This window comes from Mirounga leonina, unplaced genomic scaffold (assembly GCF_011800145.1).
Source record: "Mirounga leonina isolate KUSES-001 unplaced genomic scaffold, KU_Mleo_1.0 Mir_418, whole genome shotgun sequence".
NCBI classification, from domain to species: domain Eukaryota; kingdom Metazoa; phylum Chordata; class Mammalia; order Carnivora; family Phocidae; genus Mirounga; species Mirounga leonina.
The window spans coordinates 7,410,934-7,480,207 of record NW_023270739.1 but is presented as its reverse complement, the minus strand read 5'-3'; the positions used below and the strand labels follow the sequence as shown (position 1 = coordinate 7,480,207).

Genomic DNA, 69,274 nt, shown 5'->3' with positions numbered 1-69,274 from the left:
TTAGTTTTAAAGCTGCGCCTTGTTCTCCTCCATGGGTTACAGGGAATATAAATCAGTACATCCTCTCTCAAGGGCAATTGGAGAGTATCCACCTAAATGATAAATGCACCTTCTCTCTAATTCACCAGTCATACTGCTGGGAAATTATCCTCCAAAATACTCAGCACGTGAGCATAATAACATATGTACAAGAAAATTCATTGTAGCATTTTTTTTTTTTTTGAAGAACAGGTGACTGGAAACAACCTGAATATCCATCAGTAGAGGACGGGTTAATAAAACACCAGAGAGCTAGTCTTTGAAACACCACATGGCTGTAAAAAAGGAATGAGGACCCATCAGCAACAGAAAATAACCTGATTAAAAACGGGGCAAAGAACTTGAGAAGATATTTCTTCAGAGAGGATGTACAAATGGCCAATAAGCAGGTGAGAAGATGCTCAGCATCACTAACCATTAGGGGAAAGGAGATCAAAACCACAATGAGCTACCACCTCACATCCACTTGGAGGACTACTATTCTTTTAAAAGAAAGAAAGAAAAAATAACAAGTGTGGGGAGGGTGTGGAGAAAATGAAACACTTGTGAACTGTTGGTGGGAATGTAAAATATGGTGCAGCTGCTGTGGAAACGGATGGCCGTTCCTCCAAAAGATTAAACATAGAATTACCATATGATCCAGCAATTCCACCCTGAGCATATTCCCAAAAGAACTGAAATCAGGGATGCAAACAGATATTTGTACACCTGTTGTGTTCACAGCAGCATTATTCACAAGAGTCAAAAGACGGAAGCGACCCGAGTGTCCATGGATGGATGAATGGATAAACAAAACGACGTGCACAGATGAGGGAATAGTCTGAAGCTGTAAAAAGGAAGAAAGTTCTGATGCATGCAGCATGGAGGAAACTTGAAAGCATTATACTTAAACATTAGGAGAAAGTTTTGCTGGGGCACCTGGGTGGCTCAGTGGTTAAGCATCAGGTTTCAGCTCAGGTCATGATCTCATCGATTTTGGGATCGAGCCCCACATCAGGCTCCCCTCTCAGCAGGGAGTCTGCTTGAGATTCTCTCTCTCTGCCCCTCCACCTGCTCATGCTCTCTCTCTCTCCCTCTCTCTCTCTCAAATAATCTTTTTAAAAAGTTTTGGTGATGGTTGCACAACATCATGAATATGATTAATGTCACTAAGTTGTTCATTTAAAATGTTTAATATGCCAAATTTTATGTTATATATGTTTTAACACAATTCTTTAAGTTAATAATATACTTTTTTAAAGGAGTATGGGGAACCTAACTTATCCTCTTTGATTAGGGGGTTGGCCTTGGTTACTGGCTTCTAATGAAGTGATGCTCATCCCCTCCTAGACCAGGTCAGAAGAGGCAATCCAGCTTCTACCTAGCTCCCCTGGCTGGGAGCCCTGAGCCAACACATAAGAAGCCCAGCTACCCAGAAAAGTCATGCCAGAGAGACCTCCTAGAGATAGAGAACAATGACCACAATTTGAGTCTTCCTCACCCAGGTATCAGAGCCGTGAGAGAGCCTTCAGATGACCGTAGCCCCAGCCCAGAGTTGATACCCAGTGATACCCAGTGGAGCAGGGACAAACTGTCCCATGAATCCTGTCCAAACTGCAGATTCATGAGGAAAATAAGTGGTGTTCTGTTTTCAGCCACTAAGTTTTGGGGTAGTCTCTTAGCAGCAATGAGTAAATGGAACAGTAAACATATTACTCATGTATTCGAGTTTATTTCGATGTAATTTTAGAATAATCAGATACAAACAAAACAGATTTAGACTACATAAATCTCTTGCAAACCAACTGGTAAACTGGGTGTTTCCTCTCTCATGGTCTGTATCCTGCCTCTATAAAGTCATTAAAGGTGCAAAGATACTTTCACCTGAATACTGAACAAAGCTGGGGGTCAGTGGGCTGCAGACATAGCTGGCTGGGAACATACCCAGGCTCGGATCTTTACCCCAGAAGGCGAGGATATGGGTGGGAAAGACAAAGTTCACTGGGGGTGCATAGCATGAAGGGACAGGTTTCCAACCCAGCAGGGCCAAATGAAAGATAAACCCGGCCAGCAGGTCCTTGAAATAAAATCCAGAATATGGGGGAGTGATATGAGTGATGTATATATCACACAAGATGGGGTTTTGAGAAGCTTGAGGTGGAAGTTACATGTCCAAAGCAAGAGAATTTCAGACCTGGACCACTGAGGGGCAAAAGGTTTATAGTTGAACTTAGAAGAAGTTAAAAACAAAGGGATAATGTGTGCCCCCAAAGATCCTCCACTGTTTCCTCCCTCTGTGTGTCCCTCATCACACCATCATGTTCTGGAACTGCTGCTTGCTTGTTCACCTGTTTGTTGTATCTCCCTGTCTTAGTCAGCATCCAGTAAGCACTGTAACAAGCATCCCAAACCCAGGAGCTCAACCCAACACAAGTTTGTTTCTGGTTCTTCTGACAATTCAGTGCAGCCATTTGGTGGACAGACTTCCATGGGGAGATTCTGGGACGAGGGTTCTGCCCATCTCCATGCTCTACCCTCCCCTAACCCACAGTCCCCACCAGCCAGCCAGCGATGAGGACAGAGAGAGAGCCTCTCGTGGTCGTGGTGGGCGGGGGGGGGGGGGGGTTACAAGTAGAGCACAACCATCAGTCAGAATTCAGCCACATGGCCGCCCTCACTGCAAGGGAGGCTGAAAATGGAGTCCAGCTGGGGGCCAGCAAGAAGAGAGGAAGTGCCACCGCTGCCCTCCACTCCCAGGATAAGATCCTTGGGTACCAGCTCTCAACCACCTGGTTCATGGTATCATGTCTGGCATAAATTTGGAGTCTGTGAGCAAATTAGTGGTGCTCAAGCTATGTCGTGGGCACTGGGCTGGGTGCCCTGTGCCCAAATGCCCTGGAATGAGTTGGGGGATGTCATCACTCCCATTTCTCAGATTAAGAAACTGAGGTTCTGGTAGCTGTGCAGCCTGCACAAGGCCATGCAGCTAGTCTGTGCCATGGTTAAGGTCTCAGAGCCAGGAAGCCTCTGCTCCGGAGACAGAGGCGGCAGGGAGGGTTCTGTCCGTGGTGCTGAACTCACCTCGGTGGGGCCCCCACTTCGTCCTCTAACCCAGCGGCAATTCATAGCCTCCTGGGAAACCAAGGGAACATACAGACCCCCTAGCCCCTTATTTGGAGACTTGGATTCTGAGGATCTAAGATGGGGCCCTGGAATCCCTTTGTACCAAGCACCCAAGATTTTAATGCAGCCATCTTGGTACTGGCCTAAAATTGACTCATTCAACTAAATGGTCCTTGGTCTTCATGAAGTGCCTGCTATGTGTCCAGCACTGTGCTAGATACTGGGAGGCACAGAAATGCATCTAGCAGAGCCTCTGCTCCGGGAGAAATTTACAAAGTCATTCGGGAGGAGATGTCGGGAGGCAAGGAGGAAAAGTACGCCCTCTGTTTTATGTGGACACCTTGCTAGGTACACCTTTATCCTGCAAGATGAGATAAGTTGGTACCCGAAAACAGTAGTACCCATAACCATAACCAGCATTTGTACCTTTCCTTAGGGTCTCCCTAGTCCTATCTGCAAGGCACTGTGTCACACATGCTGCTCCTTCTGATCTCCTCACAGCTCAAGACCCAGATCCATCAACTCACACATCATGTCTTCCTGTAAGCCCCCCAGATTTTAGTCCTTCCTCCTTTTGCCCCATGGCTTTGTTTCATCATCGTTACAAGATACGCCATGTTTTCAATATGTCCGGACTGGGATTTGAGCTCCCTCTTGAGGCTAGGTCTTGCATCTGTGTAACCTCTCACACAGGGATGCCTCCCCGCACCCAGAGGAGGTGAGCAGTACATTCGTATTGGACGGATGACCAGGGGGAGTGGTAAGTGGGAGGAGGAATGTGTCCAATGACTGTGCGCAGGGAGAGTGCCACTGGGTTACAAAGCAGCTGGAACAAGTGCTCAGAACCAAAAGAATCAGGGTAGGTCTTGGGGAAACCAGGCAAGAGGCCAAATGTCACTCAGGCAGGGCCAGCTTCCGGTCAAGGTCTGCCTCTCCTTTCTCCAGCTGTTTGGGGAGAACAGGAAGTGGAACCAGACTGCAGTGTCTGATGAGAACAGATGTTATCTGGGCCTGAATGTGGGGCATGGAGGAGGGGGCAGGGGAGGGAGAGAGAGACGGGGGAAGGCCACAGCCAACATATGGAATATCCACAGTCCCTCTTTATTTTACTTTTTATTATGGAAATGTTCAAACACACCCTAAAGTAAAGGGACTAGCATAATGAATCCCCATGTGCCCATCACCCAGCTTCCACAACCACCCCTATTTTGCTATTCTTATTTCATTCCTCCCCTCAAGCTCCTTTTTAAAGAAAATTCCAGACATTATATCATTTCAGCCATAAATATTTCAGAATGTATCCCTTACATATGAGAACATTTCTTATTAAAAAGAACCCCGCGGGTGCCTGGCTGGCTCAGTCAGAAGAGCATGCAATTCTTGATCTCGGGGTCATGAGTTCAAGCCCCACCTTGGGTATAGACACATTATTAAATAAATAAATAAACTTTTTAAAAAAGAACTCAATATCATTATCACACCTAAGAAAATGAACAATTTATTTTTTTAAGATTTTATTTATTTATTTGAGAGACAGAGAGAGAGAGCATGAGCAGGGCAGAAGGAGAGGGTGAGGCAGACGCATAACTGACGGAGCCACCCAGGCGCCCCCAAATGAAAAATTTCTTAATACCATGTAATACAAAGTCCATGTTCAAATTTCCTCGCTTTTCTCAACAATGACCTTTCTTGCCCATTTATTCAAACCGGGGTCTAAACAAGGTCCATGCGTTGCATTTGGTTGCTATGCCTCTCAAATCTCCTATAATCTCTAACGGTCCTTCCTTCCTGCCTTGTGAATGCCGTCGTACTTGTTGAAGAAACCACGTCCTTCGTCCTGTAGAACGATCTCCCTGTTGACATGCTGGGCTGAACCCTCACAGTGTCATTGGACATGTTCCACGGTCCCCCCATTTCCTGGATACTGGTATTTAGATCTAGAAGTGTGGCCAGTGTAGGGCCAATTACTTGGGCAAGCAGACTTCCTGGGTGGTGCCGTGTCCTTCCTATTGCATTCCATCTCAAGTTTTCCCTTTTGGGGTGATACTAAAAATGATCAGTGTCCCCAGGCGGATTACCCACCTGGGTGAAACCAGCTGGGCATCCACCAGGGGAAACAAGGAGGCCAGTGTACCCACCACCAGTGAGCAAGGAGGCGGCTGTGGGGACACAGGTGAGGCGGACAGTGGTCCAGACCCAGTGGAGTGGAGGGGATGGCCAGTCCAGCCCTTTTAACAGCAGAGAGAGGCCAGGGAGCTGTGGTTTATTGGACAGGTAGTGCCTGTGCCAAGAGCTTCCTGTGCAGCCTCTCAAAACTGCACAGCGCACAACATAGAAGTCACTGTGTCGATTTTACCGGTGGGGCCAGTGAATGGTGAAGTGACCTGCCCAAGAGCATAGAGCCAGACTGGACAGGAGGGTAGGGCTCTCCCGACCGTCCAGAGTCATCCCACACTGAGGTGACCGCTGCACTTCTAAGCCCTGTGACCTGGACCGTGGGCCTTCTCCCTCTCTGTGCCTCAGTCTCCTAATCTATCAAATGGGAATAATACCTGCCCGAGGGGCACCTGAAGACCAGTACAGGGTGGTCCAACCTTGTCCCTCTCCCCCATGGCCGGCCCTGCCTGGGGGGCCCACGTGGGTCACATCAGGCCACAGAGCAGGCAGCTTTCTACTCTCCCATACAGACCCGCAAAGGGTTAAATCCAGACACCCCCCCCCCCTTCCTCCATCCCAATTCTGATCCTTGCTGACTCTGCTCCCCCTCCCTACCACAGCTATTCTGGGACAATGGAGGCAGCAGATGGCCCGAGTCCTGTTCCCTCCACCCGACCCCCAGGATCTGGGAACAACCCGCAAATCTCCTGCTGTTGCTTCTAAAAGCAGGCCGGCCGGCAGCCTTCCGGATACAGGGTGGAGAGGACAGCAGCTGTGAGCACACCAGTCCATCCCCCACCCGGGCTGCAGGGCCAGGGCCACCCCTACTCCGTTCATGGCCCACAAACCCAGCATCAGCTTAGCCCAGAAAGAAAGGAGGCTTTGCAAGAGCCCAAGCAGCCCGACTCTGCACTTGACCTGCTGTGTGACCACAAGCACATGGTGGTCCCTCTCTGGGCCTCAAGCTCCTCTGTGGAAAACCAGGGCTGAGGCTCTGGTGCTCTGTGGTTCCAGCTGTGCCAGACAGAGTTGCATGAGGGACAAGGTGGGGTGTCATTAGCTGGGGTATCCAAGGGCCAGAGGGGGTGTGCTCAAAGGAGCCCCCAGCCTTGGCTGCCTGGCTTAGGGTCCCTCTATCCCTCGGGATCTCTCCTCTGTCCTCCCTCCTACCCCCAGCCCAGAGCCCCATGGTGGCCCCAACCTCCCACATCACTGGGAAGATGCAAGGGGAGAAGAGGCATCCCATCCCTAAGCCTCCCCAACCTCGGCACCAGCATTCCTGAACTTCTACCATGACTGTTTTCATTCATTCAGGCAGCCTCTTTGGGACCTGCGACCCTAAGCATGTTTGCATTGATTCATCTCCTACCCCGGCTGTCAAGCTGCCCCTTTCTCTGACACACCAGAGGCTGACTCCCTCGCCTGTGTCTCCACTCTGCCTCTCCCAATTCTCTGGCTACCCCAACCCAGGCTCCGAGGGCAGAGAAGAGGAGTAGCTCCCAGCCCCCTAGCACCGCATGGCGCACACCCAGTCACATGTGGATACATTGCACACACACGTGTGTGACATGAGCACCAACACACACATCCACCACACATGTGTCCTTGTGCACAGACCTGTGTAGAAAGGGGACACACCACACCACACAGCCATGCACACCCTCACACACCCCGGGTCACCATGACTCAAGCCCACGCTGGAAGACTCACTGCTCACGGAACCCTTCCTTCTCCCTGCCAGACTGTGCCGAGCCCTTCACGAACACTCTATCATTTCACCCAGATATCAAGCCACAGAGAAGGGGTTCCTTCCCTCCTCTATAAAATGGGCAAACAGGCCAGAGAGATGGAGTGGATGTTTCAAGGTCACGCATACAGCCAGCAAAGGCAGAGCAGGGACATCTAGCTCAGGACCCAAATCCACACCACCATCACCACTGTGACAGGCCGATCTAAGAGCCCGCCCCAGTCAGGGACACATTGGCTGCACGTAACGGAAAACTGGACCAAGAGAGGTTGAACCAAGTAAGGGTTTAATTTTCTCACAGAACCAGATGCCAAAAGGTGTGCCTGATTGTCATGGCCTTTCCTTCATGATAACAAGACAACTGCCCCAGATCCAGACATCACATCCACGTTCGCAGCATAAAGGTATGGGGTACGGGACTGCAAAGTCTTCCCCAGAAGCCTCTCTATTGGCTTTGTTTAATTCGCACTAACAGACTGAACAAGGGAGGCTGGGAAAGTGAGCAAAAGGATCGTCACCATGGGCTGGGATCCATCACGATCCACCATCAGGGTCTGGGCACGCCGATACTCCAAGCAAAATGGGATCTGTTAGCAAGGGGTCGGAGCAAGGAGCTGGACACTGGTCAGCAATGACAGCCCCTGCCACAGACCCCGGGCTCTGCCCTTATTCCACCTGGGTCCCCTCAGGGGTTGGGGATCCAGCCAAGGGAGCCAGGAGTGGGTGGCCCAGTGCTTGACCCCAGGGGAATGACAGAGACCAGAGCTGGGGGTGGAGGCCAGACCCCACCCGAGGGCCCATGTAATTCTGTGGAGGGTTAGGACCCCTGAGCCCCAACCCAGTTCAAGGGCCCTCCATGTTTGTTCAATTCAGCCACCCAAGGCCCATAGAAGCCCAGCCCCTGGGGCCTCTCTGGCCCTCCTCTGGGTTGTCCAACCGACCTCCCAGGGGCCTAGGACGCCTTCACCGCCAGCCACCATCCAATCCTGGGCTGACCCACCACTCAGAGGCCCTGCCGGGGACTCCCTACCAAAGAGCACTTGCCATGAGTCCCCAGGGCTGCCTGGGGAGGCCAAGGACAGCCAGAAGCCTCAGCCCAAACTTTGCCCAGCCGTTCAGGGTTCATCTGGCCATCAGCTGTGGGCACCAAGGAGTATCTGGGTAGAGGAGACAATGGAGGGAATGGAACCTGTGGAGAGACCAGAAATGGACAAATGGTCACCCCGACTCCCACGCTCACTCCACGGGCTCCTGGGGGAGCACATGTCACGGAGATGGTTTGGCACCGGATTTCTCCCCCTCGGCACTCTTACAATTTAGGGCCAGATAAGTCTTTGCCGTGGGGTGTCCTGTGCATTGTCCAATGTTTAGCAGCACCCCTGGCCTCTACCCTCGAGAAGCCAGGAGAACCCCCCTGAGTCGTCACAATCAAAAATGTTTCCGGACATTGCCAGATGTCCCCAGGGACGTGGCCCCTCATGAAAACCACCGGTTTAGAGAGACTTCAAAGGCCAGAGATGCCACGAAGAGACCCCAGCTGAGGCCAGACTATCTGATCACATGTATCTGAGTCCCCAGTCGGCTCCAGCCCTATTAGGCAGGAACCTTTGGATTCTAGAATCTTCAGGCTCAGAGAGAATTTCACATCCACTCTTAAACCTCTTGGCAGTCTAGCCATAGCTTGTGCCCTTCCACTGATGAGGAGCTCACTCCATGAGAAGGCGGTTCCTTTCATCTCAGAAATGTGAATTTTTTTTCCTATATTGAGCCAAACTCTGTCTCCTTGTAACGTCTAACTTGTTCAACACAGCCCTGGCCCCAGGCCCCTTAAACAGTCGTGAGCCCTCTGCCCCCGACAGACAGCTCTGTGGGACTTCAGAGCCAGGAGTCCTAGTTCCCCCAAGGGTTCCGTACTCCAGATAAATCCGAAGGCCCGACAGAGCCCCCAAGACTTTGGGGAGTCCCCTGCCCCCTCTCCTCCTGCATCTCAGCCATGATGGCCGCCGCTACTTCCTTCGGCGGGCCTGTCCTCCCGCCACAGCGTGTCACAGGCTGTGCGCCTAGATGCTCTACAGCAGCCAGGCCTGAGCGGAACAGCCCCAGCCTCCCTGTGGCCTGTGTGGGGACAGAACCGGAAGGTGCCCAGGCGCCATCTTAGCCCCCTTTCCAACCATCTACCTACTGAAAAGAACCACTGAAGAGTATCAGAGACACAGAGAGCCTACAAAAGCTCAAATAAAAATTTCCCATTGGGGCCTGAAGTTCTTCCCTTAGAGCATCTCCTTTGCCCAGTAAAGACACTTCAGTGTTCCAGGGGCTCCTGAAGAACCCCAGAGGATCAGGACTGGGAGAGCCCTTCCGATCCACGACACCCAGCTCCTTGTGTTACAAATGGGGAGGCTGAGGCCCAGAGAAAGCAAGGTATTTGCCCAAGGTCACACAGCAATCCTGGGGCAGAGCAGAGACTGAAATCCCCTCCCTCCACTCCCTGCTCTGTGCTGTCAGCCTCCAGGGCTTACCTTCCCTCCAGGTTCCCCTATGTTTGGACGCCTGGACTCAGCCCCCTCCTCTGATCCTACAGTTTGAGCCCCCCAGACTCACCTGGAAGGGTCCTCCTCGGGGGAGAAGGGGCCTTGTAGCTTAATGACATTGAGCTTCCCCTCAAAGACGCCATAGCTGAGGGTGACCTGGGCAGAGAAAAGCGGAGAAGAAAGTGAAGGTTGGCGGGGTGTCCCGCTGGGGACCCCACAAGGGGGCGGTATTGGGCCAGAAGCAGGGACGGTCCGTAAGACATTCTGGGGGGCGCAGAGAGCCTGCCTTGGCCCCTGAAATTCCACCCTGAGCACTCACTGAGGAGCCCACCCCACTCCGCAAGGCGCTTCAAGCTTGTAGGGCACTCTTGTGCCCAGACCCTATTTCCCCAGCCGTCCACCTTAAATGAGAGGATGGAATGAGTCCCTTGCCTATAGACTAGGAAACTGAGTCTCAAGAGGGGAAGGCACCCTTCCAGTAAAGTCCATGCCTGGACAGAGGTTTCTTGAGACTCACCATGGGGCCTTCACACTCCCTCTCTACCCAGAGCCTTGGGTTGCTCCACATACAATGAGGACATGGGATAATGCCCCTCGTCAAGAGGCAGTTGACCACAGTGGTTAAAGACTGTGGACTTAGGGGCCACCGGGGCAGGGTTCAAATCCCCCTCTGCCTTATGTTAGCCGTGCTACTATGTTCAGCTCTCTGGGCCTCAGTTTCCCCACCTACAGAATGGGAATGTTAGTGCTGACCTCATGCAAATGTTGGAAGGAAACAGAGTTAAAGCAGATAAAGCCACCTGCACGGTGCCTGGCGTGGTGGGTATTCTGAAAATCCAGCCATTAGGGTACCTGGTTTTGGCTGCCCCAAATCTGCCCCCTTTTCCTGGCTTCAAGCCCTGCGGTCTTATTGGGGCCCACCCTACACCCTAGTTGCAGGCCTGACGAATCAACACTAACTCTTGGCCCTGGTAGGAAACGGGTCATGTGACACAAGCAGGCCTTCCAAGCGAGGAGCATCAGCCCCGGAATGTGGCAGAAGGAGGAGCTCTCCTCCTGTGGGTGGGGTGGAAACCTGGCGCTGCCATCTTGCCCGCCTGAGGGTAAGCCCAGTGTCAGGAAAGACAGACCAGAGTGGGGACAGTCTGAGCACGCAGACTCAGCCAGAACCAGCAAGCCGGCCCCCAGCTTCTCAGGCTCATGAGCCCATACATGCCTTGTTTGTTCGACTGGTCTGTGTTGTATCTGTGTCTCTTGCTGCCAGAGTGTTCTGACTCGCACTGTTGGGTGAAGGATCCCAAGAGCCTTCCCAGCCAGGATCCCTATGGAACTGGCCACCCATGAGTAGTAGGAGGGCCGTGTGTGCAAGGCAGAGCCTGCTGGAACTCCGTGGAGTCGTTGCTTGCCAGGTGGTAGAATGGGGTCCCCCTGCCCCAGCCAGACATTATGCCTGAGGTTTCCCACTAAGCACCTGCTCTTTCTCAGCAACATCTGGGTTAGAAAGAAAGCAGGGGGGCAGCAGACAGGTAAGCTTTGATGAAGGCAGGACAACCCACAGGCAGAGTTGGAAAGGGCAGGCCTGACCCCTTTGGAGGGACGTGGGGGGATGGAAGACTGAAGAAGGAACAGAGAGACAAGAGGGAGCAGAGCAGGTAGGGAGGGGAGCAGTCTGAACCTGAAGGCAAGCTTCACCTGGTCTGCGCAGGTCGCTCCAGCTGGCGGTCGGGGACCAGACCAAAGAATTTGAGCATCACAAACGCTAACCCTTGCGGGTTGGAGGTGGAGAAGGCTGAGTCACTGTGGGCCCGTCTGAGGGTCCTTTCCCACCTTGAGCCTCAGTTTCCCCATCAGTAGGGGATAGCCCTCCCCCGACGCATCCTTCCCCCATTGCCCCGGGGCCAGCTCACCTGCTCTGGGAGCTGGGCAGCCCCCAGCAGCTGCAGGGTCTCCAGGTGGGAATGGAAGAGGGGGCTGGGCTGCAGGCGGCCACCTAGCTTGCACTCAACGATGTAGCCCACAGTGCAGTCGTCAGGCAATCGGATGAGGGCAGACGTTTCCACGAAGCGGGAGCCGCTGAGAGACAGAGCCGTGCTGTGGCCACTGGCGCAGAGCTCCCCGTGCCTCCCAGAAGGCCCTCCCTCCACTGGGGTCCATGGGCAGAGCAGAGCCTCCTGTGCACTGGGTGGCTTCGGGCAAGCCACAAACCTGGGGAGCCTCAGCATCCTCTTCTGTGAAATGGGCATGAGAATGGCCCTGCCCTCACTGGGCTATTGTGAAGATTAAGTGGAAGAATGGCAAGAAGAAGCCCTTTATAAATGTATCCCTTCCTCTCTTTACATTCATTCATTCATTCATTCATTCATTCATTGCTGAGCCTCGAGGAGCTACCCAGAGCCAGGTACCAGGCTAGGGCTGCGGATACAGAGATGAGAAGGAAAAGCATCCTGCCCTCGACAGCAACCCTCATTCTGAGGGGAGACAGTGAACAGGTCATTTCAGAGTAGGACTGGCACTAAGTCAGAGGGAAGCATGAGGCCTGGGAGACACAGGGAGGGTAAGGTGGGCTTCCCAGAGGAGGTGGCAGTCTTTTGTTTTGCTTTTTATTTAATCATGACAATGGCAGGCTTTAAATAGAGTCTTACAGGATGTGCTGGAGTCAGCCAGATGCGGAGGAGGGAAGGGGCAGAGTCCCAGGGAAGGGCATCACCGGACTGCATGCCCCATGAACATCCCTGCAGGCCAGTTTGGGCAGGCCGCCCCACTGCACAGAACGCCTCCCTGAGGGGCTCAGTGGGTGCAGAAACCCAGCCTTCCCTTCCCACCCCAGGCTCTGCCCGAGGGTTGCACCTGCCCGAGGGGGGTACCTTTTTCCAATTCACACAAATATACCATAAAGGTGGACAGAAGCCCAGATGGGGGCACTGGGCACAGGGAGGACCCCTGGTCACGGGTACACACCTGCTGTGGACATGTCCTAGGACAGCATTACCACTCCCAACTGGGGCCCAAGGTCCCCTCTGGAGGACCCCTCCCATCCAGGTCAGAGCACACCAGGGTGGTACAGTGGCAAAGCAGACAGGCCTTGGAGCCAAGCCCAGCAGCTGAGTGACCTCCGGCCTGGGTGACCTTGGACCAGTCACTTGCCCAACCTCTCACGCCTCGGTCTCCTTAGCTGTGGAAACAAGGCTGACACACCTTCTTCCCCGGTGAAGTGCAGCCCTGGCTCAGAGTCAGCCCCCAACACAAGGTAGCGAGACGGATGTTGCTGCTAATAACAACATCCTGTCCGGGCAGATCTCAAGAGGCCAGGCCTTTGCCACTTCCTCTCTAGAATACCAGTACCCTCATCCCATACGAGGGGCTTCCACCACCCCCAGGAATCCCTTCACTTGGGGGCCTCTAGGGCTAGCCCAGTTCAAAGGTCACCCCTTCCAGGAAGCCTTCCTCCTGTCCCCAAGCAGAAGGCCCTACTTCCTTCCTCTGAATGCCTCTACACTTGGCCTTCACCTCCCCTGTGACACTGGGGACCGGGTGCCAGCCCAAACATTTTCCCATTTCACCCTCACACCAACCATTAGCTATCATATTATCAGGTCCATTTTACAGATGGGGTCACTGAGGCTCCCAGAGATTACACAACTTGCCTGTGTGTGGCAGAGCACCCTGAGGGCAGGATGGCAGGTGGCTTGCTCACCACTAACTGTGTAACTCTGTGACACAGCATGAATGAGAGGCAGTTTCTCCTGAGCTCACTCTCAAGCCCTTCCTGCTGCAAAGCGCCCCCACACACACCAGGCCCTACTCTCCCCCACCCGCCTGTGGGGCTTTGCTTACCTGGCCCACGGGGCCATCTTCAAAGCCAGTTTGCGATTGATGCAGAAGCCAGCACCCCCGGTGGCAAACCAGAACTGTACCAGCCTCTGGGGGGAGAGGTGGGGAGGGCCAAGGAGCAGGGTGAGCCTGGGGGTGGAGGCAATGGCCGGGCCCTCCCTCATTCCCAACCAGCATGGCTCAAAACCTTTTTATTTCACATTTCACTAAAGTCTTGCTACAGCCTGACATTATTATGCCCACTTTACAGACAAGAAAACCGAGGCCCAAAGTCACATGGCTAATTAAGAGTGATGGGGTCACCAATTAGACCCCAGTCTGGCTGGATTTCAGTTAAAGAGAATATGTATCCTATTTGTCCACCCAGCACACCTTACCCCTTTCCCCAGCGGAATGCCTCTACCTCACCCCAGGTGGTTCAGGAGGGGCTGCCAAATACAGCACCTGCTCCCCTGGGCCACAGGAGGTGGGCAGGGGCCCGAGGAAGGGTGGATCACAAGGCCACACCCCCTGACCCAGTGATTGGCTCAGTGATGGGAAATGACTTAGGCCAGCCAATCCGAGTTCCTCCCTGAGCTCCATCTGCTACCTGGGAGGAAGAGATGCTTTCTACAGTCACCAGTCTTGGGAGCAGTAGTCCCAAAGCCACTGATACCAAGCCACCTGCATGGCCTCACCACTTCCAGGTCCTGGGACTGAGAAGACTCTGCACAAGGAGAGAACGAGGCCTCTCACGGAGTAAAGAGAGAATGACAGGCCGGCCTGTGAGCCCCCAAGGCCAGCAAACCCCTTGACATCTCAATCTCAGGAACCAATAACCTCCCTTGGGGTTTAAATCACTTTCTGCCCCCGCCTCGTCGGTGAGGCCTCGTGAAGTCACAGCTCACGAATTTTTTCTAAGGCTTTTGGCAAACCCTGCTCCTTTTCAGCTGTACTATCTCTTGACCAACAAGTTCCCTACAGTTACCTTCTCCCAAGTACATAGTTGGTGCTTAATTGATGCATGTTGCATGGGGTTGGGTTATCTCCCATGATGCAACAGTAAGAAGAACCCAGGGCAGGAAACTGGGAAGCCTGACTCTGGGGCCTCAGCGTCCTCCACTCCTCCCAGCTGTGTGACCTTGAGAAAGTCTCTGCTCCTCTCTGGGCCTCAGATTTGTCACCTGTGAGCACTTTTGCTGCAGTTCAGCTGGCCCTGTGTCCTCCTCCTAAAGACCTCTATGAGCTACTTCTCAAAATGCCTCCCTCTTAGCTAGAGGTCAGGCCTCTAAGCAGAATGAACGGGTTCTTAAGGATCTGACACACAGGAGTGCCCAATGAATGCTCGTTTCATGACCTGTGGGCCCAGGGCTTCCGTTCCCAGATAATTAAAGGAACAACAGCAGTAACAGTAGAAGGGCCTAACCCTGAGCACTGCTGTACAGCATCCTGTGCCACAGAGGAGGTGACGAGGTGCAGAGAAGGGAGGTCACCAGCCTGAGGTCCCAGAGCTGGGACTGAGCCTGAGCCGGAACTCTTGCCCCCTTTTGCTGTCCCCTCCCCCAACTACACAACCCCGGGGGTATCCCAGAATCCAAACAGGCTGGGACACTTTGGGGCAGAGTCTAAGGATCCCGCCGATGGAGTGTGTGTAAGGAGTGTGTAAGGAGGGTGTTAGTGCACGTTGTGGGGTCAGGGCCTGGGTGTACTCAGCAGGTGCTGAACCTGCCCAGGAAGCAGGAGGCCGGGGGACGCAGGTGGAGCTGGGTTGGGTACCGATCGCTGACACTTACTAGTGTCATCACGTGCCAGGTCCCATTCCAAGCACTTGGGTAGGTGACCTCATTGAATTGTTCCCCTTTTTGCTCACAACCACCCTATTAGGTGGGGATGGTTATCACGCATTTTGCAGACAAGGAAACTAAGGCACAGAAAGGTGGGGTGACTTGAGCAAAAGTCAGGAAGCCAGGAGGTGGCAGATGGCGTGTGGAGCCAGGGAGCCGGGCTCCAGAGCAGCGTTCTCAACCCCTATCGCCAAGCATGTGGCGCTGTGGGGGCCTGGGGCACCCCTCGCTCACCTGGAGTCAACTCACACACACACCCCCAGGGCCCAGGAGGATTTAATTAGGGCTCAGAGGCCAATTAGCCGCTGATAATTAAGTTTGTGTGCTTCCTGCTCTTGGTTTCCCTAACGAAGCAGATGGTGAGCCGGGGAGGCAGAGAGACCCACTGCGGGCCCAGCTTCTGCTCCACATGCTGCCTCTAGTGGGGGGGGGGGGGGCCCTGACTAGCCTTTTCCCTGGGGCCAAGGGAGCCCCCTAGGGGCCTGGGTCATACCAACACCAGAAGCCTGGTGGGTCCTGGGGACCAGGAGAGAACCATGCTCTGTACTTATACTACAGAATTCTTCCCTGTTTATCTGCAAGTTCAATTTAACTACTATCCTGATTTTTGGTTTATTTGTTTCCTAAACCTCACAACCCTCATTAGCAGCCATCTAGGTCTGGAGCTGAATGAAGCTGGTGCTAGGGACCCCATTGTGCCAGGTGTCATCTCTTTAGTTGCCGGTCAGTGAAGTCTGGAGAAAGGAGGGGTGCAGAGGGGAGGGGAGTGCTCAGGGGCTGGGGGGCAGTGCAATTTACCACACGGCCCAGCAGTATCCGGCATTTGAACAGCCTGTATGACTACATGACGATACCAGGGGCTAGGAGCCATGCCAGGAGTCAGGCAGCCTCAGCTCACCCCCCCCACACACACACCCACCCCACACACCCCTGTCATTGTGTGACCAGAATGAGCCCCTGCTCCTCAGTGACTGAGGCCCTCCTGTGTGCCAGAGTCTGCGCCTCGCCTGCATTATCTCAGTCTCCCCATTTCAGAGGAGAAGACAGGATCCGTGGCAAAGTCACCAACCCAAACACACAGCAAGGAGACCAAATGAGAAAGCCGGAAAACCTACCTGACTCCGCGAGGGCCCTGGCCCCACCCCCGGCCTGGCCACAGCCAACACCCCTGGCCAATGCACGAAGGAGGAAGAAGGGACCCACCGTGCGGTTGTGGGGCCTCGGCTCAGAAGCGCGGATAGGCCGGTTCAGGCTGGGCCGGCCTACATAGACGTCGTGAGTCTGTGGGAAGGCTTTTAGCAGCTTCAGCAGTGCCCTTGGGTTCACGTAGTTGTCGTCATCCACGTGGCAGAACCACCTATGGGGACAGAAGGGGGATGGTAAGCTTGGAGGAGGGTTCCCAAGGGCTGCCAGCTAGCCAGACTCTCCCGTGCCCCCCATTATCAGTCAGCAAAATTAGGCAGTGAGAGTAGCTAACACTGAAGGCCCACGCTCTTAGCCTGGTAGCATCTTGTGTGAGCTCCCGAGGAAAGTGTGCCCACTTAACAGGTGGGGACCGAGGTTCAGAAAGGTTAAGACACTTGGCCAAGGTCACACACTCAGGAAATGGCAAGACTTGAACCCAGACCGTCTGCCCAGAGACAGACCCCAGGAGGCCCTCACATGATTAAATTCACGGGACCCAGCTGACTTCCTTTTTAACACAACACCCTATTCGGGACCTAGCCTGAGGTAAAGGTCACACCTGGCCCCAGAGACCCAGGGGCACTCACCGCAGCCCACGGGCCAAGAAGGTGTCAAACTCAGCAGCCATCTTGCAGGACAGGGCGGGGTGGCTGTGCTCAGCCGAGCAGTTGGTGACCACGAGGTGAGACCCTAGAGAAGTGAGGACAAGTCAGGGGACCCTACCCAGGTCCTCCCCACAGCCCTGCACACCATGAGAATGCAGAGCAAGACTTCAGCCTGGAGCGGCCCACCCATTCCCATTTTACACATGGGGAAACTGACCAGGGAGGGCTGGCCCCCCAGGACCCCAGAGCTAATGAACGGGAGGCTGGGCTGGGACCCACGAACCCAGGGTACCGTCCAGAACAGCCCCTCCTCACACCCACACCCGTTTCCAGGGAAGAAGCCTGCTCCCCTCCTGGGCAAAGGGGAATCCCCACATGCCAAGAGAGGGCAGCCCTGTTTCTTGGGGACCCCAGGCCATGGGACAGCCACCCCAGCTTTCCCTGGAAACAGCTGAGGGGCCCCACGTGGACTTACCCAGTCTCTCCTGGAGGCCTTCGTCTGGGCTGTCGGTGAAGACAAACGTCTAAGGAGAAAGAGGAGTCGGGACCGGAGTCAGCCAAGGACAGCCCACAGGCACGGCCCTGCTGAAGCACCTGTCAGAGCTCCGTCCTCCTCCCGCAGTGACAGACACACCCCCTCCCTCCATCACCACACATACACAACCTGAGACACTTGGTCAGGAGACAGACTCTGCGTGGAAAGACCCACACCCTGGGAAAGCACACCTGCCTGGGGAGATGGTCATGGTTTCACAGCCACACAGACTCCCTGGGCAGGTGCAGGGTCCTTACGAATCTCAGAAATTTTACATCGTGATCCAACCCCAGCTCTCCCAGATTGCAGAAGCAGCCCACCAGCAGCTTGCACAATTCCTGGTCCCTGATGACCTCACTGAACCTCAGGACAGGTGTCATGATCTGTCCCCCTCGCAGATGGCAAAACTGAGGCTAAGGGACAGACTACGGTTGCATAGTTGGCAACCGCTGAGCTGGGATTCGGACCCACAGGTCTTGGACCTCTCCTCACCACGCCCCGGGCAGGTAGAGGCCACTCAAGCCCTAGATAAATTGAACACAAACTGAATGAGAGACAAATGAGAAGAAGCTTGTGGCAAGACAGACCCACAGCCGGGGACCCGTCTAACCCCCATTCCACACCCTGCCCAGCACACGCACCTTTTCTTGCCTGAGCAGGTCCTCTCATCCGCCAAGCACAGCGAGAGCCTCCTCTCACCCTTAGGTGGCCCTGTCCAGGGCCTGGACAATTTTGACGTCTTTCCAAGGGAGGACCAAGGAGAAAGCATCCCACCTGGTGAAAGGCCGTCTACGTCCCCATCCCTCACTCGGGCCACCCTGGGGCTGGCCCTGTCCTCCTTCCAGACTCAGGGCCTCCAACTGCATGCCCCTCCCTGCTCAGCCACAAACTTCTCCCTGGTTTCCAGGAACCAGCCCTTCAGATCAGATCAGCCCCTGCTTTGAGCCTCAGTTTACCTGGCTGGAAAATGGGGACTAGCAGTAGCTGTGACAGTAAAGTGAGATAATGTGAGAAAGAAGAAGAAAGAGGTAGCAGTGAAGCCCAGCTCCGCTTCTTATCTCGGGGGATACAGGCACCAGAGACCAGAAGCCAGGGTTGGGCACAGGAAGGGGCACAAGGGAACGAGTCCTGTCTCCCCAAGAGCCCACAACCATGGGCCTTCTGAGCCATTATCTTTCAATGGATTAGGGCAAGACCTTCAGATCTCTTTTCCTGTCAGGACCAGAATCAGATAATACCCATACCCACCACCCCGCCTAACACCTTCTGTGGCTCCCTACTGCCCTCAGGATAAAGGCCAGCCTCCTAAGTGTGGCCATGAGGGGCCACCCAGCCCCTGTGCCTGATGGAGCCTATCTCACCACTTCCTGCCCCACCCCTTCTCTTAAATCCAAAGGCCTTTCAGTTCCCCAAATATGCCACACACATCCACACCCCTCTGAGCCTTTGCACATGCTGTGCCCATTTCTTGCCCCCTAACTCCTAGTTCAGTCATCACCTCCTCCAGGAAGCCTTCCCTGACACCCCTCCCACGTGCCCCTCAGCCACCTGTTCCTCCTGATGGTAAGTAACAACAACCCCTCGGTTATGAAAATCTATCCTTTGGTCTCTCCCACCAGACAGTGACATCCTGAAGGGCGCAGGCCTGGTCTGATTTATCTCCCTGTCAGGAGACCTGGGCAGCATCCACCTTCTAGGGCCCCCTCCCTGGGGTGTGTCTCCCACCTTCAGATTTAGCTAATACTGGAGGTCCCTGGATATCCCTGCAGAAAGTGTTGGCGGCCCGATGCTGGCCCTCTTCTCTGTCCCGTCCACCGCCCCAGTGACGCTATCCAGCCTCTCGGCTTTCGGCAAGAAGCCATCAAACCCCGCGGTAGCCACAACTTCTCCCCAGGTGCCTCAGACTCAGTGCCCCAGCTCCTCCCAGACCTGTGCTCTTCTGGGGGTTCCCCATCTTGCTGGGACCCAACACCCTGGGGTCACCACGCCTCTTCTCCTTCTTTCACACCCCACACCCACCCAACCTTCAAACCACCCAGGATGCCACCTCTCCACAGCAGCCTGCACAGCCCCTGGTGGCCCAGCCCCTCCCTGGTCATCTCCTGCCTGCTTTGCTACGGTCACCCTTGCCCTGTTCTCTCTGCTCTGTCCTGCCCCCACCCCAAGTCTGTTTTCAACACAGCCCCCAGGGAGCCAGGGAAGTAAATCAGGCCTTTCTTGCCCTGCTCCCTGGGAAACTTTTGCCACCAAACAGCCACCAGATAGTGGAACTCTCTGGAGTTTGGAGCATGGGCCAAATGGGCCAGGGCATGTTTGCTGATGGATGAATAAGCCCAGAATCAGTAGGGGAAGGGGGAAAGAGGGGGTCCCGCTGCAGGGCTGGGGGCTGGGCGGGGTGCATGAGGCTGGTGTTCCAGTCCCTGGGAACCCTGAGATTGCACAGAGCAGTGGGCAGAGTTTCCTCTGAGCCAAAGGTTGCATTTAATTTGTTTAAGGAGGAGACTCTGACAATGGTTAAAACCTCACAGGAAAACAAAAGGATAGGCAGCCCGCTGGGGTCAGGGGAGAGGGGACTGGGGGCCATCTGGTGAAGAGGAGGGAAGATGTGGGGCGGGCTCTGCGGCCCCCACCCCCCACCCACCGCCCTCGAGGGGCCTGTAGGGAAGGGAAAGGCTCCCCACCCCGCCTCCCCCAGCCCGCCCCCTCTGCCTGGGACAAAGACTACACGAGCCCCAGCCTGCTGCCACAAAGGCCCACCTGCCACCCAGCCGCCCTTAACCAGCTGGGGCGGGCGCCCAGCCCTGGAGTTAACCAGCTCAGGCCCACTCCTGAGGGCAGAGCTAAGAGAGGCTCAGAGACCCTCCTGTCCTGCGTGGATGGGGAAACTGAGGGCTGAAAGGGGAGGGTCTCAGCCAAGGTCACAGAAAGAGATGCGCCAAAGGGTTGAGACAAAGGGGCCCCAGACGCAGTGTGCGGTAAGAATGTGTCTCCCTGTCTCCCCTCCTCTTACTCAATGTGAGCATCCTTCCTTTTCTCAGCCCTACAGAAAGGACAAGGTTTCTCGACTCTGCCCCTTGTGCGGGGGGCGGAGGGGTGTTGCGCAACTGAGTGAATTCATCTCCTACCTCGGCTTCACTGTGCTCGGTTTCCTCGCCTATAAAACAGGCCTATCGATACCTCCCACTCGGGGCTGGGTGTTAAACAGAGTGAGGCATCTGATGGGCAGCCCCTTGAGTGCTGAGCAGTGGGCATGTGGGATTGAGCTTGAGGCAACACAGTGGGTGGTTGCTTCCTCTCCTTTGCTGACCTGGTCCTGCCAGGCCCACCCAGGCTGGGGGCCCCAGGACCCTCTCCTGTAGCCCAGCGACAAAGCAGCTCTGGGATCCTGGGTCTCAGCAGAGAAAGAAGGGCCCCAGCCAGGAGGAGGGGGCTGGGTCCCACTGGGCTCTGCGCCCCCAAGCCTTCGGAGTGAGGGTGACAAGCACTTCCTCCCTCTGGCCTCAGTTTCCTCATCCGGGGCAAGGGCACCACCATGGTGATCAAGACAAGGCAGGAAGGGGCCTCAGACCACGTGAGGCAGGCTCCTGGGTACACAGACGCAGCACCATAAACAGGAAGGTCTGCGGGGAGGGCCAGGCTCAGTGGCTTCCGCAGGAGGAACCAGAATCTCCCCAAGATGAGAAGCTGCGTGGGGGGTGCCCAGGGAAGAACCTGGGTGCTGGGGTTCCCCCTGGAGAAAGGGTTAAATAGGGTGCTAGGACATCATGGTCAGGAAATCGGGGAGTGGGGGTGCCCTCTCCCCAGAAAGCCCTGGGCTCCTGCAGACATCACCTCCCCTGCTCCTTGGTCTCCCAGGAGCCTGCAATCCCCTCCAAAAGTCCAGTCACTTCCTCCCACTGAGCCCATCGCCACGTAGGGACTGTGTGTGTGTGTGTGTGTGTGTGTAAAGCTAACCCTTCACCTCCCCCAGAGATGGTTCCCAATACCCCTAAATCACTGACTTTGCTTGGGGAGGGCACTGGGTCTGGGGAGGGCAAGAGCCAGAGGGACTCAGCTTGTCCCCAAAAAGACATAAGCCACACGCCCCCATCACCCACACACCTCTTTGTCATAGCCCGTCTAACGAGGACACTTTGGCTCCATGCAGGAGCACACATACGCGCGCACACACACATGCACACGCGTGCTGGGCAGACCTCTAACCTCTCCCCGCCATCGCTCGGCCACCACCGTCACAGTGGACCTCCCCCGCTCCGTCCGAAACTGCCCCACAGGAAAAGAGCACAGGAGATGAGGCGCCGCTGCGCTGGGCACACCCTGGGTAGCAGCGGGGGTGGGGGGGGCTGCCAGGAATTCTGATGCCCCCCCCACCCCGCCCCTCTCCCTGAGCAGGCCCCCCCAAGACCTTCGCCTTCTCAGCGGCTCAGCCCCTGATCTCCTCCCGAGCAGCCCGAGCAGCGGGACAACAGGCCTGGGCACACATCCGAGTCAGATGATGCCTCTAGCCGGCCGCCCCGCACCTCCCCGCTGTCCCCATCGCCAGGCTGGGCCAAGGTGGGCAGGAGCAAAGCCCGTGCCAGAAGAGCCAGGAGGGACTGAGGAGCCTGGGGCAGGGGCCCGGCCTGGCCCCTGAAAGACATGGAGCAGGGGGCCTCAGGAACACCTGGCTCCAGGGCCAGCGAGGGGCCCAGGCCGGGCGGCAGGAACCCCTGGTCCCTGGAGGAAGGAGGAGTGGGAAGACAAGCCCAGACTGGGCAGGTGGGCAGGCAGCTTCTCCCTGGAGGCCGCCAGGGACCCCAGCCCAACAGAAAGGCCTCCGGGAGTCCCTCAGGCCAGGGCCCACTCCTGGGGCCCGCAGTCGCCCACTTGTCACCTGTTCCCTGGTCCTGGAGACCCACGTGTCGAGCAGCAGCTCCAGGCGGGAGCGGTGGAAGGCTCGGGTCGTCTTGACTGCAATGAAGACATCGTGCAGCCGCAGCTCAGGGGACAGAGGGCTTGGCGGGCTCAGCCCGGGGGTCTCCCGCATGCTCTGTGGGAACAGGCTCGAGTGGTACCGTAGGGAGAGGAGCCCCATGCACAGAAGGGTGAGGAGGGCTCCCGCCAGGCCCCGGACGAGACGGCACTGCATTGGCCCTGGGACCCCAGACAGCTCAGCCCCCGAATCCCAGCCGGACAGGGAGGCGAGGCTGGTTCGGCGGGGGCCCCGGCCCAGGCAAAGGTCTGGTAGGCATCGGGGGGTGGGGGTGGGCAGGCAAGGAGGGGGAGGTGGGAGCTGGTGCTCTGGCCGGGGAGGCCGAGCCCCGGCAGCCCCGCCGCCGCCGCCGCCGCCGCCAGCCCTCCACCTGCTCCCTGCGCGCTCCCGCCCGGCTCCCGGACGCCTGGCCCCGCCCCTGCCTCCAGCGCGGCCCGAGGGGCGGGGCCGGCCCGGGGAACCCCAGAGGTGGCTGGAAAAGGCTCTGCCGAAGGGACAGTCCCGGGCCGGCCAGCCGGCGGGCAGGCCAGCTGCTGCGGTGGGGGTGGGGACAACAACAAACCCTCCATGCCCCATGGAAGGGAGGGGCCTCCCAGCCTCCCCACTCCCCAGAGACTGTCAGCTTAGCTCATTCAACACCCATTGTTTTACCGTGTCCTGCTCTCCAGCCTCCCAGCTTTTGCTCACACTGTACCTCCTCCTGGATGCCCTCCGCCATCCTCCCCACCGTCACCCATGTTCCTTTCACCCAGCTTCATCCTACTTGGACGTTAAGGCTCAGCTCAAGGGTCTCCCCTTCCAGAAAGCCTTCCCTGATGCCCCCCTCCCAACCTCCAGGGCGCCCACAGTAGTTTGCTCGGCTCCTTGGCTCTTCACAACGGCGGGAGGATTGCTAGTCCCAGTTGATAGCTGAGCACATAAGGCACAGAACGATCGAAGATGACCCAGCAGCTCAGCCACAGAGCCAATGGAACCCAGGTGTCTGGGCCTCACCTGGCCCCCAGGAGGCCCCAAAGGGTGCCTGTCCTGCTGTAGCCCACCGCACCCCATCTCACTCAGCAGTCTTTATTGCTGCCTCTCTCCCAGCCAGGCCAGGGACAGAGGGCATTCTCCAGCCACTGCCTCCATCTGGTTGGACACAAGGTCGCTCACATCTCATCCTTCCTGTTAGAACCCTGCATCTCCCATCTCCTTCAGAACAAAAGCCCAAGATCATACCGCAGCCAACAGGTCCTGTGTGAACTGGCTCCCCATTCCCTCCAACCCCGCCTCCTACTATTCTCCTCTTGCTCCCTCCACTCCAGACCCCCTGGGCTTCTGGCCAGTCCAGGCACACACACCCACCTCAGGACCTTTGCACATGCTGTTTCTGCCTGGGCCTTTCCCTAAAGGTCTGCACATCTCACTCCCTCACCTCCTTCAGACCTACACAAATGTCATGTTCTCCACAAGGACTTCCCAGGCCACTTTTTAAAAATTGCACTATTGGGCGCCTGGGTGGCTCAGTTGGTTAAGCGACTGCCTTCAGCTCAGGTCATGATCCCAAGGTCCTGGGATCGAGTCCCGCATCGGGCTCCCTGCTCTGCGGGGAGCCTGCTTCTCCCTCTCCCATTCCCCTGCTTGTGTTCCCTCTCTCGCTGTGTCTCTCTCTGTCAAATAAATAAATAAAATCTTTAAAAAAAAAAAATAAAAAATAAAAATAAATAAAAATAAAAATTGCACTGTCATCTCCCCCCTCCTTCCTAGCCCCCCCAGATCTGTCCTTTCCAGGCCCCTTTTCCTGCAGTATTCTCTCCATAGCACTTTTTATCTTCCAACACCCTGTATATTTTACTTATCTATTGTCTGTCTTTCTCATGAATATATCAGGGCAGGGGGTTCTTTTTTATTCACCGAATCTCCACTGCCTAGAACAGTGCCTGGCCCACTAAAGAAATATTCATTAAACACAAGAAAGTACCAGATGGCTGGTGAATTGGACTGGGCCTGCTGTGGCCCAAGCCTGTACTAGGCGTTTGGGGGGAGAGGAAAGGAGAACCAACCCTTTTGAATCACCCTCCTGTGGGCCAGCCCCATGCCAAGGCCCCTCATGGCCCATCTTCTCAGAACGGCATCTTCGAGGGATGATGCCAGGCTTCATGCCACACAGACCAGAGTTCAAATCCTGACTGGGCTACTTACCAGCTATGTGGCTTTGGTCAAGTTACTTCACCTCTCTGAATTTTAATTTCATCATTTAACAAATGGAGACAAAATTAAGACATGGTGAGAATTAAGGGGTTAGTGGGCTTCTCTGCCCAGTAAAGGGACACCTACCATGGGACCAGACAAAGCCAACTGCCTCACTGAGGTCCCGCAATGTCACCCAGACTCATGTCCATAGACCAAGCACGGGGCCAGGCATGCAGCAAGAAAGTGGGGAGGTCCGTTTACCCAAATGAGCATTACCCGGTCTCCACACCCAGGGAGCCCACGGCCACCCTCAGAGACCCACCATCCTGCCACAAGGCATGACTGAAAAGTCCCAAGGCCTGGCAGAATCAAGCAGGCCTCCTGGAGATGGTATCTGAGCCAGACCTCAAAAGACACTAAGATACAGGCAGCCCCCACCCCTGAACTTGGACTTCCCAGCCTCATTTCCTACCACCCCCCAGGTGGCCAAATTCAACCCATTTTCTGTCTCTGAGACTTCACTCTGGGGATTCCCTCCACCTAGTAACCCATTCCCCCACCCCAACCTCCAGGGGCTGACCCCCAAGTTCATCACTAGGACAGAGGGCAGCCATAGGATGACCAAGGACAGCACTTAGGCACATAGGTCCAATAAATACTTCTTGAAGGAATCCCAGACCCTAAGCTGAAGCAGCACCCCCTGTGGTAATCCTGCCTGGACCATCCTCTTGCCGGTGGGAATGGTCTCAGGACCTGACTGCACACAGAGGGTTTGCTCTTGGTCTCCTGGACTCAGCAGCCGAGCTCCTTAAGCCAAGACCATACCCTGCTATCCTCAGTGTCCCCTCTCCAGGGGATGCTCCTCTGAGGATCAGACACAGGCAGGGCTGAGCGTGGAGGTGGCCCATCTGTGGGGCCCTTCTTTGGTCATTCAGGGGCAGGTAAGGTGATGCCAGCAGATGGCGGGCGGCTCTGGGATGAGTCAGGAACGAAATCTGATCCTTCCCATGGGCAAGCGGGGGCCTGAGAGGTGGTATCAGCCTGATCTAGGGGTGGGGACGAGCCGGGGGAGTGGAGAGGGGGCCCTGGGCCAGGGAGGCGAGCAAGCAAAAGGCCACCAGCTTCTATGACAAACTGTTTAATGTTCCATAATGTGCAGAATCTGAATGAAAAAGGCCCGTTAAAAATCAACAGGCCGTACATTCTGGTGACGGAGCAGCCGGCCTTCTCCCCACTGTCCCTCTGAGAGGCGGGTCACTGCAGGGAGACGGCGCTGTGAGAACATGGTCCTCGGTGTCCTCCCCGGGCACACACGAGGGTTCGTGCCCAAGTGTCACGGGGCGGGGTGTGACATTTACACAGGAGAGAACCACAGACATACACGTGACAAGAAGACGTGAGGGGCCCAGTGGGCCAGGGAAGCCACGGTGCCCACACGTGGAGGTATACACAAGAAACGTGAGCACGGTGCGGGGGAGGGGCACGCGGGGCGGGCTCGGGGGGTTCCTTGAACAGAAGGGAATGAGGACCCAGGAGACCTCATGTGCCTGCCGTGAGAACCTGGGTGTGTAAACCAGTGCACAGGAGTGAGAGCTCAGATGCTCCTGGGGGGCAAGGGGGACAAGGACACAGACACGTGCGTGGGGCCCGCGACTGGAATCACGGGGGCACAGGGAGCACTGAAGGCCCAGAGCAGCAAGTAGGGGGGCGGTGGGAGCTCCGCCCCGAGGGCTCCTGGAAATTCGCTCGGGGGAGAGCCCAGAGCTGGGGGCCCCACGTCGGGGAGGCCAAGGGTCTAGGAAGGCTCAGGACGAGGAGGACCCAGCTCCACTGCAGACACCGGCGTCCGCGCCGGGGGCTTCGTGGGTGTGTGCGGAGGCCGCAGGCACCAGAAGGGGCCCGTCAGGCCTCGCTGCTGCCGCCGCTGCCCCCGGCGCTGCTGCCACGCTCCACCCACACGAGGCGGGCCTGCTCCTGCAGGATGCGGCCGCGCACCACCTTGGCCAGCCCCTCCGCGTGGCCCCACGCATGCGCAGGCACCTGCACCCAGGAGCAGGGCAGCCCCCAGAGCACCTGCTCCGAGCGATGGCACTGCCGCAGCAGCTCCGAGTCCCGGCAGCCGGGCCGGCCCAGCAGACCCCTGCCGAGAGAGCGGGCGGGCAGCGGTCAGAGCGGGGGCGAGGGCGGACAGGGACACAGAGACACGCCAGGATCCGGAGAGCCAGAGGGAGCGCGGACAGATGCAGAGGACAAAAAGGCACAGAGACAGAGACATCCAAAGAGGAGGAGGAGGGGCTGGTCCCACCCACCCCCACCCTTCCTTACCTGACTTCCCGGACATTCTTCTCTGTCACCTCCACGTGGATGACAATGGGGTAGATCTCGTTCTGGACCAGCTCCCGCACGCCCCGTGCGCCCAGCTCCAGCAGGCAGTGCTTCTTCTCAGGAGACCAAGGCTACGTTTTACTCCGGCCCGGAGACCCCAACCTCCCTGCCCCCACGGGGCCCCACCCCCTCCAGAAGGGCCTTGGCAACAAGGAAAGAGCCACAAGGGAAGGCGGGAGGGAGGCCTGGGGAAGTAAGTCACATCCCAGCTCCGGACCTCAGCCTGGCCATTGATAGGATGGAGCAAACCCCACCGCCACCCCCATGCCTGGCAGCCCCTAGCCAGCCCCCAAGGGAGCGGCGAATCTGAGATGGGATGGATGGGTGAGACGGACCAGCCAAACACCTCAAAGGTGACCCACGTTTGGCTGGCCCAGCGCTCCCATTCGCAGGTGAGGAAACAGGCCCGTGGAAGGGCAGGGCCTTGTCCAGCACCTCTCAGACTCTAGCCCTCTGGCCCAGAAAGGCAGCCCCCCACCCCAGCACCTACCTTCCCAACAGACTCCTGGATGGCACGGAGCCTGCTGCCCAGCCCAGGGGTGGCAGGCTGGGCTTTGGGGGCTCCAGGTGCTGAGGATGAGCACTGTTCCTCCCCAGAGAGGCTTTCTGCAGAGAAGTGAGATGCAGGGAGGAAGGGCCAGTGGGCTTGGCTGCCCCGGGGTGCCACCCAGCCCTCCCCATCCCTCCCGTCCCTGGGCACAGGCTCACCCGCCGGGCACACTTGGAAGTCCAGCCGGGAGTTGGGCAGGTCAAGCAGGTTGCGGATGAGCCGGGGTGCCAGGCACTCGGGCAAGAGCACCACAGGCCGCAGGGCGGACACCAGCAGCGGGCGCACCAGGCTGTAGGGTTTGAGGCTTCGCTCAGGCTCTGCAGGGGGATGGGGTACAGAGGAGATGAGGGAGCAGGCAGAGTCCCCAGCTCCCCGTTCCAAGGGTGGCCAGCCCCCTCGATACTCAAAACCCCATCACCTCTTCTCAAGCCCCCCATCTCTTTTCCCTTCCTAAGTCTTACTATTGCTCTTCCTGGGTGTGCGTGCACTTGCACACAAGCGTGCACGCGCGCACACACACACACACACACAGAGCAGAGCTGCCCCCTCCTGGCTGGCACCTCTAACAGCAGCCTCGAGCCCCATCCCCCACCTCACCCTTGCCCATTCCAGACCATTCTCCTCTCAGCAGCCAGAGAGAGGCTTTAAAACGAAAGTCAGATCGCGTTACTCCCCTGCTTTCAACGTGCCAGTGACTTCCCACGACCCTCGGGAAGAAGGCCACATCCTCCACATGGGTGACCCAGCCCTGCCAGAGCCTAGAGAGGCAGCGAGTCCCGTGCCCCAACACATGGATCAACTGCCTCCAATCACAGGGCTTCTGCATGACTTGGGGAGGCCTAGCCACACCCCAGCATCTCCCGGCCCACATAACCCCAATTCTCCCTTCAGAGCCCACGTTACACCTTCCCTGGTCCCCAGCCGTGCAGGGCCTCCAGCATGCGCCCCAACGCACCCAGTTCTCCTCTAGCACACGTGCCACGCTTTGTAATCACATTTGCAGGTAGGATTATCTGACTGGCAGGCAGCTGCACCCCCCACACCCCCAAGGGTGCTCCAAGGGGAAGTGCCACAGTGTCCCCTGGACCAAGCACAATTCGGGACAGAGCTGGCGTTTGATACGCACTTGCTGTGCTCAATGGCCTGCACACACATCACACACAGCTATATACCTCAGTGCCTTTACACGGCTGTGCCTTGTGCCTGGAACAAACTCGTCTTCATCCCTGAAAACCCTACCTCAATTTCCCTTCCAGGAAGTCTTCCCTATCCACCATCTTCTTGCCTCTCAGGATTGCTACCCCCTCATCTGGGCTCCCCCAAGCCCTTCTTCCTGATCTAACCCAGGGCCTCCCCTACTGCCTCCAGAAACCCACTCTGGGCTCTTCGTGGCACCCGCCAGCACACACATGTGAGAAGCGCAGCTACACCCACTCCGCCAGACAAGAACAGAGCCGTGCTCGTGTGTGCCCCAAAGTCATACAGACCCACAATCACACTTGCACACATGTGCCTCCTCCGACTGGCTCCCTCCACCCTGGTGGCCCATGTCCCCCCCACGGGGAGCCTCTCAGATCCCTGGACGCCCTGTTCCCCGCTGGAGGAGCCAAAAGGACCACCAAGTTCCCAGGCCCCCCACATGTCCACATCGTGGACACCGTGACCAGCACAGGACATGCCTTGGCCACAGTGCGCTCACCTGAGCAGGGCTCCAGCAACAGCTGCTCTGGAGAATCCCCCGCAGAGCTTCCCCCATGTTTGGGTTTCACCAGCCGGAGTTGGTCCAGGGCTCGCTTCTTCAGCTGGGGAGGGGGCAGAGAAAGAGGAGGCCCTGAGAGCCCAGCTCCATCCCACCCTCAGGGAGGAGAGGATGGACGGGACCCCCGGCAGAGCGGGCCGGGCTGCCCCTGCTGTCCGGGCTCTGTAGAAGAGCTTGGGTCAGCAGAAGGGCCCCCTCCCCACCAGGCCTTCTCCTGCCCTCACCCAGCCCAGTGCAGAGCCCCCCACCACAGGCAGGTGAGGGCAACCATCCCTATGGGCCCAGGGAAGCAAGCTTGTCAGTACCAGTTAGAGCTAGAGGCGCCTGAGGTCTACCCAACCCCACTTTACAGATGGGTAAACTGAGGCCCGGGGAAGGCCCTGAGGAAGCTAATGTCATATAAGAGACAAACTTTGGGACCCCTTCCAATGAATTAGCAATGTGACCTGGTGTAAAAAGAAAAGAACAACAGTAAAGACAGCACCAATCACACAACCAACAGCTACCAGGTGTCAAGTGGCTACAATGTGACAGACTCTCACTAAGCCCCAGATGTCATGAGCTCACTGAAGCCGCCAGGCAGGCAACGTAACTCCCCCATTTCACAGGCGAGGAAACAGAGCCTCAAGGGAGGGTCAGGTGCTGGTCCAAGATGGCAAGGCACGTGGCAGAGCTGGGATTCGAGCCTGGGCGGCCTGGCTCCAGAGCCCGAGTTCTCATCCCCTCGAGCATCATGGCCTCTTGAGTTATTTTTACTTCTCTGAGCCTCACTTTGCCCGTGTGGACATGGGGAGGTTCACCCAGCCCAGCCCTTATCCGGGGACTGGAAAAAGGGGTGTCCCTGCTGCTCTGTCAAGTGCTTACAGTGGCCAGGCCAGGTCCTGAGCACCAGGCACCCACCACCTCCTTTAACCCTCTCAACACGCCTGGCCAGCGAGCCCCGCCATTGTTCTGTTTGCCCGGCATGCAGTAGACCATCAACCACATCCAGGGGAAGGAGCGAAGTGGGGACTTCCCTCCCCTCCTCCCCGCAGGGCTTCCAGAGAATGGAACCCGACCTCTCCCTTTAGGAGCCCACCCCTGGCAGTCCCTTGCCAGCCCACCCAGTACTGCTTACATTACTTCGGGACCCTCGGTGGCGGCTGGAGGGCAGGCCTTTCTCCCGAACTTCTAGGAGCTGCTGGGCTCTGTGGGGTAGAGGTGGGGGACACACATCATGCATTTGTAGGGAGAAAGGGAGCCCCCCTTCGGCCCCCCTCATCCTGTCCCAGAGGGTTATGAGGGGTTGCAGGAAGAGGGGAAAAGTCTCCCAGCCTGCTCCGGGCTCCCTGTGGGACCTGTCCCCAGACTCGCAGGTCTGCATCACCTCTGGTAGTTGGGCACAGTGCCCCGGTCCAGGTCCCGCAGCGTCAGGGGGTCGACCCGGGTGCAGAACCACTCCTGCCGCCGCTTGTACGCTGGGTCCACCAGGCGCAGGATCTCCTGGGCTTTCACACACAGCGCATGAGGGTCTGCTCGCTCGGGCACGGTGAGGTTGGCTCGGATATAGAAGGGCTCGGTGCTCAGCCCCTTTGTCCAGGCGTCGAGGGCCTCGTGGAAGGACTGACAGGCTGAACGTGGGAAGGGCAGGGGCAGCAGGGAGGACAAAGTCAGGGAGCAGCCTCGGGCCACAGGCATGCCCCTTTGAAGGCCTGGGCTGCCAAAACCCTACCTTCTCCTTCTTAAAGTCAGAGCCTGAGGCCCAGAGAGGGCAGGGACCTGCCCAAGGCCACCAAGCCCACTAGGAACAGAACCAGGACTTGAACCCAGGTCTCTGGACTCCTGTCTAGTGCTCCTTTCACAGTAAGCTCCTTACTGAGGAGGAGATGGACAACTAGCAAGGGGACCGCAGTGCGGGAGTGAAGGGCACTACCAAGCGTCAGGCAGCGAAGTGTCTGTCTCTCTCTCTCTCATGCCTTGGTTGTCCCACCTACACAATGGGCTGGACAAGCCCTCTCTTGGGCTCTCAGCTCCATCCCTCTAGGACCCGGAGTCCCCAGTTCCTCCCCACCCCGGACCAGACTTACCCTTGAAGTCCATCAGGAAGGGGAGCGTGGACACCTGGCTCCAGGGCAAGGTTCTCTGCTGGACCTCACCTTCCAGGCCTGCCCCCTCCAGGCCAGCAGCCTCGGCCCTTGGCTGGGAGAAAACCCAGGCAGGCAGGGAAATAAGTGAGCTTCCCAGGGCAATACAGCCCTGGGGCTGGAGGAAGATTGGGGTGGGGATGACATGTCCCATAATTCAGATGCCCCCACCTGCCAGGATGCCTATCCAATCAGACCCTTCTCCCATCAACAGGACTCCCTATCCAGGCTGGCACATCCTGGTCTCTCCCATGTTTAAGGGTGGAGATCTGTCCAGGTGCCGTCAGTTTGCCCCACCTCCCAGCCCACCTGCCTGATCAGATTTAATGTGCTGCTGGTTGAGGTAGGGCAACCCGTGTGTCATCTCTGAGCCTGCCTCTGCTTTGGTCAACCCCCAGGAACACCGCCCAGTGACCCAGATCCACCAATCAGAGGGCTCCAGCCCCAGCTAATGCATTGGCTCCACCCCCAACTCAGAGGGGCGGGATCTCACCTCTCTGGACTCCGCCCTGGCAGACCCTGGCCCAGAGAGCACCCTCCGCACCACGGCCCCAGACCAGCTGTCCCCAAGGAACGACAGGCCATCTGGGCCCTTGTCCTGGGACTCGGGCCCCCCCGGGGGGCTCCGGCAAGACACCCGGATGGCCAGAGACCTGGGAAGAGAGAAGGGAGAGGGGAATTAGAGTTGTATTTCCACGCGGTTCAGCCTTCTTGGGAGAACCATCACAGCAATCCCCCCAGTGTGCCATGACGCCCACCCTGGGGCCACTGCACCTGCCGCGCCGCTGGAACGCCCTTCCCCCTCTTCTCTGCCTGGCGAATGCCGCTCATCCTGCAAAGGTCAGTTCCAAAGCGACCTCTCCCTCCCAGCCCCGTGCACACGTGAGACAGCGCTTTTCCCGCAGGACCGCACCATCTGCACCTGGCCAGGAAAAGCCCCTGGGAACCAGCCTGCTCTCGTGCTCAGCTCCGGGGCCCTAGCACCAAACACCGTGACTGGCACATAGCAGACGACTAATAAAAGCTTGTTATGCTCACAGTTGAGGGAGGAAGGTCACCATTAGAACACAACACAGACCAGAGATGGTTACAGCCGGCCGCGGAAGCACAGAGGGGAGCAGCTTCCCAGAGGAAGAGGCCGCGGGGCTACACCGTGGTGGAGAGGAGAGGCGCTTCGGGAATAGACAGAGAGGAGGTGGTGTTCCAGGCTGAAGGGCTGGCAGGGGCAGAGGTGTGGAGGACAGAATACAGGATGTGGGGAAGGATTCAGTAACAACAGTAATAATAGCAACAGCGAACACTTACTGAGTGCTCCCCATGTGCCAGACGCCATGCTAAGCTCCTTGTCCTAATTAGCTAATTTAACATCATGGGAAACAGCTCCCAGAAAAGGCTAGCTGGAGCCAGCCTGCAGAGGGCACGGAACGAAGGCGTCTGGCCTTCCCCTTGTGGGCAGTGGAAACCACTGACGGTTAAGACAAAGAGTCACCCAGATCCCCATCATAGCAGCGTTCTTCCCGTCCCTGGAGAGAACTGGTAAGGCCCAGGGGCCAGCTCAGAGACAGCTGCCTGGAATTCCCTTCCCTGACTCTCCCCCCAGCCAGGCCAGAGCATCAGGGAAGAGGAGAGGCCAGAGTGTCCCCCGCCTTCCCCCCCCCCCCCAACTGCAGCCCACGCAGCCACACCGCCCTCTGCTGCCAGCATGGGGTGAGCAAGGCTACAGGGACTTTAACCCAATCGGCACCCCGTGCGGAGCGGGGAACTTTGACCCCCCCCACGAAGCCTTTCTCGGCTTCTACGCCCTCAGTCAAAAACAGCCAAACCCGAGGGGCTGCGGCTGGACGGGGCGGGGGGCGGGGGGGCCAGAGGCATCCGCGCTGCCTTCATGGGCTCCTTCGGCCCGGGACTGTCCTGGCTGCGTGGATGTATCCCCACCAGAGACGGGAGGCCCGAGGCTGGGCTGGGCTAGGCCGCCCCGAGGCTGGAGAAACACAGTCCCGCTCCACACGCAGCATTAACTGGGCCCCGGATTTGGACGAGTGAGTGGCTGCTTGATTCTGTCACCACATCCATAGAGCCAGGACAGTAATGGCACCTTCTCCCACCGCGGGTGTGACGGTCAGACAAATGGAAAGATCATGCGGGTAGAGTGGAAACCAGAGGGCTCCAGGGAACACCCGGCTGCAGGCCTGGCCCCAGGAGGGTTGTGAAATTCACAAGGTCACGGCCAGCGCTGTTTCTGATTGGAATGGAATAGAAAATGTAAGCCAGCCGCGCGTCAAGTAAGTCCAACTATTGTCTCGCGATCCTTTTCCGGCATGGGTACTGGGTGTCTGTCGCTGTGGGGTGCCATCAGGGGGAGTCTGAGGAAAGTGGCACCAGCAGGGACTCTGGAGCCAGACGTCCTGGCTGCTCAGCCTCTGGTCCTCAGCAGCCCCGGCGGCATCCACCCACCTCATCATGGGACTCAATTAAACGTGGAGTGCTCTTCGAACGTGGCCAGGTAACACTGAGTGCCCAATCAAAATTGGACGTCTATGGGCGCCTGGGTGGCTCAGTTGGTTAAGCGACTGCCTTCGGTTCGGGTCATGATCCTGGAGTCCCGGGATCGAGTCCCGCATCGGGCTCCCTGCTCAGCGGGGGGTCTGCTTCTCCCTCTGACCCTCTTCCCTCTCGTGCTCTCTGTCTCTCATTCTCTCTCTCTCAAATAAATAAATAAAATCTTTAAAAAAAAAAAAATTGGACGTCTACTGTTCTTAGGTGTGGCCCCCACTTTCCCCACCTGTTCCAGACCCACAGACAACCGAGCATCACGGCTTCCCCAGTCAAGAGCCCAGCCAGCAGCCTGCACTCAGCCCTTCCCGGTCCCACCTGCTCGCCCCCCACCCCCTGCCCTGGCACACCACCCCCATCCCCAGCCCTGCAATCCCTGAAACCCCAGGCCAACCCGGCTCAGGCACTGCCCTGAGGCAGGACACCCCTGCCCAACTCCCTGAGGGACCAAGTGACTTCTCTGGGCCTCCATGGCCCCCCTGGGGAAGGGGGGAGTGGCCACCTGGGGGCTCCCTGGGGCCAGGTCCAGTTGGGTCCCTCTCAGCACCGGGCCTCAGCAGACAAGTGCATGGTTGAGGGGGGGCGGGGGGGCGGGGAGGGGCTGCCTGCTCCAACCTCTGGACTCCTGGGTCTCTAGTAACACAATCTGACTGACCCCAACCCTGCCTGTGAGTGGTGGGAAGGATGCGGCCCCCATCTCCCAGCCCCTCCCCCCCACGTCCAGTCAGGAGTCGGGTCACAGAGGGAAACGGAGCCAGTCCTTCACTCTGACCAGTGATGGGCCAAGTAGCCCGGATGAGTGCTCCCCCGCCCCAGTGCACTGTGGGAAGACCTCTGGGCCGGGCACATGACTGTTCTGCTCCAGGCCAGGGACCTATGAAGCTCAGACTCAAGCCTGTCACATAAATTACCTCATTTAACCCTCCCGACAGCCCCATGGGAACCATCTGTGAGCCCCCATGTTAGAGAAGGGGGAAACTGAGGCACGAGGAAGTTATAACTTGACAAGGGTCACCCAGCCAGTGGGTGGTGGAGTAGAGCAATAATCTCTCTGGGCAAGGGCAGCTGATGCCAGAGATTTGGCATCCATGTGACCAGTGTGGGTGGGGGCGGGGGCCTGCCAGGGAGACCCACCCTGACATTCACCCAGGGACCCTCGCCCAGCGCTCGCCCTCCCTCAGCGCCCCACTTACGCTCTCTGGCTCTTCCTATCTTCCCGCCTGCCTGGGTGTCCATCCAGCCTCCAGCCTGCCCCAGCACACCCACTGTTCCAGCATCCCGTGCCCTGCCCCAAGGCTCTAGGAGCCCAGAAGGGCAGGGGAGACCAGGAGGCTGCAAAGGCCCAGCACACAGTGTGCACAGACCACAAGCATGAGGTGAAAATAGTTTAGCTGGAAGGAAGGTACCACGGAATCCCCAACTCCACCACCGAGTGGCCTTGGGACAAATTCCTGACTCTCCCTGGGCCTCAGGGTTGTCATCTGTATAAGGGGGCTAAACGCACCGGCCTTGCAGGGCTCCCGTGGGAACTGAGCAGCACCAATCACAAGAGCAGAGAGCTTCCATTACCACTCGCTCTGAGCCAGGCACTGCTCCAAACACTCTAATGGGGACCCTGGAAGCCCACGACAACCCCATTTTACAGAGCTGGAAACCAAGGCCGTGGGAAATACAGTGACTTGCCCAACATCCCTCTGTAGCAGGTGACAGAGCCCCAACGTCTGTTCTTCCCCACTGTGCTCTGCACGGTAACACCGGCCAGACATGCATGAACGCACGCAGGCAGCACCCCACGCACCAGTCCGGGCTCCCCGCTCCCCCCACAATCTATCCACATCTTTCTCTCTCAGTCCACCACCCCTGCCCCCGCCCCAATCGGTTCTCTCCCCCCACTCCTCCCCAGGAACTTCAGAGGTGGCCCCTGGGATCCCAGGCCCGGGCGGGGGCTGGGCCAGAACCTCCTGCCCCGGTGCCCCCTGGACAGCAGCCAGGACCCCTGCTGCAGGCCGAGCTGGAGGAAGGGAGGCAGGCAGGAAGGGAGGCGCCTCCGCCCCTTCCCCCAGAAGCACGTCCTGCACAGGGAGAAACAATGTCGTACTGGGCCTGCTGCCGGAGGGCAAGAGTGGGGGCAGGGGCCTGGACCAGGGCCTGGCCAAGCTGCTCAGGCCCCTGTTCCTGCTCTGCCCCAATTTCTTGTGTGGCCCATCCTCTGCATCCAGCATCCCCACAGGTCCAGCTCTGACGTTCCGTGCTTTGTATGCCCTTTCCCAAACCCAAATCTGACCGGGTCACTGGGGACCATGGCCCTGGCGCTTCCCAGCTGTGCGACCTCAGGCAAGTGGCTTAACCTCTCTGAGCCTCAATTTTCTCGTCTGTAAAACAGGGATGATCCTGACAACACCCACCTCCCCCAATGGAGAGAATGCTGTGAAGCAGCCAGCTGCAACAGCCAAACCTTGCCGCGTTTTCCGGAGAAGAGCGTAGAAGCCAAAGTCCACACTTTCCCGCCTGACTCACACCGCCAGCCTGACTCACCGAGCCTGCCCGGCCCCCTCCCCCTCCCGCTCCAGTCAGAGCCAAGCTCCGGGCTCTCCCTGGACAGCCTCTGCCCTCTGCTCTTCCCCAGCTGCCCTCCCTACCTGAGTTCCAAGGCCACAGTCTCAGCACGGCCTCCTCTCTCCCCCGCCCTCCCGAGACCCACCAGCGAGCCTGACCAGGGAGGTCACTCTGAGCCAACACTGACAGAGCACTTGGCCTGCAGTGCATGCTGAGCCCGTCTGTTTCGTGACTCTTGTCACGGGCTGTGGCCAGCCCAGCTGCAGGGCTCCCATGGTGGCCCCACCCCACCCACAGCACGAAGCTCTGCTGGGAGCTCAGAGCCGGGGGAATGAGTAACAATTACCATTTACTGAGCACCTATTAACACGCCTGGCAAAGCAGGCTACTTTCCTGACACGAGTCCTAAACCCCCAAACGCCGCACCCCCCATGCCGAAGAGATCACTGACCGCCTTCGGCAGAGGAAACGGAGACCCAGAGAAAGAAGTGACCAGCCCAAGTCACCCAGATGATGAGCAGCAGCGACAGGATTTGAATCCCAGGTCTCTAAAAGCCTGAACATTCTAAAGGTGCATGAGGCTAAGGCTGAGCTGCTGTTCCCTCCCAACCCACCCCTGCCCTGCTCCAGGAGCCTGACCCTCCCACCCCCCTGGCCCCCCACTGAACTCCCACCCGACCCTGTCCCACCACCCCAGGCAGCCACAGTACCTGTTGAGGAGATCCAGGCCACAGCCTCTGGCCAGGAGGCCGTCAGGCTTCCCCAAAGGCCACACGCTATCGGAGGATGAGGACGAGGAGAGGCCAGGAGACCAGGGCTTAAGCGTAACACTCCCTGGGCAGGGGTGGGGGGGAGGAAGTGAGGTTCTGGGGTGCCAGACCAAGAAACCGGGGCAAACCAGGGCCTGTGAGAAGGGGGTGAGCCCCTGGAGCCCAGAGACTGCCCGGGACCTTGGCAGGTTTGAGGCCCCAGAAGCACACTGGACCCGCGGGGCTCAGGGCTGGGCCGGGGTGACCCTAGAGAGAGTGGAGGGCGGGCTGGGACCAAGGAGCCCATATAGCACAGCCAGGCATGGGAGAGAAGAGCAGGCCTGGGCTCAGGGGGAGTGGCGTGGCCCGACTCCCCACCCAGGCTCTCCCCGAGCACAGCCTCCCCTGCCTGGCCAGGACACAGTGGGGCCTCAGGAAGGGGGGCCAAGGGCAGAGCTGGCAGTTCAGGCCTCAGGTGGGCTGGAAAGCCACCCCCCACAGATGAGCCCTCCCCACGGAGTCCCGGAGGGTCATTACCTGTGATGTCGGACATGCTGCTGAAGGACCTGGGGGTGGGGGAGAGGCAGGAGCTGAGGCACAGGGAGCACTCTGCCCCACTCCCCTCCTCCTGCACCCTGGCCATCAAGAGGTCCTGCAGCCCCCAAGCACGCAGAAGCTACAGCCAAGGCGGGGGTCCCAAGCACAGGGCAAGTGTGCCAACCAGGAACCCTAAACTCACAGGGCAAGAAGCTAAGATCCTGACCTCCGTCCCACGTCCTTGCCCCTAGAATGCCCCCTGGACTGTCCTGAAATGCCACCCCCTCCTGGAAGCCTCTCCTGACCTCTCACCAACCCCTCGCCTCACCCCTACTTTCTGCCTTTGTCATTCCTGACTCCCCAGTGCCTTCCTCATCACACACCCTAGTCACGGGGGACGCGCTCATCCGATCAATCAAGTCCGTGTTGATCACGGCCTCCCGTGCCCAGCACCCGTAAGGGAACAAATCAAGGGCAACTCGCCCGGAAAAAGCTGTGACGGGGGACATATACCATCCCCTGACCTTGGTCTTGCCACCACCAGACACAGCCTGGTTTTTCTGGACCCCGTTTGCCGCTCTGAACGTGCGGCCTGGCTTTCTTGCCTGAGGCCCCTGACCCCTTGGAACATTCTCCATGTCCCCTAGTCCTGAACCACCTAGACGTCCCCCGGGGTTTAGGATCATTGAGGCTTGCCCTCCTGGGGCTCTCCTGCCAGGGTGCTCAGCGGGGGTGAAACCCACTCCGCCCTCTGGCCTTGTCTTAGCCCCTGACCTGGGTCACGGCTGTGACTCCTGGGACCTGAGTCCCCAGCGCCCCAGCCATTGAAGAGCCGTCAAGGGAGGTGCCGGCCCAGCCCTGACGCTGGCGCTAGGGATTCTGGGAGATGGCTGGAGAAACAGCAGCAGCAAGTCCCTGAGCCTCGACTGCTTTCTCCCCATCCTGTTTACCTCTTCGGGGGTGCAGGGTCCTCCTCGCGCTGCCGGCGGAGGATGGAGCCAGCGCTTGGGGGGAAGGGCAGGATGGAGAGCCGGTTGATCTCCTTCTCGCTGTCTGTGGCCTCCTCCTGCCAACAGCCACGACAGGGTCTGGGTCACCTCCACGGCGTCTCCCACACCTCAACACCCCTACTTTGTGCCCATTCCACAGGTGACAGACAAGTAGGGCCCAGGGCGGAGGTGTGGGCCCTGCAAGAGTACAGTGGGGGTCCCAAGTCTCCCGGCACCCAGGCCCAGCCCCGAGCTGGCTCTGGGCGAGCTTAATTAAGGCGCTTGGGGACCTCAACGTCCTCACATGTGAAATGGGACTGTCGGCAAACTGGACAGCACTCCACATGTTAGTAATTACGTCACATGAACACTATTAGCATCCGTACCCCGCCCCCGCCACACTCGGGGAGGGCAGGTGTCTTACCGAGGTGTGGGGCTCGGATCCCCCCATAATGGTCGCCTCCCCAGCTGCTTCCGGACCTCCTAGCAGCGGGGGGAACTCACTGAGGCTCCACGTGCTGCTGAGGTTGGAGCACAGGGAATGGGAGGAGGCACAAGCCTGGGAGAGGAAGGGGGAGAGAGGAGGTGAGCAGGGCGGGGCAAGGGTCAGCCACAGGCATTTACTGCAGGCCGGAGGAGCAGGGACAGAGCAGGGAATGAGACAGCTGGATCCCTGCCCTCACGCAGCTCACAGCCTAGAGCAGACAAACTGTAAACAAGCAGGCTGATTAAGGAAATAACCCCAAACTGCCAAGAGCGCAGAGAAGGAAGGTGCCCAGGGCAGGGAAGGCACTCAAAGGGCCCACCCTACCTGGGGGCAACAGAGTGCTTTCTAGAGAAAGTGTGGTTTGAACTGAGGACTCAAGGACAAGTAGGCGTTAAGCAGATAAAGTGGGGGAGGATGGTCCAGGCCGATGGAATGGTATGCACAAAGGCCCTGGGGCAGGACTGTGACACAATCCAGGAATTAAAAGATTGTGACCCAGAGAACAGGGTTAGAAGGAGGAAGGGGCCCACCTTTCAGGTCTCTAGGGCCTGATAAGGAGCTTTGTCTTTACGTAAAAACAAAAAGCCACTGAGAATTTTAAGTGAGAAGAGACAGATTCATGCTTCCTTTGTTCTATTCCTCTAGGCTCCATGTGTCAAATACAGGGCCAAGGGATCATCTTCAAGCAAACCCAAGATAGGAAAAGGCAGAGTTCCTGACAGAGGTCCAAGGACTAGTATCTGGTTGAAAGGGGCGCTGGCTGGCTGTGGGACCTTGAGCAAGCCCCTGACACTCTCTGGGCCCTATACAATGAGGAAATTGGACTAGCTGGTCTCTGAGGGGCTTTCAGGGCCTCATGCGGCCAGTCTTCTCCAAGCGTATGCAAAAACAAACTTCACTGTTCCTGGTGCCCCAGGAGCAACCCCAGAGACTTGGAGACACACGTGCCCCTTTCCCATCCCAATGCACCAACCACACCCACCCCAACGGAAAGCTCCACCAGCCCTGCGTATTCTCCGTCCTGCCCAAGAGCTCCCTCCCAGGACTGCAGGTTCTTGACCCAGGGGGAGGGCTCCAGCCAGGACCCGCGTATTTCCTCCCAGAACCTGCATCTTCCCGAGCCCAGCCGAGGGTTCCCACTGCGTCCTGCGGAGTCCCACCCCCGGGGCTGATGTCTCCCACCAGGTCCTGCATGTTCCCAACCGCAGCCAAGAGCTCCTGCCGGGACCGCAGCATTCCCACCAGGACCCCTGTAACCCTGACCCCGCTCACCTTGAGGCAGGGGCCGCCCTGGACCCGCTGCAGCTGTGCTTCCAGCAGAGCTTTGGCGCCCTCCAGGCTGGTGAGCGCGGTCAGCAGCTCGTCCCGCTCAGCCTCCAGGCCCCGCACCTGCTTGCGGTACTGGTCCTTCTCAATGAGGCTCTGGGAGTACTGCAGCTGGATCCGGTCACGGCTCTGGATGGCCTGGGGAGAGCGGGCAGCGAGGGTGAAGGGGCCACACTGGCCCAACTGTCCTGCCCTCTACCCTCTGGGATGGGGGGTCAACAAGACCAGCAGCTAACGGGTAGTAAGCCCTTCCTGGGTGCCCTGTGCTAAATATCAGCTCGTTTAACCTTCACACGAACTTTCCAAGGTGGACATTCTCTTTATTCTCATTTTACAGACAGCCCAGCCAGCAGGGACAGAGCTGGGATTCAAACTCAGGCGGTGGAGGTGCCGAGTCCAGGCTCTTGCCGTCTCCCAAGAGCAACTTAAGCCTCTTCTGGGAAAACCCACTGTGTGCCTGGGGCTTCACTCACAGCATCCCGGGCTAGCAGAGCAGCTGGGATTCAAACCCAGCACACCGCACCCAAAGCGCTTGTCCCCACCATAAAGACCAGGGTCCCTGGGAGCTGGACAATGGCCGGGACCTGCCCCCCAGTGGCTCAGGGGGCGTGGGGGGCCAGAGGCAGTGCAGGGTCCTGGGCCCAGCCCAGACCACCAGGTCACCTGCACTTTCACCACGCCCACCAGTGGTCCCCGAGGCTCGTTCTAGTGGGATTCGAACTTGGTGCAAGGACAAAACCTCCTGCCCTGCCCCCTGCATGGGGAGCCCTCCACAAGGAAGGCGGGGGACCAGGAGGAGATGGCCCGCCCTGTGGCCTCAGGAGATGAAGATCATGAGACCCAGGGCCCAGGAGTCAGAACTCTAGCGAATTTCTTCACCGGCAAAGATTTGCAAGCGCGCACCACCACCACCACCACCACCCCGCCCCCACCATGTTGGCCTTGTCCTTGACATGAAGGGAGGAAGGGATTCAGAATTGACAGGTGCCAGGACCAGCTTTTCTGAATGAGGAGCTCAGGTGAGGCAGGTGTGTTCAGGGGGCGGGGCTGATGGATCTCCAGTGCTTAAAGGCTGGAGTCTGTGCTTCTGCGGGCCTCCTTGCCCCTCCCAGACCAGTCCGAGCACCGGGAAAGTCTCCAGCTACAATCCTAGTCCCGCTTCTCCTCGTCCTCCCGAGTATGAGAACCAGCGGCCGGCCTCACCTGGTCCCGCTCCTTCTCGATCTCCTCCAGCTGGGCCAGGACCGTGGCCATTCGGTGCTTGTAGAGGTCGCAGTCCTTCTGCAGTGTGCGATGCTTCAGCCGCAGGTCCTCCATCTCCTGCAGGTACTGCAGGCCGGGCGGGGTGGAGCCGGCCGGGACGAGCACCCGGGTCAGACCACGGGGCCGGGCACCGGGGCAAGCTCACCAGCAGGTGCCCAGCGGGTCCAGGGAAAGAGGCCTGAGCCTCAAGCACAAGGGCCCACCTCCCCAGCTGGGTGGCCTGGGCCACAGACTGACTTCCCCTCCCTGGGCCTCAGTGGCCTACCCTGTAAAATGGGGATAATCCTAACAATGACACCCTCCCAGGCAACCCTGGCCTCCCCATTTAAACTGGGATCTGACCTGCTGCTCTGCTTCTTGCCCAGCACTTACCCTCTGCTACGTGAAGTGACTGACTTAGGATTATGTGCACAGAGTACTGTTGGTCTCCCCTGTGAGAATTTACCCTCTACAGGAACGGAGACCTTTATTTTGTTGGCTGCAGTGTCTCAAAATTCGAGAACAAACGAACGCACGTTTCTTAGCACGGTGCCTGGCACACAGCAGATGCTCAGAGTACATGGACTGCAGTACCCTCCCCTCCCTAGGAGCCGGGCTGTTAGCAAGAAGGAACGCAGGGACAAGGCCGGGACAAGGCGGGGTGGTGGGGTGGGGCGCGAGGGAGACGCTACCTTGTCTCGCAGCTCCTCAGCCCACTGCAGCTCCCCCTGGACGGCATGCAGCTTCTGGCACAGCTCCTGCCTGCTGTCCTGAGCCTCCCGCCAGTCATGCTCCAGGATGTCCAGGAGGATGCGCTCTGAGCCTGGGGCCCCCAGCCTGCTCGCTTCCTGAGGGGCACAGTTCAGAGGCTGCCTCAGCCTCTCTTCGCCCAGGGCCCGCCGTGACTGAGGCAGGAGGGAGGGGGATACACAGCCCTCAGCCCTGCCCCACTTGCTCTGCCACCTTGGCCGAGAGCCTCGACCTCTCTGGACCTCCATTTCCCTGTCTGTAGAGTGGGTGCGGCCCACAGCCCTGCACACTCTCCAGGGAGCAGCTGGGGTGGAAATGAAGTAAGTGGCTGAGGGTGTGCTTACACAAGTTGGCCCGGATTTTATTCCTAAACAAGAACCAGGCCCGCTCACCCTTGCTCTGGCCCCCACCCACCGCCCAGGGCAGCTGATGGGTGCTGTTTCCAAAGCCTGTCCCCACCCCTCTGACAAGGGGTCTTCACAGCGGCTGAGCCTGGCCCAGGTGGGTAGACCACGGGCCCGAGATCCAGCCCACACACCCACACCCCGGCCGGGCACCCCAACCCTGTGAAATACAACGGAACCCCGGCTCCCATCCCCCAGGCAGCAGGCCCACACTGCCACTGACCCGCCACGGACCGGCCACGGGACACCAAGCAAGCCCCAGGGCCACGCAGACTCAGGGATCTAAACCTTTCCAGGGTCAGAGACTCCTCTACCAATCTGAGGAAAGCTACAGGCCTCTCCCCAGAAAAGTGCTCACACGAAATCAGGTGCACCGTTTCGGGAAGTTCAGAGATTTCCTGGGGCCACCCCCAGGCCCCAGACCAAACACCCAGGGAGAGCTGAGCGCTAACGAAGGACCCTCCACTCAGGGCTTAAGACAAGACGCCCGCCAGGATTCCATTTCCGCTCCAGAATCCTCACCCTCCAGGTCTCAGGGGGATGAGTGAGCAGCCGGTGGGCTGACCCCCCCACACACACCCTCCCCCTCACTGGCCCTCGTACCTGCTGCAGGCCTTCCTGAAGCTCCTGCAGGGACGCGGTCAGCCGCTGGTTCTCGGCGCGCAGCTCGGAGACCAGGTCCACGCTGTCCGGCTCCTTGTCCCTCTCCTTGTCCTCGGCCCCGGGGAGCGGCCCCCTGGCCCTCCCCAGCAGGGTGCACTCCTCCTCCAGCCGGCTCACCTTGAGCTTCAGCTGATCCACCTGGGGCCCAACACATGGATCAGCCCCAGGAGGGACGCAGCCCGGCAGGGGCCACCGGTCAGGGCACGGGAGAGGTATCACCCTCTCAACTCCCCCTGCCTCCAGGGTTCCCTGAGCAGGAGTCCTCCCCGGACGGGTCTATGAAGACGGGACGGGCTGGGGAGTCCCAGCGGCTGTGCTTCAGGCCGGGCGGGGTGGAGCCGGCCGGGACGAGCACCCGGGTCAGGCCACGGGGCCGGGCACCAGGGCAAGCTCACCACCCCTCTGACAAGGGGTCTTCACAGCGGCTGAGCCTGGCCCAGGTGGGTAGACCACGGGCCCGAGATCCAGCCCACACACCCACACCCTGGCCGGGCACCCCAACCCTGTGAAATACAACGGAACCCCGGCTCCTATCCCCCAGGCAGCAGGCCCACACTGCCACTGACCCGCCACGGACCGGCCACGGGACACCAAGCAAGCCCCGGGGGGGGGGTGTAGCGCATCCCCACAGGCTCGTCTGTCCCACAGCTCCAACACGGAGCGCCGGTGATCCAGCTCTGGGCCGGCGCGACGGAAGAGCAGGGCTGCGCCAGGATCAGGGAGAGCCGGCGTCTGGGCCCAGCTCTGCCTCGGACTCAGCATAACAGTGGACAGGCAGAGGCCCTCAAACTGTCCGAGGCTGGCTTTCGGACTGCCAGGGGTGGGATGGTGGCTGTCTTCACAGCCTTCACTAAAATCCCAGAACCCCAACCTGTCACCAGCTGAGTGTGGGCCACCGGAAGCTGGCCCGGGGCGGGCGGGGGGGGGGTGGTCAGCTGCATGGTGGCCTGGCCGACGGTGACACAGTCTGCTTGCTGGATGAGGAGTGCACCCGAGAGTTATTTCGCGTGTGGGGTCTGAGGTGGCCGGACAGTGACAAGACTAGCAGCAGGTGTCAGGCCACAAAATGAAGTAACTGTCGGGACAAGGACACAATGACCTCTGGCGCTCTGCGTAGGCGTGCCAATGTCTGGTGTCCTAGGAGCGCCCTGGCCTCTCTTGGAAATGGCTGGTAGCCCTGCACCCCTCAGAGCCAGGTGTGGCCACACGCACGCGCTCGCACTCGCACTCGCACACGCACACACATGCACAAGCGCTTGCACACGCATACACACACGCTCACGTGCACACACGCACACACACACTCGCGGGTCTGGATGCTGGGTCAGGCAGCTCCACTCCTCCTCCACAAAGGACTCAGAAAGAAATTCATGACTCTCACATTCCTTTCCCCTCACAAAACATGCTTTGTAAACCGCCGGAGAAAGACAGCTAGTTACAAGGGCAAGTGTGGTCACACCCTCTCCAGCGAACTGCCCCCACACACCACGGCCTCCGGCCTGCCCCGTGGCCAGCAGGCGCCCCCGATGAGCTCAGAGGACAGGCCACTTGGGAGTCTTCCCCCGAACACCAGGAAACGCGGATGCCTTTAATCCTGGCGTACAAACTCACTGAGCACAAAATTACAGCGTTCGGTCCTGAAGTTTATGTTGCTCAGAAATAAGAGCTCATTAAATTTGCACCTTATAAAACACGGTATTAAATCACAGCCACCACACACCTGCCCGTGGGGGGAGGGGACCCAAGCAGCCAAGACAGGCGCCATCAGCTACTCTGTTCATCTCCACCTGCAACACCTCTGGTTAATTTTGCGGCAGGAAAGCTCCGAAAAGTTAAGGCAAATTTACGCTAGGTACGTTCCAAGAAAATCTTATCTACTGGTTAAAGTTCATCCCTTGCCCTCTAGCCCCTAAACCGGGGGAAAGCGGTCACTATCTGCCCAGGGGCAGATGACCTCAACCCGAGGTGGGCATACGAACATGCACCTGCTGCTAATCTGCAGACACACAGAGGCACCTCCAACACCTCTTCTTCATCCCCTATCCCACCCCAGGAGACCCCAGACAGCTGTACACACACACACACACACACACACACAGAGGACATCCCCCCAGGCACATACATGCATTTGCCACTTCAGGGGATCCAACTCACAACTACACCCAACCCAAAGACAAAACAAGCCATGCCCCTCCTGACACCCCGGGGCTGGTGGCTGTCCCACTGTCCCCTCTGAGTAGCCGACCCCTTTCTTCCAGGGAAACCTCACAGCACACCCCACATCCGTCTCAGGAAAAGCAGACACGGCAAAGAAGGGGGGGCCCTAGGCCGGCCCCAGCAGTGCTGACAGCAAAGTCAGAAATCCTTCACTCCTGGGCTCCCGGGAAAGTGCTCTAACCAACCTCCCTGAGCCAGTTTCCTCATCCGCAAATGGGGGCGCTCACAGTGTGCCCCCCCCCCGGCCTGTCCCGGTGGAGCTGCTGAAGTCAGGGAGCTGGTGCAGGGCAAACAGAGGACCATGCCTGAGGCGGGAGGTGTGGGACCACGGTTCCAGCAGCCTCGTCCGCGACCTCCTGCGAGGACCAGAAGGCAACTGAGGCACAGGGAGGGAAGCCTTTTGCCAGGGCCACCTTTGCTCAGTCTGCCACCAGTCTGCAGGCCTCAGACAGCCCCATCTCGTGCCAAACACCGGCCAGATGCACACCCTCCCATCGGCCACCTACAGTCTTCAGCACGCCTGGCAGTCTTCAACGAGCGGCCTCCGCGCCCCCGATCAGGACTCTCTCGTCCCCAAACGTCAACCCGCCAGCACGCACGGCCGCAGGCTCGGCACACCGATGGGCACCAGCACCTACGGCCTCCCGTGGGCCACCCATCGTCCCCGGGAGCCCACCGCACCCGCAGCCCCGCAGCGACGGGGGGCTTCAGATCACACAGGCAGCATCCCCCCCCCCATGGACCTCGTACCTATCGTTGGGGAGAGCCCCCTGGGTGCCACTGGCACTGCTAAACCCTGGACAAGCATTCGCTCACTAAGCCCTTCGGACAAGTCCCTGCAGCTGGAAGATACCAGCTTTACCCCGTGCTGAGTCCCAGGAAGGAGCCCAGAAGGCCGGCTCGGCTTCTCGGCCTGGACGAGGCGCAGGCGCACTCACCGCCGAGAAGGAGCAGGCCCCCCGCCCCCGGACGGGAGCGGGCAGAAGAGCATCACAGGGCGGAGGCCCGCGCTGGTGCCCGGCGGACCTGGTGGCAAGCCAGGCTGTGCCGCTTCCCAGCTCTGTGCCCTTGAGCAAGTGCCTCCGCAATCCCGGCCTCGGTGCCTATGTTTCAAAATGAAACCTGGTGCTTGGTGCCTCAGCGGGAATCACAGGACGTGACGTGTGTAACCTCGGTGGTGGCGGCGCGCGGTCGCACTTAATGACAGCCGCCGACGACAATCCAGGTCTGAGCGCTAACGGCGCCAGGCACCCGTGTGTCTCAAACTCTGGGTCTGAAACTCCTAGAATCCTCACTAACCAAGGCTGCTTCTCCACCTCGGCCCTTACCGACTTCTTGGGCTAGGTAATTCTTGGCCGTGGGGTCTGTCCTGCGCTCTGCAGGCTGCCCAGCGGCATCCTGGGGCTCCCCCCCAGAGGCCCAGAGCACACTCCTCGCTGGGAGCACCAGACACGTTTCCAGACACAGCCAAATGTGTCCCCCGTTGAGAACCACCCTCGTAACTCAACATCAGTGCTACCAACACCCCCGTGTTACAGATGAGGAAACTGAGGCACAGGATGAGGACGGGACCTGCCCCGTGGTCCAGATGAGGAAACTGAGGCACAGGATGAGGACGGGACCTGCCCCGTGGTCCGACAGCTGGGAGATGGTGGCTCTGGGACACAGGCCGGCTACCCCATGACCGGTCAGTTTTCTCAAAGGTCGCTTCCCCACTCTTCCCCGCCCGCCCCTCCCAGGGGCCTACCGCCAGCTGCAGGTCCCGGCTGCGCAGGACTGCGGAGTTCTTCTCCTCGCTGAGCTGGGCCAGGCGCATGGCGATCATGTAGTTCTCGTCCTTGAGCCGCAGCAGCTCCAGGCTGCCCGCCTCCCAGTCCTCCCTGAGGCGCTGGCAGCGCTCCTGAGCCTGCTGTTGCTCCCGCAGCCGCTGCTCCAGCCCCGCCCGCTCCTCCTCCAGCACCCGGCCCCGAGCCTGCAGTTGCTGCTCCCGCTGCAGCTGGCTCTTGCGAGCCTCCCGCAGCCGGCGCACCTCCGTCATCAGGAACTGGGTCAGGCCTTCCGGCCCCTCCTCATCTGCCAGGGACAGGGAAGAGAAACGTCAGGTCAAGCCGATGAAATCCAGGGGGATAGCAGCCTGCACCGAAAAACCCAAACCGTGAAAACGCTAGGCGGAAATTCTGGAACGTCGTTTTAGCATTCTGGAGTAGAGGAGGCCTTCCTAATCAAGGTACAAAATCTAGAACCTATAAGAGAAAAGATGGACAAATCCATATAAAATTTTTTTTAACTTCTAAACAATGTAAGAAAAGATGTAACAAAAGAAGTTAAAAGATAAACAACAGAAAAGGAGAAAGTACAATAAACGTAACAGATGACTCAGAGCCACTATATATAAACAGCTTCTACAAATCAATAAGAGCTATAAGAGAAAAAATGGACAAATCCATATAAAAATTTCTAAAACTTCTAAACAATGAAAGTTATGACAAAAAAAGTTCAAACATAAGAAGTGGAGCAGGAGAAAATATAACAAATATAACAAAAGATTCAGAGCCACAATATAAAAAGAGCTCCTACGAATCAATAAGAAAACACAAACCAAAAAAATATATGGGCAAAAACTACTAATAGGCAAGTTCCGAAACAAAACTGGTTAATAAACAAAGGAAAAAATACTCCAACTCACCAGCAATAAAAATCATAACAATAATAATAATAATAGTAACCATGAACATTTGGCTCCATTCTTTGTGCTAAGTAAATATAATAATTCACTTAACCTCATGACAACAGTATAAGGTAGGTACTATTGTTACAACCGCTTGAAAGACAAAACAACTGAAACACCGAAAGGTCAAGTCATTTGCCCAAGGTTTACTAGCTAGTAAGCTGTGAACGACATCTCAATGAAGTACAAATTTAAAATAAGATATTTTTTGACATATGAGACTGCCAAAAACATTTTTAAATGGTCCCCGGGATTCATGAGGGTACAGCAAATTGGGCACTCAGACCCTGCTGGTGGGATGCACACTGATTTAACACTTAAAATACGTATGTACAGTCTTTGAGAAATTCTATTTCCCAAACCTCTCGTCCTGAGACACCATTTGCACAAATATACACATACAAAGATGTTCCCTGCATCACTGGTATGTTACAAAACCAGAAACAACCTGGACGTCCATAAACAGGAGTCGGTTAAATGACTTATGGCACAATATCACTAAGGAACATGTGCAGTCATTTCAGATAAATGCACCAGTTGTGCAAGAATCACTAAAATCAGTTCTCAGGAAAAGTGAACAAGTGTGTGTGTGTGTGTGTGCAAATGCAAAGAAAAAAAGCGACTCACCAAACTGTCACCAGCAGAACAGAGCTGAAGGAAGAAGTAAAGATCTTTTCTATTTATTCTAAAGTCACCCGGGGTGTCTGAATTATTTACACAGGAAACTGTAAACCCGTGTATGCCTGACACGCGTGCATCCGAAAACAATTTTAGGGGGAAGAGCCATGTTAAGTGTGCAGGCTCTGAACTCAGACGAAATGGATCAGAATCCCAACTTGGGCAAACTGCTTCCGGTCTCTCCATGCCTCAGTTTCCCTATCTGTTCAACAGGGATAGCGGAAGTGCCTCCACGACAGGGACGGGGTAAAGAACCTCTGCACAGGTGCCCCAGATGCCAGCACCCGCTGCGGACTCACTCACCAAGGATCATGGAGCAGCGCTGGGCGGGCTCCTGGCCCGTGAGCAGCGTGTAGTGTTCGGGGTAGTAGAACTCCAGCGATTCCAGGAAGGCCTCATAACCCCTCTTGCCACGGCAGCGCAAGATGTCCATCAGGCGCCCTGGGGAGTGGCAGGGGGTGCCCCAGGGTCAAGGTCAGGGCTTCCCCCAGTGCCTAGCCACTTCCTCCCTCTTTCCCTCTCCATGCCCCAGGGCCCACGTTCCCCAGACTTTATTTCCCCAGATTTTTGGGCCAGTGACACACACAGGGGCCTGTCTCAACACATCAGTGCGCAGAACCTGTCTGCCCGAGCCAAGAAAGCCAGGACCCTCCTGCCACGCACCTGTGTTTCAACGGCTCCCCAACCCCCAGCCTGCCCACCCCCCCTACACACACACACACAGATCCAGGGCCAGCAAATACTCCCTGCCTTTTCAGTGGCACACAGGAATCCCCCTACCCCAAACGCAAAGTAAAATACTATCATTCCCCCCACCGGTCAATGCCTGAAATTCCACCATTAGACCCTCATCCCTTTGCTAGCTAGCTCTAGTTCAAAGACACACCCTGTGGGAACAGGCACCCTCACAAAGTTTGATGTCTCTTGAGCACTTACGGAGAAACGGCTCCCCAAGGAATGTGTGGCACACAGAGGTAGAGAGGGCAGAGAGAACCCAGGAGATCAAAAGGCACAGGAAAGATGCCCGGAGGTCCCAGATCTAGACTGCACTGGCAACCACATCCACCTCCCTGCTCTAAAGTGGGCCCAGGAAGTGGGAGGAAAGTCCAAGATAGATAAACCCCAGATGCCCGAGTGGGCACCACACACCCGCTGGATCGTAATGGTGGTTCAGCAGGAGGCAGGATGGTGGGCACCAGAACCCCGGGCCTCGAGCGCCAAGGCTCGGTGCGCGGCGCTCGGGGGCGGGGGGGCGGGGGGCGGGCAGTCAGCCCGGGGAAGGCCCGACCCCGCGCGCCCCCCGCGGCTCACCGGTGCGGTTGACACGGCACGGGAAGCGGTAGGTGCTCAGCACCTCCTCCTCGTCCTGCTCGTCGATGACCCGGCACTGGCGCAGATAGGGCGTCAGCTTGGCCGGGTTGAGGGCGCGAGTCAGCCGGTGCCGGACGCCCTCGATCCGCTCCCACAGAGCGTCCTCCTCCGCCTCGGACCCGGAGCCGGCCCCAGCCTCCTCCTCGGCCTCCCCGGCCTCGGCCCCGCCCGGCATGGCCGCGTCCTCGGGGTCTGCGGGCCAGAGGCGCGCGGGGGTCAGCCGGGTCGCCCGGGGGCGGGGTGCGCCGGCCGACGCCCCCCCCACCTCGGGACGTCGCCCGCGGGACCGGCCGCCCGTCGTCCCCGGAGCCCCCTCCCCGCGCCCCCGCCCGGCGCTCGCGCCCCGCGCCCCCGGGACTCACCCCGCACGCCGCAGTCGCCTCGGGCTCCCGGGTCCGCGCTCGGGCGGCGGCTCCGCCGGCGCAGGGGGGCGGTGTCCGCGGCGCCCCGGGCTCCGCCCCCGTCCCCGCAGCCGCCAGGGCTGCCCGGATCCCCCCACATCGCCGCCCCGGCCCGGGCCGAGCGTCCGGCCCCGCCAGCCACCCGCACGTCCGCCCGCACGCCCTGCCTCCCGGCCCTCCGGCCGCGCGCCTCACCGCCCCCCCCCCCGCTTCCTGTTTCCCGCCGGCGCTCCCGGCCCCGGCCCCGCGGGGTCCCGGCGGCCCGCCCACACCTGTCCGGCCTCCGGGCGGGGCAGGGACCGACCACGCACGCTCAGCCCCCCGCCCGCGCCGAGACACACCTTCCCCGGGGCACGCGGCGCCGGCCGCCCAGACGCGCAGCCCGCACGGCGGCCACACCGGCCCCCGGGCCGCCCGCACGCGGCGCACCCCGGCACGCGCGCCCCGCCGGCACTCGGCGTACTCACACGGAGCTCCCACAGCACCGGGGTCCCGCACGACCACGCGCACAGCGCACGGGCTCTGTGCAGAGCCACACACCCAATCGCAGTCCTGTCTGCACCGTGACCGTGAAGCGAGGGGCCAGGGCTCCGGTGCTTACAGAACCCCAGAGGCCTCCCCGGTCTAAAGCACTTCCACGGCCCTGCTGGGCTGTGGGGCCGCTGGCACCCTCCGTGTGGGAGCACTGCCTGGGAGCACTCGATCCTGATCCCAGCCGGGCCTCTGGCCTGCTCCTGACCTGGGCGAGTGACCAAGTGCTTGTCCTCTTGGGCCTCGCTGTCCCCAGATAGACTGCCAGCTCTGGCACCTGGCAGCCCCTGCGTGGGCAACAAAGGACAGAGGTCACGGCCACCTTCTCAGAGATCCTACCATCCTACATGAAGTCTCACTGAAGAACACGGGAGCCAGGGGCCCCATGTTTCCCAAAGGGTGTTCCTCCAGAGGAGGGGCTGAATCCAGAAATGCTTGGGAGTAGTTCTGTGGTCAAAATCAAGTAAGTTTGAGGGCGCCTGGGTGGCTCAGATGGTTAAGCGTCTGCCTTCGGCTCAGGTCATGATCTCAGGGTCCTGGGATCGAGTCCCGCGTCAGGTTCCCTGCTCAGTGCAGAGCCTGCTTCTCCCTCTCCCTCTGCCACTCCCTCTGCTTGTGCTCTTCTATCTCTCTGTCAAATAAATAAATAAAATCTTTAAAAAAAAAAAAAAATCAAGTAAGTTTGAGAAACGCTGCGTCCATACTCCCCCCTTCCCCCTTGGGAAACTCTCGGTCACTTACCATGATAACGTCTATACCCATATCTACTGGCACATGCGAAACTGTCACTCTGTGCATTAGAAATTGCCAGGGGTGCCTGCTGGGAGGGGGGAACTAGGAGGAGCCAAATCCTAGCCCTGCCCCTTCGGTGAGGTCATCGTGCTGGGTGGGCCTGAGAGTGGAGACAATAAAACAGTTAAATAAATGACTTTATGTAAAGTGCTTGGCACAGAGTTGGCGCTCAATGACAACAATAGCCAACGGTTTTGAGTGCTTATTATGTATGGAACTTATTATGTACAATTGTTTTCCAGAATATATAGCTCCTTAAATCAACAAACCCATTTGTTGGGGTTTGTGGGACTTCTCCTATTAGCCCCATTTTCCAGATGAGGAAACAGCTAAGATACATGGAGCCTCATGGGCAATATTGTTGGTGCTGTGCTAAGCCTGGAGGGGTGGGGGTCTGCCCTGCCCTGCCCTGTATGAGCCTCCTGCCACCGGCCAACACAGTCGCCTTCCCAGTCTCTTGGAGTCTTGGTGCCCCGGAATCACCACCTTAGAGTAAACTGCTTGCAGCGGTAGGAATAGGGAATCCTCAACTCTGCCCAGGGGCAAGACAGAGAAGGGCGGTCCAGCAGAAAGAAGAGCCAGTGCAAAGGCCCAGGGGTGGGAAATCTCACTTTATGTTCCCAAAGGGCCCTTCATTCCTCTCGCTTGCTCAAACTTGCACCATTCCAAGCCATCAGTCCCGCTCACCAAAGTCCCCATGACTCAGAACCCTCAGGGGTAGGGATGAGGTGAGTGGGCGGTCCTGCCCAGAAGGCTGGTGAATAATCATCCCACTGGCTTTGCAGAGGGAGCTCTGACCCTGTGCTGGATTCTGAACTCATTACATCTCACGCAAGCCCAGAGGGGAGGCCCGTCAGGTAAGGTTATGGGCAGACCGCCCGGTCCCAACCAGGAAACTGTTGACTTCAACAAGCTCTTGCGAGAATGAGCAGTCTCCGTGTGGACAAGGAAACCAGGTTGAAATCCCTACTCTGCTCCTCGTTTGTTACTGGACTTTGGGGAGCTGGAACCTCCTTTCTTGACTTAATCTCCCCAACCCGTGCAGGGGGGCGGGCCTGAACAAAATGAAACTGCGGCACGGCACAGGCTCTGGAGCCAGACTGCCTGCATTCAAAGCCCTTTCCTGGTGCCTCAGTCTCCTTATCTGTAAAATGGGGAGGATAATGGCACCAATCAGATAGGGCTATTCTGAGGATGAAAGGAGTTAACACACACAGTGCCCCGCGTGTAAGAAGCGTTCAGGATAGCACTGGCTGTTGCAATGTGCAAGGGCTCTGTCTGCTGGGAAGGCCCACGACCCGCAGATCCTGCCGCCCACCTCCACGTTCATCCTGGCTTCAGTGCCGGCACACTTGGACCCCAAAGGAACCCCTGCCCTAGTCTGTCTGGAATGCTCCTCCCTCCCTTTTTCTCATGACTGGCCCCTCTATGCCCTTGAGTTCTCTGCTCACATGTTCCCTCCTCAGAGAGGTTTCCCTGTCTGCCCTGTGGCAAGACCGTCCCATTATTTCTCTGTCTCTCCCTCCTACTGTTGCCCATTAGGGCTCTCATGAAAATCTGTCAGTTCTTCAAGGCATCTGTCCACATCCATCCCTAGTAGAATGTAAGCCCCTAAGGGCAAATGTGGTGTCCATCTCGGCACCCCTGCCCCAGTAGAGCCCCGCTCGGTGCCGGGTACAGAGCTAATATAGCAGCCATATGGGGAGAACAAATGAACGAGCAAATGAATAATATGTATTAGGGTCCCGCTCATCTGACACACTGAGTAAGCTCCCAGAGCTCAGAAATGACAGGAGCCCAGGGCCTAGGGCAATAATAACACTCCCACTCCCCAACGCTGTAGAATGCTTCTTGTGTGCTGGGCTCATTCTGAGGGCTTTCCACAGATGATCCTCACGACAGACCTGGGAAGTGGTCACTATTTCCACCCCATTTCATGGATGAGGAAACTGAGGCTGCAAGCTAAGTAACTTGCCCAAGGGGACCCAGCTGGGAAGTGGGAGATCTGGGAATTTAATGCAGACACAATCTACTTTTGGAGTCAACTTGCTTTTTTTTCTTTTTTTTTTTTTTAGTAGGCTTTATTTTTTTTAGAGCAGTTTCAGGTTCACAGTAAAACTGACTGGAAGGTACAGAGATTTCCCATATACCTCCTGCCTCCCCCATTATCACCATCAGCTTGCTCGTCAGCACTGCCCAAAACTGCAGACAGGCAGGCTTCCTGGAGGAGGCAGGACAGAAGCTGATCCTGGGAGATTGGAAGAGATTTCTGCACGCAGACCGGGGAACTCACTTGCTCCTGCAGGAGGGAACCGAGTGTACCTGGGTGCAGCTGGAGCGAGTGGAGTGGAGAGGGCCCAGAGGAAGCCCTGGGGAAGGAAGTCACTAGGTGTTCTGGTTGCCTATTGGTGCATATCAACCCAGCCCAAACACAGCAACATGAAACACAACCACCAGTTTATTTGGCTTTGTGACTCTGCAGCGGGGTAGCTGGTCTCTGTTCACGTGGCATCTGTTGGGACACGTGAAAGGGCAGTGCAGGCTGGGCAGCCGGGGCTCCTCAGGCACCTCTCTCTTTCTGCGGGCTCACTGCATGGTCTGTCTCCAGGGCATGGTGGCATTGGGACAGCCAGCTTCCTTACACAGCAGTTTCAAAAACACACGTCAGAAAGAGAGTCAGGGGAAGCCATCCCACTTTATGACCTAGTCCTGGAAGTCAGCCAGGGTCACTTCTGTCACCCTCCACTGGTCAAAGCAGTCGTAAGCTTGCTCAGGTTTTGGGAGAGGGGGGCGGGGACAGGGCATAGATGGCCCCTCTAGATGGAGGAGTGGCAGCGTTCTGCTAGACATTTGGGGGAAATTTATTCCATCACTGCAGATGACTGGGGCTGGATCGAGGTGTCAGCCAGGAAGCCCGTGTACCATAGATTCAGTCTCCGTGTCCTGGGTGGAGGTGACCTTCTGCCTCAAGCCTTCATTTAAAGCTTGGCAAATAGTTTTACTCAGGTATAAAACACAGTAAGGTGCACAGATCTTAAGCGTGAGCTCAGTCAATTTCTACTTATGTCTACACCCGGACAATCACCCCCCCAATCAAGGTACTGAGTGTTCCCCATGCCAAGTCAAGACCCCCTCCAGAGGCAATTACTCTTCTGTCCTCGATCCCCATGGACTGAGTTTCAGCAATTTTGTTCTTCACATGAAGGGACTCATACAGCGCGTGCTCTTTTGTCTCTGGAGTCTTTCATGCACCCTGCGTTAGTGAGATTCTTTCATGCCGGGTACATGTGTTTGTAGATTGTCTGTTCTCAGTCCTGAGTGGTGCTCTCTTATGTGACGGTACTGTGGGGTGGGCATCTGGGCAGTTCCTGTTGGGGTTCACCGCTGCTGTGAACATTCAGGAGCATTCTGATAAACATATCCGGGCATTTCTGTTGGATTCATCTTCAAGAGTGGGCTGGCCCGGTCACAGGTCACCCGTGTTGGGCCTCGGTGATCTGCCGGGCCATCAGCCTTGCCCATGCCAGCCCCATTTTACCCTCCCGCCAGCGCTGGGTGCCTTCCACATCCTCAGCAGCCCATGCTGAGATAAGTTTAATTTTAGCCAACTTCTTGGAGGTGAAGTGGAAACCACTTTTTCAAGTGAGGTCTCCCTCCCGGCCACCGTTTCTAAGACAAATGAAAGGCGATGTGAAGTGAAAGTGAACGCTATGGAACATGGTGTCGTTGCTGGACTTGGCTTTGCTCTGTGTTACGTGTTGCTAACTTTATTGGGGTGATTCTGTATGGTGAGATGAGAAATAATAAACATAAGGCATGTCTGAGCCCTTCCTAGAACGGTTCTCAGTAAGGACAAGCAGCCACCTAGGAGACAGAACTAAAGCAATGATCTCAGAAATGGGGAAGCCGTGGGGACCGAGGCGAGCACGAAATCCACGTCACTGTAGAATTAAAACTAAACAAGGGAAGAAGTTAGGGTGGAAAAAAAAAAACCCACAAAATGTAAATGTTATAAACTCCAACAAAGCAAAAATAATCTAAGCAATAATAACAGAGAAGTGGGAAGAAGGGGAGGTGGGAGAAAGCAGAGAGGGAATCCATCTTCAACTTCAAAGAATCCATTCATTCCGATTAAATTGAAATATGCAGGGTTTTTTTATTTTACTCCAAGTGAAAGATAAGGTTGTGAAACTAGATACAAATAACCAACCCAACTATGTGCTACTTACAAGAGACACGATTTAAATATAAGGACACAGAAAGGTTGAAAAGGATAGAAAGACATACCACACAGGGCGCCTGGGTGGCTCTGTTGTTTGAGCGTCTGACTCTTGGTTTCGGCTCAGGTCATGATTTCAGGGTCATGAAATCGAGCCCCGCGTCAGGCTCCACGCTCAGCAGAGTCTGCTTGAGTTTTTCTCTCTCCCTCTCCCTCTGCCCTTCCCCCTGCTCATGCTCTCTCTCTCCATCTCATAAATAAATCTTTTAAAAAAAGAAAGACATACCACACAAACGATAACCAATCGAGTCTGCTGCAGCTGTCCCAGAGTAGACTTTAAGATAAGAAGCATTACTGGAAATAAAAGGGACATTTCAATCAGGAAGATATCAATCATCCCAAATGTGTATGCACTGAATGGCAGAGCTTCAAAATACAAGCAAAACTTAATGGAACTGGGGAGCCCGGCTGGCTCAGTTGGTGGAGCATGCGACTCTTGATCTCGGGGTTGTGAGTTCAAGCCCCACGCTGGGTGTAGAGATTACTAAAAAATAAATAAATAAACTTAAGAAGTAAAATTATTTTTTTAAAAAGATGCTCATCATATGTCATTAGGGAATTGTACATTAAAACAATCATGAGATTACACACCAATTAGAATGGCCAAAATCCAAAATACTGACAACACCAAATGCTGACGAGGCTGTGGAACAACAGGAATGCTCATCCGCAGCTGGTGGGAATGCAAGATGGTACAGCCGCTTGGGAAGACAGTTTGGCAATTTCTAACAAAATTAAACATCCTTTTACTATACGATCCAGCTATCACACTCCTTGGTCTTTACCCAGAGGAACTGAAAGCTTAAGGTCACACAAAAACCTACACGTGGATATTTGTGGCAACTTTATTCACAACTGCCAAAACTCGGAAGCAACCAAAATGTCCATCAGGTGAATGAATAAATAAACTGTGGCATACCCAGGCAATGGACTATTCTTCATAGCCAAAAAGAAACGAGCTATCAAGCCATGAAAAACATGGAAGAACCTTGAATGTATATTACTGAGAGAAGCCAATATGGAAAGACTACATATAGTATGATTCTAACCCTGTGACATTCTGGAAAAAAGCAAAACTATGGAGACGGCAAAAAGATCAGCGGTTTCCAGGGGTGGGAGGGGAGGGATGAATAGATGGAGCACAGAGGATTTTTAGGACAGTGGGACTATTCTGTATGGTACTATAATGGAGGATACATGTCATTTCAAATCATCCAAGCCTATAAAACATACAACACCAAGAGTGAACCTAATGTAAACTATGGACTTTGGGCAATAATACGTCAATGTAGTTTCATTGATTGATAAAACAGGCTGTTGATAGTGGGGGGAGCTATGTGTGCAAGGGATATATGGAAACCCTCTGAACTTTCCACTCAGTTTTGCTGTGAACCTAAAACATAAAATCTATGCTCCATCTATAGGAACATCAAAAACATCAACTTCCTAGGAATACAGGTTTCCCCCACTATGCACAAGTGGAGTGTTACTATGAGAACTTTTGTAAGCCGAAATCCTGTAAAGAACAAATACCATTCGTTTCTATGGAAACATGTTTGAGTGCTCCCAGACCCCCCAAAAAATAACTTCTCCTAGGCTTTTCTGATACCTGAGGACACATCTTGCTTACAGATGCACAAAATAAGTCTAGATAAAGCACAGATGAGCAGAGTTCCAAGCTCTAGCAGCTGGGTACTGAGCATAGCCCCAGGGAAGGAGCTTGGAGGAGCGACTCTTGCCGCTTGGGGGGGGGGGGGTGAACTGCTTCCCTAATGGCTCCTTGCAAAACCAATGCTGAATGGTGTTTTTGCTTCGGGCCTTTTTTGGTAAAACTGAAAATCTTCAGATTTCTTTTGGCTCATAAAAACAGGTGCTAATGGAAGTCTTCTGTAAAAACGAAGCGGCGAGACATGAACTTTGGAAAAACGGGGATACCCGAAAATCAAACGGTGTGCAAGACCCCTACACTGAAAATACAAAATACGATTGAGCATCAGGGAAATACAAATAGAAACCACACTAAGATTCCATTTCACACCCATGAGGATAACTTAATCAAAGTGACAAACAGTAACAAGTGTTGGCCAGGATGTGGAGAAATGAGAACCCTCTCCCGTTGCTGATAGGAATGCAGGGGGAAAAAGGTGCAGCCACTTTGGAAAAGAGTTTAGCAGGTTTTCAAAAAGTTAAATATAGAGTTCCCAGATGACCCAGCAATTTTCACCCCTAGGTATGAAATACCCAAGAGAATTGAAAATATCTGTCCACACAAAGACTTACACATGATGTTCATCACAGCATTATTCAGAATAGCCCAAACGTGGAAACAGCCTAGATGTCCATCAACTGACGCTCCTTGGGAGAGATAGAGTCTTTTTTATTTTTAAGATTTTATTTATTTATTTGACAGAGAGACACAGCGAGAGAGGGAACACAAGCAGGGGGAGGGGGAGAGGGAGAAGCAGGCTTCCCGCCGAGCAGGGAGCCCGATGTGGGGCTCAATTCCAGGACCCTGGGACCATGACCTGAGCCAAAGGCAGACACTTAATGACTGGGCCATCCAGGCGCCCCTAGAGAGAAAGAGTCTTAAGAAGACTCCGCGATGGGCGCCTGGGTGGCTCAGTCCGTTGAGCGACTGCCTTCGGCTCAGGTCATGATCCCGGAGTCCCGGGATCGAGTCCCGCATCGGGCTCCCTGCTCGGCGGGGAGTCTGCTTCTCCCTCTGACCCTCCCCCCTCTCATGTGCTCTCTCTCTCTCATTCTCTCTGTCAAATAATAAATAAAATCTTTAAAAAAAAAAAAAAGAAGAAGAAGACTCCGCGCTGACTGCAGAGTCCAAAACAGGGCTCGATCTCGTGCCCCTGAGATCATGAACTGAGCTGAAACCAAGAGTTGGATGCTTAACCGACTGTGCCACCCAGACACCCCTGTTTGATTTATATGAAATGTCCAGCAGAGGCAAATCCATAGAGACAGAAGGTAACTAGCGGTTGTCAATGCTGGGGGGGTGGGGACAATAAGGAATGACTACTGCCGGGTATGGAGTTTCTTTGGGGAGTGATAATAATAACCAGGAATTAGATAGCAGTACTGATTTTACAACTTTATAAATATACTAAAAAGCCACTAAATTGTGCACTTCAAACTAGCAAATATCATGGTATGTGAATTATATCTCAACTTCCAATTTTTAGTAACATTTTTGTGTCGAGTTACAATAAGATCTAAACAAATTGAAATTAAGTAAGACCTAAATAAATTGAGGGATGTATCATGCTTATGGACTAGAAGACTCAATATTGTAAACATATCAGTTCTTCTCCAATTACAGATTCAGTGGAATCTCAATCAAAATCCAGAAGGTTTTCCCCTGAAATTAACAAGCTGATTCTCAAACTTACATGGAGATGCAAAGAAAAAGCCATTTATATAAAATACAAAAATAAAGAATAAAACTAGAGAACGTACTGTACCAGATATCAAGGACTATTGTTTTAAGTATTAAAATTTAGACAGTGTGGTGTTGATACAAGAATAGACAAACAGACTAATGGTACAGAATAGAGTCCAAAAACAACACACACCTGATCTATGACAAAATGACACTGCAGTGTGGTGCAGAAGGATGATCTTTTCAGTAAATAGTGCTGGGTCAACTGGGCAGAATTGGGGAAAACGTGTGTGCGTGTGTGTGTGTGTGTGCGAGAAATCTCCCTCTGCTCTCCTCTTATAAGGATACATGTCGTTGGGGCACCTGAGTAGCTCAGTAGGTTAAGCGTCTGCCTTCGGCTCAGGTCAATATTTTGGGGTCCTGGGATTGAGTCCCACATTGGGTTCCCTGCTTAGTGGGGGATTCTGCTTCTCCCTTTGCCCCTCCCCCCCACTCGTGCTAGCTTGCATGCTCTCTCTCTCTTGCAAAAATAAATAAATAAAACTTAAAAAAAAAAAAAAAAGGATACATGTGGTTGTATTTAGGACCCAACTAGATAATCCAGGATAATCTCCTTGTCTCAAAATCCTTAACTTAATCACATCTGCAATCACACTGCAGGGGTTGGGATGGGCACATCTTTGGGAGCCCATTTTTCAGCCTACCACAAACTCTACCTCACACCATAAACAGAAATAAATTCCATACCTAAATGTGGAAGATTAAAACAATAAAGCCTTAGAAGAAAATAAAAGAGAACATCTTCATGACCTTGGAACAGGCAGTTTTCTTAAACCAAAAACAAAAGCACTAACCATTAAAAAAAAAAAAGCCTATGTATGTAAGTGGCCAATATTAAATTAATATGTTCAACAGGGGTGCCTGGGTGGCTTAGTCGGTTAAGGGTCCGTCTTCGGCTCAGGTCGTGGTCCCAGGGTCCTGGATGGAGCCCCGTGTCAGGTTCCTGCTCAGCAGGGAGTCTGCTTCTCCCTCTGCCTCTGCCCCTCCCCCCTCGTGGCTCTCTCTCTCTCTCAAATAAATAAATACAATCTTTAAAAAAAAGAAATATGAAAAAAAATAAATAAAAAAATTAAAAAAATTAAAAAAAGAAATATGTTCAACAAAAAGTACACTTTAGAAGAGTTAAAAGACAACCCACAAAATGGGAGAGGATATTTACAATACACGTATACAACAGAAAGTTTCTACTTTACATATATACATATATATAAAGAGCTCCTACAAATCAATATGAGAAAGGCAGACACCCCAATAGAAACATGGGCAAAAGACTTACACAGATAAAAGAGCATACCCAGATGGCCAGTAAATGCATGAAAGGGGGCTCAACCTCATTAGTAATCAGGGAAATGCAAACTGAAACCACAATGTAGTAGCACTGTACCTACCAGAATGGCCACAACGAAAAAGGTTGAAAATGCAAGTGAGGGAGGATGTTGAGTAATCAGAACTGGTGGGAATGTAAATTGCTTGCTACCATCACCTCGGAAATCTTTAGGGCACCTTCCGCTAAAACAGAACATCCGCAGACCTTGGACCCAGCAAATCTATCCATAGGTATACACCCAACATGCTCACCAACAGACACATATCACACTAGACTATTAATAGCAACACTATTTGTAACAGGCAAAACCTGTAAACTCTCCAAATGTCCGTCAATAGTAGAACAGATAAAATAGGGGCACCTGGGTGGCTCAGTTGGTTAAGCCTCCGACTCTCGATCTCAGCTCAGGTCTTGATCTCAGGGTCGTGAGCTCAAGTCCCATGTTGGGCTCCACATTGGGCGTGGAACCTACTTAAAAAGAGAGAGAGAAAGAGAGAGAGAGAGAGAACAAAATAGTAGAATAGCTAAAATAAAGTGTGGACCACACAGCAATGTGAGCAAATAATGTACAGCTACAGGCCACAACACGGAGGGGTCCCACAAACATGATATTGAGCAAGAGAAGCTGCAGACAAAAGAGGATATGATTCTATTTACACGGAGAACAAAAATAGGTCAAAATTTAAGAGGTCAGGATGGTGGTTCCCTTTGTGGGGAGTTGGAAGGGGGCACAAAAAGGGTTCATGAGGGGCTGGTGGTGTTCAATGTCTTTTTTTTAATTTTTTTAAATTTATTTATTGAGATAATGATAGAGAGAGAGCATGAGAGGGGGGGAGAGTCAGAGGGAGAAGCAGACTCCCCGATGAGCAGGGAGCCCGATGCGGGACTTGATCCTGGGACTTCAGGATCATGACCTGAGCTGAAGGCAGTCGCTCAAACAACTGAGCCACCCAGAGGCCCTAATTATTATTTTTATTATTTTTTAAAGGTTTTATTTATTAGAGAGAGAGCACGAGCCATGTCTTCATCTGGGTGCTGGCTACATGTCGTGTTCAGTCTGTATACACTTACGAGCTTTATATATATATGTAAGTAGAGTTATATTTCAATAGAAAATTGTACCCACAAAAGCAAATTATACATTGTAGTATGGGTCAAATGCAAAAATGTAATTAAGTGACAAAAGTAAACGCAGAATGTACATTGCATGCCACCATTTGTTTAAAAAAATGGGGGGGTGTGAATATACATACGTGCACACATCATCCCTTGAAGAAGCTGGAAGAAGCTGCCATCAGCTTACTGTCTTTCAGACGGGGACCTGGAGGCCTGCATGAAGTTTTATCCAGTAAGTATATTTTCAAAACTATTAAATAGTTCACACATATGAAAGGGTTTACAGAAAGACAATAAACACCTAAAAAAATGTCTAAAAGACCAATATTTGGGAAGTACTGGGAAGCGGCAAGGTCCACAGCTACCTCATTTGGGTTTCTTTTTTTTTTTTTAAGATTTTATTTATGGGGCGCCTGGGTGGCTCAGTTGGTTAAGCGACTGCCTTTGGCTCAGGTCATGATCCCGGAGTCCCGGGATCGAGTCCTGCATCGGGCTCCCTGCTCGGCAGGGAGTCTGCTTCTCCCTCTGACCCTCCTCCCTCTCATGCTCTCTGTCTCTCATTCTCTCTCTCGCAAATAAATAAAAAATCTTAAAAAAAAAAAAAAAAGATTTTATTTATTTATTATTTGAGAGAGACCGAGAGAGAGAGAGAGAGAGAGCATGAGTGGAGAGAGAGAAGCAGGCCCCCCGCGGAGCAGGGAGCCCTATGCGGGGCTCGATCCCAAGACCCTGAGCTCATGACCTGAGCTCATGACCTGAGCCCAAGGTAGCCGCCTAACCGCTTAACAGACTGAGCCACCCAGGCGCCCCCTCATTTGGGTTTCTGTTGGGATCAGAGCAAGGGGCCACGGGGTTGGGGTGGGGGTGGGGTAGGGCTCACGTGCAGCCCCTCCCCTTTACAGACGAGGAAACCCGGGGGCAAGACAGCGGCCCAAGTCTGCGTGGCCTGCCCTCCTGCCCCCAGGTTCGACTCTGGCTAGTGGATAGGGGGCGGGGCTTTGGAGTCAGATGGGGGTGGAAGGTTGTGTGACCTCTGAGCCGGGCTCTGCTAGGCTGAAAAGCGGGGACAATACTCCCCACTTCGTTCTGATGTGAGCAGAACCGATGAACGTGGGTGGAGTGGCTGGCGGGCCGCGGGAGCGCTGTAAGTGGCCGTCACACGCCGCGCGCAGGGAGGGGACCGGCGGGAGCCTCCGCGCGCGCTGCTCCCAAACGGACACACGGTGGCGCCCTCTCCCCGCGGATGCCGCGAGGTCCCAGCCTCTGCGGGCGTTGGCTCCTGGAGGGAGGGACGCGTTGGGGGAGGCTGCCTGGGCAAACGCGAACTCACACTCTGGGCCCTGGGGATGGAAGGGTGAAAGGAGGCGGGACTGAAGGGGCTGGCAGCCCAGGAAGGAGGGAAAAGGGGAAACAGGTTCCACTGGCATTTGTCGTGTGTGAGTGGTGGCCCCCTAAAAGATAGGTCCACCTGGAACCTGTGAATATGACCTTATTTAGAAAAAGTGTCCTTGCGGATGTAATTAAGATGCGATCATCTTGGATTATCCACGTGGACCCTAAACCAATGACGGGCGTCTTGTGAGGGAGGACGCTGACCTGGAGAAGGCCATGGGGTAGCAGCAGAGATAGAAGTGATGGCATCCACAAGCCAAGGAAGCTCCAGAGCTGGAAGAAGAAAGAAGGGACTCTCCCCTAGAGCCTTCTGGGGGAGCCCTGCCTGCCAACCTTGATTTCAGGCTTCTGGCCTCCAGAACCGTGAGGAAATAAATTTCTGTTCTAAGCCACCTAGTTTGTGGTCATTCGCTATAATAGCCCCAGGAAACCAATACAGATGTTTAAATTCTCTTCCTACTGCTCAGCCCACTGACTCCCACCCCCAGTAGCCTATGGATGGCACCGAGGCCCCCAGCTCCTGACCCCACTATTTGCTCCCCAAATCCAAACTCCACCACACCCACTGCTTTCCAAACGTGTGCTCTTTCACACCTCTACGCTTTTGCTTTCAGTGGCCCGCTGTCTGGGGTGCCCCTCCCTCTGGGTCCCCTGTACAACTCCTATACACCCTTCAAAGCCCTCCCTAAACATCCTCTTCATCTCTTCCCAGGACCCTTGTGCCACTCCTCACTGGTCTTCCTGCTCCAGGTGGGTCCTCCAGTCTGTGGACACTCTTGGTGCTCAGATCTAACTTGTCACTCCTCTGCTCAAAAGCCTTCCATAGCTCCCTGCTGCCCTAAGGATGATGTCCAAAGGAATGAAGTATTTCAAATGCCCCTTCCCACCTCTCACTGCACCCCAGCAATGTCTAACGTACCCATGTGCTGCATACCCCTGGACCTTGGCATAGGCAGTGCCCTTCCCCTGGAACGCCCCCTCCCATGCCAGGCATGCTCCAACCCATGTCTCAAGTGGCTTCTCCTGCAGAACCCACCATTCTGCAGTGACAACAGCTAAACCATCTTCAGGCTGACCACACACCAGGTACAGCTCCAAGTGATTTACCCTGTGAGTTCTCATAACAACCCCAGGAGAGTGGGGCGCCTGGGTGGCTCAGTTGGTTGTGTCTGCCTCGGGCTCAGGTCATGATCCCAGGGTCCCAGGTGGGCATACTGAGGCCCAGATGGAAGAAGAACCGTTCAGAAGTGGCAGAAGGATCTGAGCCCAGCCCGCACTGTCATTCCTCCTGTGGGGGCCTCAGTTGAACAAACTGTTGAAGTCTCCCCTTATCCGCACCGCAGCCCCAAGCCCCAAATTCATTGCTGGCTCTTCTGTGGATTCTGAACTTTGTCAACACACCCCTCCAGTGAGCAGGAATGACCCAATCACACGGTGGTCTCCCCACCAGGAAGCACCTGAAAAGCTTCTCTTTACTTCCCTCGGTCCGTGGTAACTGGCACTGTGGAAGGGGTTCCATAAACCAGAATGAATGAGCGAGTCACAATGGCTTCCAGGGATGTCAGGCCCTGGGAATGTCTCACCCTACTCAAAGATAAGAATAAATTATGCAAATCTCCGGAGCCAGACTTTTTGCCTTCTCCCTCCCTCCTCCAACCACCCCCCCTCCGCCACCCTCCAGGTTTCTGGGAGGGCACTGGGCACTCCAGAAAATGCCCCAGGCTCTCTAGTGGCCCGTTTCCTGATTACAGACGAAACTAGAGCTTAAAGCCTGGTGAATCACTAGCAAGCACCAGCTAGGGCCTGTTGGGGTGTCAGGCAGGAAGGGAGAAACAAGGCTCCCCCACCCGCCTCCCCTACTCCTGCCACCCCCAGCCCCGCCATCACTATATAACCCCACAAACCTCTGTAGTCTTGGCCACACGAGGTGGAAAGGGCCTAGCCTTGGGTGCCGGTGACTTTGAGCAGCTCCGAGACTGTCCCCACTCCCCACCCCCCCTCGGCCACACCCAGCTCCCAAAGAACCCACAGCCTGAACAGCTTGCAAACCCTCTTCTCGTCCCTGGCCTGGCAACTCATTGATGACACCCAGGTGCAGGACCCCCATTTTAGCGGTAGGGAAACCAGCTCAGGGAGTAGAAACTACCAAAACCATCATCAAGTGTTCCAGGGGCTGGAGGCCGAGGTGGGGGACTATAACCCAATAGTTAAGAGCCTAAGTCCAGGTTCAAATTCTAAGTCAACTCTGGTAAGTCACAGCGTTCTTGCAACCTTGGACAAGTTTCTTAGCTTCTACAGGACTCAGTCTCCCTGTCAATAAAATGGGAAGCCACTCTAAGTACCTACAGGTCACAGGATTGTTGTACGGATCCTATGAGTTGACACAGAAAGGGCTTAGAACAGGCAACGCATACTCTATAAACAGTGGCTGTTTTTTAAAGGGTATTTTGAAGGAATCTTTTCCCAAGGACAAAGCATTTGGAGTGAATCCTTGTCATCGAGAGGAATGTTCCCCACACCTGTCTGGTAGAAAGCTCAGGCCTGGGGCCTCCTTATAAATCCTGAGGCCTGTCCCACCCCAGACCTGCCAGCTAAGAGTCTGGGGGTGGGAAGCTGATATTTTTAATAAGGGCCCCCAAGCTTCCTTGAATCAGGCAAGTCTGGGGATCTCAAAAGACTTGGAAACTCAAGTCTTCTTTTGAAGATTCTCCCGGTAACATACCTTCCACCCACCTGTCAACAGGTCCTTGGGGGAAAACCAACTTTCTCTTTTTCCCAATTAGTAACACTACTACTTGTAAACTGGTATAAACACTCACCAGCACCAGTGTTTGTTAAATTCATTCCATCCATCAACAGCCCTCTGAGGCAGGTTCTCTCTTTAGCCCCATTTTACAGAGGCAGAAACTGAGGCCAGGGAAGTTAGTAACTTGACCAAAGTCACATCGCTGGAACTTGGCAGAGTCAGGACTCTATTCGCCATCCCAGTATGGCCTGCGCCAGCAGCCCCACCTCCTCCAGGAAATGCCCTGATGCTCTGGGGCAGGTCTCTCAGGAGCCCGCAGGCCTCTCAGGCCGCTTCGCAGAGCTAGAGGCCAAGGTCCTGGTCCCAGTCCCCAGGACCTTCCCTTCACCATGGCCACGAAGCCACACCAAATCCCACTGGCTCCTTTACTGGACTCCCCTCTTCGTCCTGGCCCAGGGCAAAAGAGGGCGCTCCAGAGCCAAGGCAAGTCCAGGCTCTGAGGCATTCTGCCACCCCATCCTCTCCTCACTCCCTCACCTGCTCCTTTCTCCAGCCCCATCACGTCGCTAGCATTTTCTCTAGAAGTGCAGTGCCTTTGACCAGGCTGTTTCCAGGGCCAGGCCCACCCTTTCTTGATTGTAAGCCTCCATGTTGAGAGGGCAGCCTCCTCCAGGAAGCCCTCCCTCACTGCTACTCTGGGTTAGCTGGCTCCTTGGTGTTCCCACCGCCCTCTAGGGGATGACTGCCTCAAACCCTGATGATGCTGTGACCTAAGGATCTATCTCCAGTACTCTAAGCCGGGGGCAGGGTGGGGGGGGCGGAAGCAGAGACAGAGGATAGGTGTCACTCACCTCCTTCTGGGCAAGGTAGGGGAAGAGGGACAGGGCCAGTCTCCCTGCCCTGCCTCTTCCAATGGCCATGACCCCCAGGCCCTTGGTCAATACCTGTTGGGCAACTACAGGACAGATTGGCAGGGACTGCCTGGAGGGGGAGGAGGGCAGAGTTGTTTGCTTCCTGAGGGGCAACTTTGGCCAACCACACCCCTCCGTCTGCACGCCCCGCCCCCCACACCTGTGCTAGGGCCTGGGGCTTAGAACACGGAGGGATTCCTTGAGGTGTGACGTCTTGGTCCGTGGTCTCTCCGGTGGTCCCAAATCTCCAGGCAGCCCCTGCCCCATCCTCCAGAGATGGCGCAGGAACGAGGCTGATGGAGTTGCTGGCTCGTGGCCCTTGCCCACAGATGAGAGGCTGTGGCTGCCAGAGCCCGGTCAAGCCAGAGCTGAAGTCTTGTGGCCCCAGCGAGGCAGGATGGGGTTTGGCCTCCTCCCTCCGGGCTCCCACAGCCCTCCCCTATCCAAGCAAGGGAGGGCCCTGGGGTGGGGGGGGAGAGAATGGGGCGGGGCGCCCAGACTGGTGGGGGCTGGGCCCTGGAGCCAGGGATGCTTCCTGCGGACATTCTGGACATTCGACTCCCACATTCCTGGCCATTCCAAAGACTCCTCACTCCTCCTCCCTTCTCGCGTTCCCCAGTGCAGGGGAAGGGCAGCGGCCTGGGTCTGAGCTAGCACATGGGGCCTCTCGGGGAGGGACTGAGGTCTGGACTAGAGGGGCTGCCCCGGAGTCCTGTCCAAGGCACCGCCCCAGGGGTCCTTGTGATTCACATAAACAGGAAGTCCCCCCCACCGCTGCAGACAGGCCCCTGTGTGTGTAGACGCTGGGCTCTGGAGGCCCAGCGGCCCTTGACCTCTCCGGCTGCTTCCTGTTAGCTGGGCCAGAGGAGAGAGAGGGAGACAGAAATGGCCTGAGATGGGGAGAGGCCTGAGGGAGTGACAGCAGCAGAGACAAACACAGAGGCTGAGAGGGGAGAGGCCAGAACGAGCCTGGCACATAGTAGGTGCTCAAGAAATAACGTGGCCTGCAGCTTGGGGGGGGGGGAGGAGAGGGGCCACCCTGGGGAGAGCAGCAGAGTTAGGGGAGACAGAGGCCAGGCCTCCCCACCCCACTCTCACTGAAGCCTAGCACGTAGTAGGTGCTCAGTAAGCATGTGAGAGACCTATGTTTAGGACAGGCGAGGAGGGGGTGTTCTTGGGGGAGCAGCACTCCTGGGGGGCTGGGAGAAAGGGGCTCCGCTGGCCTGGCTGCTCCCTCAGGGTGGACAGCCCCCAAGGCTCAGCATCCCATTGTCCCTGTCTGGCCCCCACCCCACGGCTGGCTGGGCCAGGCCACTGTCTCAAGGCCCTTTATTTTTAAAATCCCTGTGGTGTTCCCACCCCAAAGCGAAGGAGCAGTGCCAACCACAGATCCGCCTGCGGCCTGGGCTCAGGGCCCAGAGGCACTGGGGGTGGGGCATCCGGCCCCCCCGCAGCTGCCGGGACAATTCCGGGAGGACGGTGAGGCCAGCCAGCCCGCTGGGCAGGGTAAGGAGGCCCCTGGGATGCCCCCATGCGGGGCCCAAGGTGTTAGCCCAGAGGCC

General features: G+C 56.4%; 2 protein-coding genes and 1 long non-coding RNA gene across 9 annotated transcripts; all 3 read right to left on the bottom strand.

Moving 5' to 3' along the window:
• Nucleotides 1-7,313: 7,313 nt before the first annotated feature.
• MFNG (MFNG O-fucosylpeptide 3-beta-N-acetylglucosaminyltransferase) lies at nt 7,314-22,875 on the bottom strand. The gene is made up of 8 exons (XM_034987569.1): nt 22,429-22,875; nt 17,496-17,544; nt 17,003-17,105; nt 16,434-16,587; nt 13,411-13,496; nt 11,484-11,649; nt 9,647-9,732; nt 7,314-8,234 (listed from the first exon to the last, which is right to left on the bottom strand). The coding sequence occupies exons 1-8, from the start codon at nt 22,681-22,683 to the stop codon at nt 8,168-8,170; spliced, it is 966 nt and encodes a 321-aa protein (XP_034843460.1). The 5' UTR covers nt 22,684-22,875; the 3' UTR covers nt 7,314-8,167.
• Nucleotides 22,876-25,821: 2,946 nt separating this feature from the next.
• CARD10 (caspase recruitment domain family member 10) lies at nt 25,822-51,212 on the bottom strand. Of its 7 annotated transcripts, none has more exons than XM_034987562.1 (21): nt 51,129-51,212; nt 50,707-50,958; nt 49,699-49,836; nt 47,737-48,062; nt 43,713-43,910; nt 42,648-42,803; nt 41,917-42,042; nt 40,660-40,851; nt 39,325-39,459; nt 38,862-38,977; nt 37,912-37,940; nt 37,336-37,459; nt 32,010-32,169; nt 31,460-31,571; nt 30,760-31,003; nt 30,511-30,580; nt 29,334-29,436; nt 27,793-27,951; nt 27,575-27,690; nt 27,025-27,140; nt 25,822-26,839 (listed from the first exon to the last, which is right to left on the bottom strand). In XM_034987562.1, the coding sequence occupies exons 2-21, from the start codon at nt 50,939-50,941 to the stop codon at nt 26,602-26,604; spliced, it is 3,093 nt and encodes a 1,030-aa protein (XP_034843453.1). In that variant the 5' UTR covers nt 50,942-50,958; nt 51,129-51,212; the 3' UTR covers nt 25,822-26,601. The 7 variants fall into 7 exon arrangements, with proteins under 7 accessions (XP_034843453.1, XP_034843454.1, XP_034843455.1 ...); XM_034987563.1 differs by having other exon boundaries at nt 25,822-25,956; XM_034987564.1 differs by having other exon boundaries at nt 25,822-25,956; nt 27,025-27,137.
• Nucleotides 51,213-61,988: 10,776 nt separating this feature from the next.
• On the bottom strand, nt 61,989-65,747 carry LOC117998508. The gene is made up of 3 exons (XR_004676008.1): nt 65,513-65,747; nt 62,801-62,876; nt 61,989-62,018 (listed from the first exon to the last, which is right to left on the bottom strand). It is a non-coding gene; the product is annotated as an uncharacterized LOC117998508 (long non-coding RNA).
• Between the last annotated feature and the right edge of the window lie 3,527 nt (nt 65,748-69,274).

Bases quoted from the DNA above. Each gene is read 5' to 3' on its own strand.
- MFNG (XM_034987569.1), bottom strand. From the start codon at position 22,683: ATGCAGTGCCGTCTCGTCCGGGGCCTGGCGGGAGCCCTCCTCACCCTT. The intron at 13,497-16,433 runs GTGGGTCCCTTC...CTCTCCCCCCAG, and splicing joins CGAGGCCCCACAACCGCACG to AGGCTGGTACAGTTCTGGTT. The intron at 9,733-11,483 runs GTGAGCTGGCCC...TTCTCTGCCCAG, and splicing joins CTGCCCAGCTCCCAGAGCAG to GTCACCCTCAGCTATGGCGT.
- CARD10 (XM_034987562.1), bottom strand. From the start codon at position 50,941: ATGCCGGGCGGGGCCGAGGCCGGGGAGGCCGAGGAGGAGGCTGGGGCC. The intron at 48,063-49,698 runs GTGAGTGAGTCC...TGTCCCTGGCAG, and splicing joins GCGCTGCTCCATGATCCTTG to ATGAGGAGGGGCCGGAAGGC. The intron at 29,437-30,510 runs GTAAGCAGTACT...CCCCCTCCCCAG, and splicing joins ACCGAGGGTCCCGAAGTAAT to CTGAAGAAGCGAGCCCTGGA.